Here is a 60,948-nt window from a genome sequence, read left to right on the forward strand (position 1 = left end):
GTATACAGCTTAATGTATAGTATACAGCTCAATGTATGGTATACAGCTTAATGTATAGTATACAGCTCAATGTATAATATATAGCTTAATGTATAGTATACAGCTCAATGTATGGTATACAGCTTAATGTATAGTATACAGCTCAATGTATAGTATACAGCTCAATGTATAGTATGCAGCTTAATGTATAGTATACAGCTCAATGTATAGTATATAGCTTAATGTATAGTATGCAGCTTAATGTATAGTATACAGCTCAATGTATAGTATATAGCTTAATGTATAGTATACAGCTCAATGTACAGTATATAGCTCAATGTATAGTATATAGCTTAATGTATAGTATATAGCTCAATGTATAGTATACAGCTCAATGTATAGTATACAGCTTTATGTATAGTATACTTTTCAATGTATAGTATACAGCTCAATGTATAGTATACAGCTCAGTGTATAGTATATAGCTTAATGTATAGTATACAGCTCAGTGTATAGTATACAGCTTCATGTATAGTATATAGCTTAATGTATAGTATACGGCTCAATGTATAGTATATAGCTTAATGTATAGTATATACAGCTTAATGTATAGTATACAGCTTAATGTATAGTATATAGCTCAATGTATAGTATATAGCTCAATGTATAGTATATAGCTTAATGTATAGTGTACAGCTTAATGTATAGTATATAGCTGAATGTATAGTTGTGACGAACCCTGCTGCATAGACCTGTATTGCTGGTTCGTCTGTTTTCATTGGATTCGTGGATTTCCTGTCCGTACGCTGTTGTTCGTACGTTTTCTAAAGTACCGATTGAAACTACCGAACATCGGCCACCCAGGAGAGGAGTGTGCGGCTCATTAACACCTTGACCACAAATTAGAACGTTGTGGTTAACCGCAAACACCTCTCCATTCCATTTCGTACGGGTGGTCGTCGTTCGTATGCCGAACACGAGGCGGCGGCCATTTTGGACACGAGGCGAATCAGCGGTGTTCGGTGCAAAACCCATGGATCTAAAAACGGACTCTTTATCTACCGAAACACCGCTGGAGACGGCCGTCTCCCCTTCTATTCCCTTGGAGGCATACGAACACTGTTCCGTTCGGGAGTTTCTGTCATCCGTATGAACTTACCCCGATAGCCGTCCCATGGAGTCATTCGTATACCGAAGGACTTATGAGAGACTTTGACTCCATGGCGATTGGACTGTGTACATCGGACCTGAGCGCTATTCGGTAGGAATATGCCCTCAGGTCCAGGCTATCTGGGGATACGTTGCACGAACACTATATATTCGGTACTTCTGATTTTATGTATTTTATTGCATTTTTTGTGTTTGGTTTTAAAATGGCGATGGTTCCTATCCTCGGAGTTAATTAGGTTTCTCCCTAATTATCTCCAGGATAGGAACAGATGTATTATGGGTAAAATGGGAAGGGCTTGTGTTATAGCCACTGTGATTGGCTACTGTTTAAAATATTTTACAGTCTTCCACCAGGTCCCCTAGGGGAGTGTCTACCTGGTGGAGACCTGCATAAATACTGGGCAGGTAGCCCCCATTAAACACATTCTGCTTGACCTTCAAAACGGAGCTTTGTCTCGTTTGTGGAGGGATTGACTATTGGGACAGCGTTTTCGTTTATGTCTAGCTGTGGAAGGATTTCGGATGGATTGCTGATCGGGAGTTACCGCATTCGTATGCTCCATTCGGGAGTTTTATGGTCGGTTATACTGGAATTGCATTTCTGGAGAAAGGGGATTATCGAGTAAACGGCGGCTTCACTCTCCAGGCGGTGAGTGTCTTAACAATTGGTGGCAAGCGACGGGATGAATCCCACCGCCCTGAAGGCCAGCTACACACCCCGGATTGGAAATGCAATATGAGGAATTAAGGCGTGCTACCCTTAAAAACATTTTGGAGCGCAGAGGACGATCAGCGAGCAATCTCAAGAAAAGAGAGATTATTGCTATATTGGTAGAGATGGATACAGCACAGGGAAGGGAGATAGCTAATGTGCCTGGCCTGCTGGATTTAACACCCGAGGAGATAGCGTTTAACCGGGCAGTTCAGATAAGGCTGGCACACTTTGGCCCCAACCCTGCAGCGGACAGTGGCGTACATACCAGGGTCGCAGGGGTCGCGGCTGCGACCGGGCCCGGCCCACCAGGGGGCCTGGCCCACCAGGGGGCCCGGCCGCCCCTGCGACCCGGTATGTACCCACAGGGCCAGCCTCTTCTGCTGGGGGGCCCAGGAGTCGGCCACCTCCGGGCCCCCCGAGGCTGGCCCTGCTGTCACCCGGCTGGCGGGCGCGCGAGGGAGCACTGTCCCCTGGGTGCTCCCTCTTCAGCTCCCTCGCGCGCCGCACTGAAACCGGAGCCGGAAGATGACGTCATCTTCCGGCTCCGGTATCAGTACGCGGCGCGCGAGGGAGCTGAAGAGGGAGCACCCAGGGGACAGTGCTCCCTCGCGCGCCCGCCAGCCGGGTGACCAGCAACACCACTGGACCCCAGGGAATCCCCCCAGCTCTCACACAGGTAAGGAGGCTGGGGGGATTAAATAAAAAAAAAAAGAAAAAGAAAAAACGTGTGTGTGTGTTTAGTGAGTGTGTGTGAGTGTGTGTTAGTGAGTGTGTTAGTGAGTGTGTGTGTGTGTGTTAGTGAGTGTGTTAGTGAGAGTGGTAGTGAGTGAGTGTGTTAGTGAGTGTGTTAGTGAGTGTGTGTGTGTGTGTTAGTGAGTGTGTTAGTGAGAGTGGTAGTGAGTGAGTGTGTTAGTGAGTGTGTGTGTGTGTGTTAGTGAGTGTGTTAGTGAGAGTGGTAGTGAGTGAGTGTGTTAGTGAGTGTTAGTGAGTGAGTGTGAGTGTGTTAGTGTTAGTGAGTTAGTGTTAGTGAGTGTGTTAGTGTTAGTGAGTGTGTTAGTGAGAGTGTGAGTGAGTGTGTTAGTGAGTGTGTTAGTGTGAGTGAGTGTGTTAGTGAGTGTGTTAGTGTTAGTGAGTGTGTTAGTGAGTGTGTTAGTGTTAGTTTGTGTTAGTTTGTGTGTGTGTTAGTGAGTGAGTGTGTTAGTGAGTGAGTGTGAGTGAGTGAGTGTGTGTTAGTGAGTGTGTGTTAGTGAGTGTGTTAGTGTTAGTGAATGTGTTAGTTTTAGAGTGTGTTAGTGTTAGTGTGTGTGTCTGTTACTGAGTATGTTTGTGTGCGTCTGTCACTGAGTGTGTGTCTGTCAGTAAATGTGTGCGTCTGTTCATGAGAGTGTGTGTGTGTCTAAAGCACTTACCTTTCTCCAGCTCCGGGCTCCCTTGGCGCTGGGGATCTCTCCGTCCCGATCCGCCTCTCAGCTCCGAATGCACATGCGTGGCAAGAGCCACGCGCGCATTCAAACCGCCCATATAGGAAAGCATTACTCAATGCTTTCCTATGGACGTTCAGCGTCTTCTCACTGTGATTTTCACAGTGAGAATCGCAGAAAATCCTCTAGCGGCTGTCAATGAGACAGCCACTAGAGATGGATTAACCCTCAGTGAAACATAGCAGTTTCTCTGAAACTGCAGTTTTCAGCTGCAGGGTTAAAACTAGAGAGACCTGGCACCCAGACCACTTCATTGAGCTGATTTGATCTGGGTGTCTGTAGTGGTCCTTTAAGTGTATGTGTTTATGCATGCACTGGCGTACATACCGCGGTCGCACGGGTCGCAGCCCTGCGACCAGGTGCCCGCCCGCCATGTGTTGCGGCCCCAGCCCGCGCAGAGTAAGCGGGGGGGGGGGGCCCACAGATCTGTTTTCGCACCGGGGCCCCATGGGTTGTGTGTACGCCACTGGCAGCGGATATTGTGGTGCAAGTACAAGCCGCAGTGGCAGCACAACAGGCGCTCCAGAGAAGCGGAGCTGCAGCAGCAGAGGTACCCCATAATAACAATGGGAAGAAAAAGGTACCATTTGCTGCTTTTAAAAATTTTATTGAGACTGAAGGAGAGATAGACGGGTTCCTGGCGGACTTTGAACGACAGTGTGCTCTACACCAGGTGCCCGCAGAAGAATGGGTTCCTATCCTCTCTGGGAAATTATCCGGCCGGGCCAGTGAAGCTTTTCGGGCCATCCCAGAGGAGGAACTCACTAGCTACCGGGCAGTAAAAGATGCCCTTTTGACCCGGTACGCTGTTACCCCTGAGGCGTACCGGAGGCGATTCCGAGACAATAATAAACAGGCTGGTGATTCCTATGTGGAATGGGCATGCCGGGTACACCGCACGGCAGCCCACTGGATGACAGGGTGTCGAGCGGTAACTGGGGAAGAGGTGCTGCAAGTGTTCCTGCTAGAACACTGCTTTGACAAGTTACCTGCAGGGGTTCGAGAGTGGGTCAGGGACCGTAAACCCGCTACCTTCCATGAAGCTGCTCGTCTGGCTGACGAATACACTGATGCACGTAAGCTAGATCAGACAGCAGCCAAGGTCCCTGCCCGAGTGGAATACAAACCGGCAGCACCTCCAACCACCAACCTATATCACCCCCCAGCACAACGTACCCCCGCTATGCCGCCAGCAACCAACCAGGGGCAGTCAGCCCGATTCAACAAACGGGGTTACTCCAACCAGGTCCAGTGCTATGGATGCAAGCAGATGGGACATAAAAGACCAGAATGCCCTTTAAACCATGCCAACCAAGCACCGTCCTGGAGAAACCCAGCCGGCGGAGCCCAGCAGCCACCTCAGCCATCTGCTCACTGCCTTGAGCAGGAGGAATTTTGGGGTTTCCTTCACGAAGCAGACCCAGTCCAAGCAGCTCAGCAGGACAACCGCCAACACCACAGGCAGACCGTTAAGTTGAATGGGAAAGAGGTCACTGGTCTAAGAGACACCGGAGCTACTATGACCTTGCTCCAAAAGAACCTGGTTTCGGAACACCAACACACCGGGAATACTGTGGCAGTAAGGGTGGCAGGAGGCGCCGTGTTCCGCCTGCCTGTTGCCCGGGTTCATTTGGACTGGGGAGTGGGAGCTGGACATGTGAATGTGGGGGTTATGAAGGACTTGCCTGCCGATGTTTTGCTGGGAAATGATTTGGCCCCTCTGATTTCTGCCTATGCTACTATGGGACCTGGCGAAGCCAATCCAGTGACTACCCGTGCTCAGACCCGTGCTGCTGGAACCGGCCCACCTGCTGCTGAGACCCAGGTAAGAACCGATTCCCCGACTGACACCCCAGGGCAGACGTTAGCTAGTTGGGATTCCCCAGAGGAGTTCGGGAGGGAAACCCAGACAGACCCATCTCTCCAGAGGTATAGGGGCAGAGCAGACACTGGAGAAGAAGGAGCAGAGGGGGAGCGGTATGAGTGGGTGTGGGACAGGTTATATCGGATCCCTAAGCCGTCCCAGAAAAGTGTTGCCCCTCCGCCGAATCGACAGCTGGTAGTGCCCGCGAAATACCGGCGGGAGATTCTGCGGATAGGGCATGATGTCCTGCTAGCCGGACATCTAGGGTCCCGCCGCACAGGCCATAGGATTATGCAGAATTTTTTTGGGCCAGGAATTAACCAGGCTGTGCGGATATATTGTAGCACGTGTGACACTTGTCAACGGGTAGGGAAGCGGGGGGACCACCCAAAAGGTAGGCTTATGTCGATGCCTATTATTGGGGAGCCCTTTGCCCGCATAGCCGTTGATATTGTGGGTCCACTGGCCAGGGCTAGTCCATCTGGTAAGAAGTATATTCTCACCGTGGTGGACTATGCCACTCGCTATCCAGAGGCAGTAGCGCTGTCTAATATAGAGGCAGAGACAGTTGCTGATGCCCTGGTTAGGATTTTTACCAGGGTCGGGTTCCCTCAAGAGATTCTCTCTGACCAGGGAACCCAATTTACCGCTGTACTCACCCAGCAGCTGTGGAGGGTATGTGGCATCAAACCGATACTTAGTTCCCCATACCATCCACAGACTAACGGTCTCTGCGAGCGATTTAATGGCACCCTCAAACAGATGCTGAGGACCTTTTCTGACACTTGCCGGGACTGGGAGCGATTCCTGCCTCATCTGTTGTTTGCCTACAGAGAGGTGCCCCAGGAATCTACTGGGTTCTCCCCCTTTGAGCTGCTTTATGGGAGAAGGGTCCGCGGACCTCTAGATCTCATTAGAGGCCACTGGGAGGGGGAGACAGAGCAGGAAGGGACCCCCATAGTGCCATATGTTCTGGAACTTCGGGACCGCATGGAGAAACTGTCTCTGATGGTAAGAGAGAACCTCCAGGTGGCCCAGGGGAGACAGAAGGAATGGTACGATCGGGGTGCCCGACAGCGAGTATTCCAGGTTGGGCAGAAGGTACTAGTGCTCAAACCTGTGAAGGCGAACAAGATGCAGGCATCTTGGCAGGGCCCGTATAAAGTATTAGCTCAGGTGTGTGATACTACTTACCTTATAGCCAGCTGTTCAGATGACAGGATCCAGCGATCCTTTCATGTGAACATGCTAAAGGAGTATCAGGAACGACCTGAGGATGTAGCTGCAGTATGTGCCCCCGCTGCAGACGATACCGAAAGCTTACCCTTACCCGACCTATTAGCAAGAGGTGCCCAGACGGATCTGACTGATCTCGTACAGCTAGGGGACAGGTTAAGCCCCGCAGAGAAGGAACAGGCGAAACAGCTTCTGTGGGAGAAGCAGGCGACGTTCTCCCAAGAACCCGGCTACACTACCCTAGCTGTACATAAGGTAGAGACCCCTGGACAGAACCCCTTAAGACAGCCCCCCTACCGTATCCCTGAAGCAGTCCGAGAAGGAATGCGGAAGGAGATAGAGGAGATGACCCAGCTTGGGGTCATCGAGCACTCCGATAGCCCTTGGGCCTCCCCTGTAGTCCTGGTGCCTAAGAAAGATGGGACCACCCGGTTCTGTGTGGACTACAGGAGGCTCAACGAGCGGACCACCACTGACGCCTACCCGATGCCACGGGTAGACGAATTATTAGACCGCATTGCCAGGGGACGCTATCTGACCACCATAGACCTGTGTAAGGGCTACTGGCAGATTCCCCTGGCCAAGGACGCTATCCCCAAGTCGGCCTTCGTCACCCCCTTTGGCTTATACCAATTTAAGGTTATGCCATTTGGGATGAAGAATGCCCCAGCTACCCAACGGATGGTGGACAGGCTCCTTGATGGCTTCCAGGAATTTGCTTGTGCATACCTGGATGATATTGCGATCTACAGTGAGTCCTGGGAGGAACACCTGGTGCACGTAGGGGTAGTACTGGATAAAATTCGGGCCGCTGGCCTGACGTTGAAGCCAGAAAAGTGTCATCTAGGCATGGCTGAGGTACAATACTTGGGTCACAGGGTGGGGTGTGGGAGCCAGAGACCAGAGCCGGCCAAGATAGAGGCAGTAGCGAACTGGCCCACACCTATCACTAAGACCCAGGTATTGGCCTTCCTAGGGACAGCAGGGTATTACAGACGCTTTGTCCCCGACTACAGCTCTATAGCTAAACCCCTGACAGACCTGACTAAGAAGAACCTCCCTAAGCAGGTCCTGTGGTCTCCAGCTTGTGAAGCTGCGTTTCAAGCACTTAAGCAGGCTCTCGTGAATGCCCCTGTCCTGGCTGCCCCCCTTCCTAACAAACGTTTTCTCGTTCATACAGATGCTTCCATGTATGGACTGGGGGCTGTGCTAAGCCAGGTCGGGGAGGATGGAGGAGAACACCCTGTCGCATATCTCAGTCGAAAGCTGTTACCCCGGGAAGTGAGTTATGCGGCAGTGGAGAAAGAATGTTTGGCCCTGGTCTGGGCATTGAAAAAATTGAGTCCCTATTTGTATGGACAGGAATTTTCCCTTATCACGGACCACAATCCCCTTGTTTGGCTTAACCGGGTCTCAGGAGACAATGGTAGACTGCTGCGGTGGAGTTTAGCATTACAACCATATAACTTCACCATCAGCTACCGACCCGGTAAGCAGAATGGGAATGCAGATGGGTTATCACGGCAAACCGACGTCCTTGCTACTTCCTAGTCCGGTCATCCCCAAGTTGACCCGCTAAAGGGCCAAGCCGGGTCTGCCGGAGTGTTCCACAAGGGGGGAGCCGTGTGACGAACCCTGCTGCATAGACCTGTATTGCTGGTTCGTCTGTTTTCATTGGATTCGTGGATTTCCTGTCCGTACGCTGTTGTTCGTACGTTTTCTAAAGTACCGATTGAAACTACCGAACATCGGCCACCCAGGAGAGGAGTGTGCGGCTCATTAACACCTTGACCACAAATTAGAACGTTGTGGTTAACCGCAAACATCTCTCCATTCCATTTCGTACGGGTGGTCGTCGTTCGTATGCCGAACACGAGGCGGCGGCCATTTTGGACACGAGGCGAATCAGCGGTGTTCGGTGCAAAACCCATGGATCTAAAAACGGACTCTTTATCTACCGAACACCGCTGGAGACGGCCGTCTCCCCTTCTATTCCCTTGGAGGCATACGAACACTGTTCCGTTCGGGAGTTTCTGTCATCCGTATGAACTTACCCCGATAGCCGTCCCATGGAGTCATTCGTATACCGAAGGACTTATGAGAGACTTTGACTCCATGGCGATTGGACTGTGTACATCGGACCTGAGCGCTATTCGGTAGGAATATGCCCTCAGGTCCAGGCTATCTGGGGATACGTTGCACGAACACTATATATTCGGTACTTCTGATTTTATGTATTTTATTGCATTTTTTGTGTTTGGTTTTAAAATGGCGATGGTTCCTATCCTCGGAGTTAATTAGGTTTCTCCCTAATTATCTCCAGGATAGGAACAGATGTATTATGGGTAAAATGGGATGGGCTTGTGTTATAGCCACTGTGATTGGCTACTGTTTAAAATATTTTACAGTCTTCCACCAGGTCCCCTAGGGGAGTGTCTACCTGGTGGAGACCTGCATAAATACTGGGCAGGTAGCCCCCATTAAACACATTCTGCTTGACCTTCAAAACTGAGCTTTGTCTCGTTTGTGGAGGGATTGACTATTGGGACAGCGTTTTCGTTTATGTCTAGCTGTGGAAGGATTTCGGATGGATTGCTGATCGGGAGTTACCGCATTCGTATGCTCCATTCGGGAGTTTTATGGTCGGTTATACTGGAATTGCATTTCTGGAGAAAGGGGATTATCGACTAAACGGCGGCTTCACTCTCCAGGCGGTGAGTGTCTTAACAATAGTATATACAGCTTAATGTATAGTATACAGCTTAATGTATAGTATATACAGCTTAATGTATAGTATACAGCTTAATGTATAGTATATACAGCTTAATGTATAGTATACAGCTTAATGTTTAGTATATAGCTTAATGTATAGTATATACAGCTTAATGTATAGTATACAGCTTAATGTATAGTATATAGCTTAATGTATAGTATACAGCTTAATGTATAGTATATACAGCTTAATGTATAGTATACAGCTTAATGTATAGTATACAGCTTAATGTATAGTATATAGCTTAATGTATAGTATATACAGCTCAATGTATAGTATACAGCTTAATGTATAGTATATAGCTTAATGTATAGTGTACAGCTTAATGTATAGTATATAGCTTAATGTATAGTATATACAGCTTAATGAACAGTATACAGCTTAATGTATAGTATACAGCTCAATGTATAGCATACAGCTTAATGTATAGTATATAGCTCAATGTATAGCATACAGCTTAATGTATAGCATACAGCTCAATGTATAGTATATACAGCTTAATGTATAGTATGTAGCTTAATGTATAGTATATAGCTCAATGTATAGTATGTAGCTTAATGTATAGTATACAGCTCAATGTACAGTATACAGCTTAATGTATAGTATACGGCTTAATGTATAGTATATAGCTCAATGTATAGCATACAGCTTAATGTATAGCATACAGCTCAATGTATAGTATATACAGCTTAATGTATAGTATGTAGCTTAATGTATAGTATATAGCTCAATGTATAGTATGTAGCTTAATGTATAGTATACAGCTCAATGTACAGTATACAGCTTAATGTATAGTATACGGCTTAATGTATAGTATATAGCTCAATGTATAGCATACAGCTTAATGTATAGCATACAGCTCAATGTATAGTATATACAGCTTAATGTATTGTATGTAGCTTAATGTATAGTATATAGCTCAATGTATAGTATGTAGCTTAATGTATAGTATACAGCTCAATGTACAGTATACAGCTTAATGTATAGTATATAGCTTAATGTATAGTATACAGCTTAATGTATAGTATATAGCTTAATGTATAGTATATACAGCTTAATGTATAGTATGTAGCTTAATGTATAGTATATAGCTCAATGTATAGTATGCAGCTCAATGTATAGCATACAGCTCAATGTACAGTATATAGCTTAATGTATAGTATATACAGCTTAATGTATAGTATGCAGCTTAATGTATAGTATATACAGCTTAATGTATAGTATATAGCTTAATGTAGTTGTTATGGTGTCTATAGCCTATCTCTGCAGGTTTTTCAGTGTAAAAACAGATTTTTCAGAGAAAATGCTTTGTTTACATTGCTGCCTAGGAACACCCCTAAGTGTGTTTTGTTTTGCTGTGCATGCGCAGTACCTTTCCATTGCTTTTCTTATGGGAAAACATTGGATTGGCTGGGATCATCCAGATAGATGACCTCAGCCGTGGAGATCGAGCCAGCCAGAGGGAGTCTGGTGCAGCCAGGGAGTAAAGGTACGTTTAAAACCTTAAAGGACCACTATAGTGCCAGGAAAACAAACTTGTTTTCCTGGCACTATAGTGTTAATAGGTCCTCCCCCCACCTTCATGGCCCATTCCCGCTGGGCTCTAGGGAGAGGAAGGGGTTAAACACTCACCTTTCTCCAGCGCCGGACTTTCCTCCTCCTTCCGATGTCATCGGCTAAATGCGCATTCAATCGGTCCATAGGAAAGCATTTCTCAATGCCTTCCTATGGACGTTGGCATCTTCTCACTGTGAAAATCACAGTGAGAAGCGCGTAAGCGCCTCTAGCGGCTGTCAATGAGACAGCCACTAGGGGCTGGATTAACCCATATGTAAACATAGCAGTTTCTCTAAAACTGCTATGTTTACAGCAGGCAGGGTTAATCCTAGATGGACCTGGCACCCAGACCACTTCATTGAGCTGAAGTGGTCTGGGTGCCTATAGTGGTCCTTTAAGTTGATATAGACAGATTCCCTATCAGAGTGCATGCAGCTTCTAAATCTACCTTTTACCAAGTGTCGCTTGACCTGTTTTTATTTTTTGCATAACGTAATAAGAGATGGTGCGAGTCCTGCACACGTGAGCTTACAATCTACACGATGCTGTGTATAATTAAAGTTGGAGTACATCCTATTCAAATGAATTGCAGGAGAGAGAAGGCATTATATACAGGCACCCACATTCGGAACTCCCAAATTAAGAAACAAGGTATGGATACTGCGTACACACAACACCCTCTCCCCATCCCCCTTTATAAACTGGTCCTATCATTATACTGAGTATACCATAAAGCAATTGACTTAATGCATTCTAATACCAAACACCAATAATGAGATGAGTCGCTGCCTGGCAGGGTGTTTGTCCCCTGTCCTTGGATCGTCTTTCAGGGACGTTGACCCTGATAACTCATTGATAGGTGATGGAACCTCTCCCCCTCCACCGGGGAGGAGCCTGCGAGCCTTTAACACAGGAGTCACCAACAAACCTTTAAACTGGTCTGGTACTGCTGGCACTGGACGACTAGAGACCCCCGACTCTATCCTGTGAGTGGAGATTTGCGCTTAATAAACAGGATTGCTTTCGTGTTGCACGTGGGTAAATTTGAGTGTCAGTCTGAGATCAGGCTATGGATGAGTGGTTCTTCGATACTTATCACTATTCTTGCAGAGCCTTTATTAGCAGATACCGTCATTTATAGACACAGATGGGGCAACTTGCCAACGGCGCTAGACAAAGATCGATGTCCGTCGTAGTTCTCAGCAATTTAACTTAATCTGAGAACAACCCAATCAGATGCCTTCACTAATCTGTTGAACTTGATATTTTAGGTGTAGTTGTAAAATGGTTGTTTCTTTTTTGTGATATATAGAATCTTTACAATCAATGCCGCGCTTTTCATATACAAAAAGAGGTTCATACAGTTAACTTTGGGGGGACAGGGGGCTGAATTCAAACCAACAAACTAAAATATAAATGTATTAACTAAAGTTAAAGTGTTCATTTAAATATTGTTAGCTCTAATTTAACATTAACTTTATTTACTGAGTGTGGGTGTGAGAAGATTATTTTAATGTAATTGAGGATATTGTACATTTCCTTTGTGATAAACAGTAAAGGTTAGGCTGTGTGCTTTGTTGAGTTTATTGGAGCCCTGCACTATGACTGTGAGGTCTCTGGAGAAGGAACCGTTATAATGTGCGGTCAGACTCACTTCCCTTTCATAGAATTAAATAAAATAACATTGTATCTCTAGTAAAGCTATTTGGAATGAATTGTGTACCTAGACACCATTTCAATCTACACCCGCAAGATTTAGTCACATGTGATCATCACAATGAAACTCCGGTGGGTTCTTGGCCGGCAATTTGGGGGGCGGAGGGCACTCTTACAATCTTGCATGAGGATGATAGCTTTATATTGACCTAATTATTGTAAAATAAACTATATTTGTGTTTCGTAGTTTGTGTTTTGTAGGTTTATACTCTGCCATTGCCATAGCTGCCTGTTCTCTAATTGTGTAACTGCTGCACACTTCCAAATCATAGACCGATCCAAAGTTATATCTGTGCGACAAAAAAATGTATTGTACTCATTAACCCTATATTTATACGCGGCATTAATGTTACTCATTAACCCTATATTTATACGCGGCATTAATGTTACTCATTAACCCTATATTTATATGTGGCATTAATGTTACTCGTTAACCCTATATTTACACGCGTCACTCATTAATGTTACTCATTAACCCTATATTTATACGCGGCATTAATGTTACTCATTAACCCTATATTTATACGCGGCATTAATGTTACTCGTTAACCCTATATTTATACGCAGTATTAATGTTACTCATTAACCCTATATTTATACGCGGTATTAATGTTACTCATTAACCCTATATTTATATGTGGCATTAATGTTACTCATTAACCCTATATTTATACGCGGCATTAATGTTACTCATTAACCCTATATTTATACGCGGCATTAATGTTACTCGTTAACCCTATATTTATACGCAGTATTAATGTTACTCATTAACCCTATATTTATACGCGGCATTAATGTTACTCATTAACCCTATATTTATACGCGGCATTAATGTTACTCATTAACCCTATATTTATACGCGGCATTAATGTTACTCGTTAACCCTATATTTATACGCGGCATTAATGTTACTCGTTAACCCTATATTTATATGCGGTATTAATGTTACTCGTTAACCCTATATTTATACGCGGCATTAATGTTACTCGTTAACCCTATATTTATACGCGGCATTAATGTTACTCATTAACCCTATATTTATACGCGGTATTAATGTTACTCATTAACCCTATATTTATACGCGGCATTAATGTTACTCGTTAACCCTATATTTATACGCAGTATTAATGTTACTCATTAACCCTATATTTATACGTGGCATTAATGTTACTCATTAACCCTATATTTATATGTGGCATTAATGTTACTCATTAACCCTATATTTATACGCGGCATTAATGTTACTCATTAACCCTATATTTATACGCAGCATTAATGTTACTCATTAACCCTATATTTATATGTGGCATTAATGTTACTCGTTAACCCTATATTGATACGCGGCATTAATGTTACTCATTAACCCTATATTTATACGCGGCATTAATGTTACTCGTTAACCCTATATTTATACGCAGTATTAATGTTACTCATTAACCCTATATTTATACGCGGCATTAATGTTACTCATTAACCCTATATTTATACGCAGCATTAATGTTACTCATTAACCCTATATTTATACGCGGCATTAATGTTACTCATTAACCCTATATTTATACGCAGCATTAATGTTACTCGTTAACCCTATATTTATACGCGGCATTAATGTTACTCATTAACCCTATATTTATACGCGGCATTAATGTTACTCATTAACCCTATATTTATACGCGGCATTAATGTTACTCATTAACCCTATATTTATACGCGGCATTAATGTTACTCATTAACCCTATATTTATACGCGGCATTAATGTTACTCATTAACCCTATATTTATACGCAGCATTAATGTTACTCATTAACCCTATATTTATACGCGGCATTAATGTTACTCATTAACCCTATATTTATACGCGGCATTAATATTACTCGTTAACCCTATATTTATACGCGGCATTAATGTTACTCGTTAACCCTATATTTATACGCGGCATTAATGTTACTCGTTAACCCTATATTTATACGCAGCATTAATGTTACTCATTAACCCTATATTTATATGTGGCATTAATGTTACTCATTAACCCTATATTTATACGCGGCATTAATGTTACTCGTTAACCCTATATTTATACGCGGCATTAATGTTACTCATTAACCCTATATTTATACGCGGTATTAATGTTACTCGTTAACCCTATATTTATACGCGGTATTAATGTTACTCGTTAACCCTATATTTATACGCAGCATTAATGTTACTCATTAACCCTATATTTATATGTGGCATTAATGTTACTCATTAACCCTATATTTATACGCGGCATTAATGTTACTCGTTAACCCTATATTTATACGCGGCATTAATGTTACTCATTAACCCTATATTTATACGCGGCATTAATGTTACTCGTTAACCCTATATTTATACGTGGCATTAATGTTACTCATTAACCCTATATTTATACGCAGCATTAATGTTACTCATTAACCCTATATTTATACGCGGTATTAATGTTACTCATTAACCCTATATTTATACGCGGCATTAATGTTACTCATTAACCCTATATTTATACGCGGCATTAATGTTACTCATTAACCCTATATTTATACGTGGCATTAATGTTACTCATTAACCCTATATTTATACGCGGCATTAATGTTACTCATTAACCCTATATTTATACGTGTCATTAATGTTACTCATTAACCCTATATTTATATGCGGCATTAATGTTACTCATTAACCCTATATTTATACGCGGCATTAATGTTACTCATTAACCCTATATTTATACGCGGCATTAATGTTACTCATTAACCCTATATTTATACGTGGCATTAATGTTACTCATTAACCCTATATTTATACGCGGCATTAATGTTACTCGTTAACCCTATATTTATACGCGGCATTAATGTTACTCATTAACCCTATATTTATACGTGGCATTAATGTTACTCATTAACCCTATATTTATACGCGGCATTAATGTTACTCATTAACCCTATATTTATACGCGGCATTAATGTTACTCATTAACCCTATATTTATACGCGGCATTAATGTTACTCATTAACCCTATATTTATACGTGGCATTAATGTTACTCATTAACCCTATATTTATACGCGGCATTAATGTTACTCGTTAACCCTATATTTATACGCGGTATTAACCCTATATTTATAAGCGGCATTAATGTTACTCATTAACCCTATATTTATACGCGGTGTTAAGACACTCACCGCCTGGAGAGTGAAGCCGCCGTTTAGTCGATAATCCCCTTTCTCCAGAAATGCAATTCCAGTATAACCGATCATAAAACTCCCGAATGGAGCATACGAATGCGGTAACCCCCGATCAGCAATCCATCCGAAATCCTTCCACAGCTAGAAATAAACGAAAGCGCTGTCCCAATAGTCAATCCCTCCACAAACGAGACAAGGCTCCGTTTTGAAGGTCAAGCAGAATGTGTTTAATGGGGGCTACCTGCCCGGTATTTATGCAGGTCTCCAGCAGGTAGACACTCCCCTAGGGGACCTGGTGGAAGACTGGAAAATATATTAAACAGTAGCCAATCACAGTGGCTATAACACAAGCCCTTCCCATTTTACCCATAATACATCTTTTCCTATCCTGGAGATAATTAGGGAGAAACCTAATTAACTCCGAGGATAGGAACCATCGCCATTTTAAAACCAAACACAAAAAATGCAATAAAATACATAAAATCAGAAGTACCGAATATATAGTGTTCGTGCAACGTATCCCCAGATAGCCTGGATCTGAGGGCATATTCCTACCGAATAGCGCTCAGGTCCGATGTACACAGTCCAATCGCCATGGAGTCAAAGTCTCTCATAAGTCCTTCGGTATACGAATGACTCCATGGGACGGCTATCTGGGTAAGGTCATACGGATGAAAGAAACTCCCGAACGGAACAGGGTTCGTATGCCTCCAAGGGAATAGAAGGGGAGACGGCCATCTCCAGCGGTGTTCGGTAGATAAAGAGTCCGTTTTTAGATCCATGGGTTTTGCACCGAACACCGCTGATTTGCCTCGTGTCCAAAATGGCCGCCGCCTCGTGTTCGGCATACGAACGACGACCACCCGTACAAATGGAATGGAGAGGTGTTTGCGGTTAACCACAACGTTCTAATTTGTGGTCAAGGTGTTAATGAGCCGCACACTCCTCTCCTGGGTGGCCGATGTTCGGTAGTTTCAATCGGTACTTTAGAAAACGTACGAACAACAGCATACGGACAGGAAATCCACGAATCCAATGAAAACAGACGAACCAGCAATACAGGTCTATGCAGCAGGGTTCGTCACACGCGGTATTAATGTTACTCGTTAGCCCTATATTTATACGCGGCATTAATGTTACTTATTAACCCTATATTTATACGCGGCATTAATGTTACTTATTAACCCTATATTTATACGCGGCATTATTGTTACTCATTAACCCTATATTTATACGCAGCATTAATGTTACTCATTGACCCTATATTTATACGCGGCATTAATGTTACTCGTTAACCCTATATTGATACGCGGCATTAATGTTACTCATTAACCCTATATTTATACGCGGCATTAATGTTACTCATTAACCCTATATTTATACGCGGCATTAATGTTACTCGTTAACCCTATATTTATACGCGGTATTGATGTTACTCGTTAACCCTATATTTATACGCGGCATTAATGTTACTCGTTAACCCTATATTTATACGCGGCATTAATGTTACTCATTAACCCTATATTTATACGCGGCATTAATGTTACTCGTTAACCCTATATTTATACGCGGCATTAATGTTACTCATTAACCCTATATTTATACGCGGTATTAATGTTACTCATTAACCCTATATTTATACGCGGTATTAATGTTACTCATTAACCCTATATTTATACGCGGCATTAATGTTACTCATTAACCCTATATTTATACGCAGCATTAATGTTACTCATTAACCCTATATTTATACGCGGCATTAATGTTACTCATTAACCCTATATTTATACGCAGCATTAATGTTACTCATTAACCCTATATTTATACGCGGCATTAATGTTACTCATTAACCCTATATTTATACGCAGCATTAATGTAACTCATTAACCCTATATTTATACGTGGCATTAATGTTACTCATTAACCCTATATTTATACGCGGCATTAATGTTACTCATTAACCCTATATTTATACGCGGCATTAATGTTACTCATTAACCCTATATTTATACGCGGCATTAATATTACTCGTTAACCCTATATTTATACGCGGCATTAATGTTACTCATTAACCCTATATTTATACGCGGCATTAATATTACTCGTTAACCCTATATTTATACGTGGCCTTAATGTTACTCGTTAACCCTATATTTATACGCGGCATTAATGTTACTCGTTAACCCTATATTTATACGCGCCATTAATGTTACTCGTTAACCCTATATTTATACGCGGCATTAATGTTACTCGTTAACCCTATATTTATACGCGGCATTAATGTTACTCGTTAACCCTATATTTATACGCGGCATTAATGTTACTCGTTAACCCTATATTTATACGCGGCATTAATGTTACTCATTAACCCTATATTTATACGCGGTATTAATGTTACTCGTTAACCCTATATTTATATGCGGCATTAATGTTACTCGTTAACCCTATATTTATACGCGGCATTAATGTTACTCATTAACCCTATATTTATACGCGGCATTAATGTTACTCGTTAACCCTATATTTATACGCGGCATTAATGTTACTCGTTAACCCTATATTTATACGCGGCATTAATGTTACTCGTTAACCCTATATTTATACGCAGCATTAATGTTACTCATTAACCCTATATTTATATGTGGCATTAATGTTACTCATTAACCCTATATTTATACGCGGCATTAATGTTACTCGTTAACCCTATATTTATACGCGGCATTAATGTTACTCATTAACCCTATATTTATACGCGGTATTAATGTTACTCGTTAACCCTATATTTATACGCGGTATTAATGTTACTCGTTAACCCTATATTTATACGCAGCATTAATGTTACTCATTAACCCTATATTTATATGTGGCATTAATGTTACTCATTAACCCTATATTTATACGCGGCATTAATGTTACTCGTTAACCCTATATTTATACGCGGCATTAATGTTACTCATTAACCCTATATTTATACGCGGCATTAATGTTACTCGTTAACCCTATATTTATACGTGGCATTAATGTTACTCATTAACCCTATATTTATACGCAGCATTAATGTTACTCATTAACCCTATATTTATACGCGGTATTAATGTTACTCATTAACCCTATATTTATACGCGGCATTAATGTTACTCATTAACCCTATATTTATACGCGGCATTAATGTTACTCATTAACCCTATATTTATACGTGGCATTAATGTTACTCATTAACCCTATATTTATACGCGGCATTAATGTTACTCATTAACCCTATATTTATACGTGGCATTAATGTTACTCATTAACCCTATATTTATACGCAGCATTAATGTTACTCATTAACCCTATATTTATACGCGGTATTAATGTTACTCATTAACCCTATATTTATACGCGGCATTAATGTTACTCATTAACCCTATATTTATACGCGGCATTAATGTTACTCATTAACCCTATATTTATACGCGGCATTAATGTTACTCATTAACCCTATATTTATACGTGGCATTAATGTTACTCATTAACCCTATATTTATACGCGGCATTAATGTTACTCGTTAACCCTATATTTATACGCGGTATTAACCCTATATTTATAAGCGGCATTAATGTTACTCATTAACCCTATATTTATACGCGGTGTTAAGACACTCACCGCCTGGAGAGTGAAGCCGCCGTTTAGTCGATAATCCCCTTTCTCCAGAAATGCAATTCCAGTATAAACGATCATAAAACTCCCGAACGGAGCATACGAATGCGGTAACCCCCGATCAGCAATCCATCCGAAATCCTTCCACAGCTAGAAATAAACGAAAGCGCTGTCCCAATAGTCAATCCCTCCACAAACGAGACAAAGCTCCGTTTTGAAGGTCAAGCAGAATGTGTTTAATGGGGGCTACCTGCCCAGTATTTATGCAGGTCTCCACCAGGTAGACACTCCCCTAGGGGACCTGGTGGAAGACTGGAAAATATATTAAACAGTAGCCAATCACAGTGGCTATAACACAAGCCCTTCCCATTTTACCCATAATACATCTTTTCCTATCCTGGAGATAATTAGGGAGAAACCTAATTAACTCCGAGGATAGGAACCATCGCCATTTTAAAACCAAACACAAAAAATGCAATAAAATACATAAAATCAGAAGTACCGAATATATAGTGTTCGTGCAACGTATCCCCAGATAGCCTGGATCTGAGGGCATATTCCTACCGAATAGCGCTCAGGTCCGATGTACACAGTCCAATCGCCATGGAGTCAAAGTCTCTCATAAGTCCTTCGGTATACGAATGACTCCATGGGACGGCTATCTGGGTAAGGTCATACGGATGAAAGAAACTCCCGAACGGAACAGGGTTCGTATGCCTCCAAGGGAATAGAAGGGGAGACGGCCATCTCCAGCGGTGTTCGGTAGATAAAGAGTCCGTTTTTAGATCCATGGGTTTTGCACCGAACACCGCTGATTCGCCTCGTGTCCAAAATGGCCGCCGCCTCGTGTTCGGCATACGAACGACGACCACCCGTACGAATGGAATGGAGAGGTGTTTGCGGTTAACCACAACGTTCTAATTTGTGGTCAAGGTGTTAATGAGCCGCACACTCCTCTCCTGGGTGGCCGATGTTCGGTAGTTTCAATCGGTACTTTAGAAAACGTACGAACAACAGCATACGGACAGGAAATCCACGAATCCAATGAAAACAGACGAACCAGCAATACAGGTCTATGCAGCAGGGTTCGTCACACGCGGTATTAATGTTACTCGTTAGCCCTATATTTATACGCGGCATTAATGTTACTTATTAACCCTATATTTATACGCGGCATTAATGTTACTTATTAACCCTATATTTATACGCGGCATTATTGTTACTCATTAACCCTATATTTATACGCAGCATTAATGTTACTCATTGACCCTATATTTATACGCGGCATTAATGTTACTCGTTAACCCTATATTGATACGCGGCATTAATGTTACTCATTAACCCTATATTTATACGCGGCATTAATGTTACTCATTAACCCTATATTTATACGCGGCATTAATGTTACTCATTAACCCTATATTTATACGCGGCATTAATGTTACTCGTTAACCCTATATTTATACGCGGCATTAATGTTACTCATTAACCCTATATTTATACGCGGTATTAATGTTACTCATTAACCCTATATTTATACGCGGTATTAATGTTACTCATTAACCCTATATTTATACGCGGCATTAATGTTACTCATTAACCCTATATTTATACGCAGCATTAATGTTACTCATTAACCCTATATTTATACGCGGCATTAATGTTACTCATTAACCCTATATTTATACGCAGCATTAATGTTACTCATTAACCCTATATTTATACGCGGCATTAATGTTACTCATTAACCCTATATTTATACGCAGCATTAATGTTACTCATTAACCCTATATTTATACGTGGCATTAATGTTACTCATTAACCCTATATTTATACGCGGCATTAATGTTACTCATTAACCCTATATTTATACGCGGCATTAATGTTACTCATTAACCCTATATTTATACGCGGCATTAATATTACTCGTTAACCCTATATTTATACGCGGCATTAATGTTACTCATTAACCCTATATTTATACGCGGCATTAATATTACTCGTTAACCCTATATTTATACGTGGCCTTAATGTTACTCGTTAACCCTATATTTATACGCGGCATTAATGTTACTCGTTAACCCTATATTTATACGCGCCATTAATGTTACTCGTTAACCCTATATTTATACGCGGCATTAATGTTACTCGTTAACCCTATATTTATACGCGGCATTAATGTTACTCGTTAACCCTATATTTATACGCGGCATTAATGTTACTCGTTAACCCTATATTTATACGCGGCATTAATGTTACTCATTAACCCTATATTTATACGCGGTATTAATGTTACTCGTTAACCCTATATTTATACGCGGCATTAATGTTACTCGTTAACCCTATATTTATACGCGGCATTAATGTTACTCATTAACCCTATATTTATACGCGGCATTATTGTTACTCATTAACCCTATATTTATACGCAGCATTAATGTTACTCATTAACCCTATATTTATACGCGGCATTAATGTTACTCGTTAACCCTATATTGATACGCGGCATTAATGTTACTCATTAACCCTATATTTATACGCGGCATTAATGTTACTCATTAACCCTATATTTATACGCGGCATTAATGTTACTCGTTAACCCTATATTTATACGCGGTATTGATGTTACTCGTTAACCCTATATTTATACGCGGCATTAATGTTACTCGTTAACCCTATACTTATACGCGGCATTAATGTTACTCATTAACCCTATATTTATACGCGGCATTAATGTTACTCGTTAGCCCTATATTTATACGCGGCATTAATGTTACTCATTAACCCTATATTTATACGCGGTATTAATGTTACTCATTAACCCTATATTTATACGCGGTATTAATGTTACTCATTAACCCTATATTTATACGCGGCATTAATGTTACTCATTAACCCTATATTTATACGCAGCATTAATGTTACTCATTAACCCTATATTTATACGCGGCATTAATGTTACTCATTAACCCTATATTTATACGCTGTATTAATGTTACTCATTAACCCTATATTTATACGCGGCATTAATGTTACTCATTAACCCTATATTTATACGCAGCATTAATGTTACTCATTAACCCTATATTTATACGCGGCATTAATGTTACTCGTTAACCCTATATTTATACGAGGTATTAATGTTACTCGTTAACCCTATATTTATACGCGGCATTAATGTTACTCGTTAACCCTATATTTATACGCGGTATTAATGTTACTCATTAACCCTATATTTAGACGCGGCATTAATGTTACTCGTTAGCCCTATATTTATACGCGGCATTAATGTTACTCATTAACCCTATATTTATACGCGGCATTAATGTTACTCATTAACCCTATATTTATACGCGGCATTAATGTTACTCATTAACCCTATATTTATACGCTGCATTAATGTTACTCATTAACCCTATATTTATACGCGGCATTAATATTACTCGTTAACCCTATATTTATACGCGGCATTAATGTTACTCATTAACCCTATATTTATACGCGGCATTAATATTACTCGTTAACCCTATATTTATACGTGGCCTTAATGTTACTCGTTAACCCTATATTTATACGCGGCATTAATGTTACTCGTTAACCCTATATTTATACGCGGCATTAATGTTACTCGTTAACCCTATATTTATACGCGCCATTAATGTTACTCGTTAACCCTATATTTATACGCGGCATTAATGTTACTCATTAACCCTATATTTATACGCGGCATTAATGTTACTCGTTAACCCTATATTTATACGCGGCATTAATGTTACTCATTAACCCTATATTTATACGCGGTATTAATGTTACTCGTTAACCCTATATTTATACGCGGCATTAATGTTACTCGTTAACCCTATATTGATACGCGGCATTAATGTTACTCATTAACCCTATATTTATACGCGGTATTAATGTTACTCGTTAACCCTATATTTATACGCGGCATTAATGTTACTCGTTAACCCTATATTTATACGCGGCATTAATGTTACTCGTTAACCCTATATTTATACGCAGCATTAATGTTACTCGTTAACACTATATTTATACGCAGCATTAATGTTACTCGTTAACCCTATATTTATACGCGGCATTAATGTTACTCCTTAACCCTATATTTATACGCGGCATTAATGTTACTCGTTAACCCTATATTTGTACGCGCCATTAATGTTACTCCTTAACCCTATATTTATACGCGGTATTAATGTTACTCGTTAACCCTATATTTATACGCGGCATTAATGTTACTCGTTAACCCTATATTTATACGCGGCATTAATGTTACTCGTTAACCCTATATTTATACGCGGCATTAATGTTACTCATTAACCCTATATTTATACGCGGCATTAATGTTACTCATTAACCCTATATTTATACGCGGCATTAATGTTACTCATTAACCCTATATTTATACGCGGCATTAATGTTACTCGTTAACCCTATATTTATACGCGGCATTAATGTTACTCATTAACCCTATATTTATACGCGGCATTAATGTTACTCGTTAACCCTATTTTTTTTTTTTTTTTTAATTCTTTATTTTTGAGTGCATGAGGTTTACAACACGGCTTACTCTGCCACGATAGCGGTCGTAAGCCTGAACATTTTACAGTATAACACAATAGTGACATATAGGCATTGCACATTTTTATAGTAACGTAACGGTAAATAAGAAGGAACTAGCGAAATTTAACAGTTGTTGCTGAAGACAGGTAACAATGGTATCTGGCGTTAGGGTAGAGTGACAACTGGATTTAAGTTGTGAGGGTAGTCGTGAAGGCACAAGAGGGTCTCAGCAGAATAGTCGGCTAGCTAAGCTTTGTCGGGTCAGTCACCCCAAAACTGTGAACCCTCCTGTCTTGCAGTCATGTGGGTGGCAGTACTTTGTTTGCTGGCCTTCACTCTTTGTCAGGAGCTGTGCTTGGGCTTGTGTAGTGGGCGTCGGGTCGGTCAGTACTCAGTTGGGGTAGTGTTTGCATAAGTAGTGGTGGTACTTTTTGATGTTCTCTTGCGTGTCACCCCGAGGGTCCACTTGACCAACAGGGGGGGGGGGTGTCTGGATACGTCCTAGTCGTGTTGGCTATGTGTGGTGGGAGCAGAGAGGTGTCTATGTAGTCGATCTCCTAGTGCTGGCATCTGGAGATAGTTATCGGTCACAAAAACATGTGGAGGGATATTGGAAAATCGGATCAGATCCTGGCGCCATGGGGCTACGGAAAAACATGTTATTATGCAGTGTCCTAGTAGAGTCAATATGCGGCTAGTGTGCCCTTCAGGGTGCCCGTGCCCCAGCCTCCTCAGATGGTTCTTGTCTAGATTGTCTCGGCACAAAGGGTTGAATCCGTTCCGGGTTCCATTCAAGGGTAGGTCTTGTGGTCTTCCGGGGCGCCGTATGGTGCACGGTGTCCTGGGGTAGGCCTAATTCTTGTAGCATGTTTCGGGCTTCTTGGAGGTCGTGGACCACGTGCTTGTTTTCACCCCTTGTGATGAGAAGGGAGCGGTCTGGACGCCATCTGTACGGTATATCCCTCTGTCTGAGGAGCGTGGTAAAGGGCTTTAATGTGCCTCTCCAGGCCAAGGTATCGCCCGTTAGGTCTGGAAAGAATGATAGTGGATGGCCTTCAAATATGAGTTGCGCCCGGTCCCTAGCCGCTGCCATGGTTGCGGCCTTGTCTTTTCGGAACTGGAAGCGTAGTATAAGGTCGCGGGAGGCTGTCGCTCGGGCTTTGGCTGGCTTTGGGATCCGGAATATGCTTTCTAGTGAGATGGCCTTGGCTGCTTTTGGTGTGTGTAGGGCAGTGAGTAGCCTGCGTACATAGTGAGGTAGCTCTTCGGTGGGCACGTCATCAGGTATCCCCCGTACCTTAATGTTGGCAGCTCTGTGCCCATCCTCCGCCGCGGTGAATCACCGCTCGAGTGCTGTGGTCTTTTGTTTGAGGAGCGTAATCTCCGATTGCATGGAGGTGATGTTTAGGTCTTGTGCTGCCGAGGTGCCTTCCAGGGTGTCTAACCTCGAGGTGATGCCTTGTAGCTCCGCGCGGAGGGTGGCGATGACCCCTTGGAGCGTGGATTGCAGGCCTGCCAGCAGATTCTTCAATATCGCTGTTGTAATCGGTGCTCCATCAGGGTCCTGGGGCTTGGACACGGCCACCGGTTGTCTCGGTGTTGCTATCGTGTCCTCCTCCAGGGAGTATTCGTCCGAGAGGTCTGAGTACGTGTCGGCGAAGGTAGCCATCTTGGGCCCTGAGGTTTCATGGGCCTGTCTCCACATTGCCCCAATATCGTGGTTCTGGCTTGGTCGATCCGGCTTCGGCTTTTTGGTTTTTCGACCCATTAGTGTTCTGCACCCTTGTGCCGATAGCTGTGGCTTTTTTAGACGGTTTTGTCGGGCCGTAGCAACGTGTTTTGTTATATTTGCTCAGGAGCTCCGGCGCCATGCGACCTCTCTGCTTCGCAGTTAGACTCCGCCCCCGTTAACCCTATATTTATACGCGGCATTAATGTTACTCGTTAACCCTATATTTATACGCGGCATTAATGTTACTCGTTAACCCTATATTTATACGCGGCATTAATGTTACTCATTAACCCTATATTTATATGCGGCATTAATGTTACTCATTAACCCTATATTTACACGCGTCACTCATTAATGTTACTCATTAACCCTATATTTACACGCGTCACTCATTAATGTTACTCATTAACCCTATATTTATACGTGGCATTAATGTTACTCATTAACCCTATATTTATACGCGGTATTAATGTTACTCGTTAACCCTATAATTATACGTGGCATTAATGTTACTCGTTAACCCTATATTTATAAGCGGCATTAATGTTACTCATTAACCCTATATTTATACGCGGCATTAATGTTACTCGTTAACCCTATATTTATACGCGGCATTAATGTTACTCGTTAACCCTATATTTACACGCGTCACTCATTAATGTTACTCATTAACCCTATATTTATACGCGGCATTAATGTTACTCATTAACCCTATATTTACACGCGTCACTCATTAATGTTACTCATTAACCCTATATTTACACATGGTATTAAGGTTACTTATTAACCCTGTACTTTCACTTGTTTACACATGGTATTAATGTTACTTATGAGTAATGTAGAGAGAACAAAAATGATAATGAAAATTATAACATTTGTAATAAAAAAATTCATATACAATTATATATATATAATTGTTTATCAAATGGCAAAAGTATTTTAATAATTTTATTTACATTTTCTTGTAACAATGTCCCATTTTGAAATTATCGCTAAAGTGAAATATTTAATTTGCCTATATTAGCCTACAATTACCATTTTAGTGAATAAGCCCCCTATTCCCTGTATTGTGTTTCCCACGTTCTCCATGTCTGTATAGGCAGCAGACCAGGCACTCAGAGCTTGCTTATATGGTACCTTTAATCTATGTGGACATGTGAAATAAACATGTATCTATTTACCAGGTTGTTAATATGGGAAGAAAATGAAGATGTTCAATCTGTGTCCCATATTGTAAAAATATGTCTAACCTGACATTGCTATCTACCTCTGTGCTTCCTTTTCTAGGCTGCTAGTGACGCTCTGTGATGAAGCTTCAAGGTTTAGTTCTGAGCACCCTGTTGGGGCTGCTAGTGACCCAGACATCATCACTGCCGATTACACCTTTCATCTGTTCTCCCGCCCCCGTCTGGAGCATCGGGGATGAAGTACCCATGAATAAAACACTTGGTCAAGTGACGGTCGTGGCCCTTCTTCAAGCCAGCTGCAGTTTTTGCCTGGTGCAGGCAGCCAAGTTAGTAAACCGGGGGCTTATTTACATAGAAGGACCCTAAACAAATAGAAAAAAAATTAACAATCCCTGTTTGTCTCCACTGAGCTAAACAAACCAGGAAGTAACATGACCAGTTGTCTGATTGACAGCCAGAGGGGTGTAACCAGGTTAATTTATAAAAGTGGCAATTTCTATTAAAATGTGCACTTTTTGTAAAATAAAAAAGAGGACACCCTCTTTACATATAAAGTATTTTGTCACATTAAACTGCTTTAGGGGTCTGGAGTGTCCCTTTAATATATTTTCCTTGGGCCATGAAGGTATTTTTTGTATTATTTGAATGTGCAGGTCCTCCAATAAACCATTTTTCTGGTTTTTTTCTGTCTTCTTGTAGCATGGGTCCCCTGAGTGCGAATCTGACCAGACAGGGCCTGGACAATGTCAGCTACATTATAGTGAATGACCAGAGTGCGTATTCACAGCACTTGTTTCCTCTCCTGCGGAGCAGAGCCCCAGCTCACATTCCCGTGTACCAACAAACCCTCGAACAGGAGGATGTCTGGGAAATCCTCAATGGGGACAAAGATGACTTTCTGGTCTATGACCGGTAGGTGGCAGTAGACTCATGTTTTCAGACCACAGAATAGCAGCTCTGCTCTATATATTTTATACGTTGTTTATTTGCCTGCATGATATCAATATAAATGATGCAAACTGGATTGGTATTTCCAAAGCTACATATTTTTTCCATCATGTATGTAAAAAGGATGTAACACATGATTTGCTGGAATTTCTCTTATTTTCTTTCAGTTTTTCATAGCAATCTAATGTTTATGAAAATACTAAATATCTGCTTGTTGAGTTGGACTTTTAATTCAAAACGTATCTGTAAGGCAAGTTGTCTATGTATGTCTACAGAAAGGACAACTCATTTCATAACGCAGACATTCAAAGTCTATAATCCAAAAATTATTATTACTATCCAAATATTATAAACCAAAAAATATTATTATCCAAATATTATAATCCAAAAATTATTATTATTATCCAAATACTATAATCCAAAAATCATAAACAGAAAAACGTTTAGAGTAACATTACAATTACATTGTATGTTTTATATTCTTATTTTACAAAAGTTAAAGGGTTATTCCAAGCACCATGACCACCATGGCCACTATCAAACCGTTTGCCACATTCCCGGGGAAGGTCTAAGACTTTAATATACTCTTGCAGGCTGAGTGTAGTAAAATTAATATTTATCTGAGCAGAAATACTGCTCTCATTGCAACCTGACATCTAATCACCGTTGGGGACATGCCGGGTAGCGTCAGTGCCCCAGCCAATCAGCAGTGAGCAGATGGCGACCCCGACTGCTTCTTACACGAGACGCACTAATTTATTTTCATATCAGATGATTATTTCTGGCCTCCTGGGCAGTTCTATGTAAAAACATCGCCCAGTGGCATTCGATATTCGAAAACATGGCAGCAACCTGCTCAGTGCTCATTGCTTTGGCACAGGTAGGTTCCTTTCCATTGCTGTGTTTGACTCTCTTATCTTTCTGAGAACAGGAATGGCAGGTAAGTTGGCAATACCCACAACTGTGGCAGATCCTTATACTGGCTGGTTTATATTTAAATAAATGCATAATATCTAATGTGCCACATTCGTTTGGCCGAGTAGAACAAATCACTGTAGGTTGGTGGCTCGCCTGTTAATCAGCAAAATACATTGCTCTATGACGTGTTTGGATTTGCAGTTTAGATGGAACTTTGACGAGTATTCACTATAGTATGACTTGTAGTAACTTTGAAAGTGAATTTCACATTTTATTCCAAAAAAAAAGCAGAATTACGCTAATTAGGCTTTGTTTTAATCTTGGCTATTTTTGCCTTATATTTGACATTCACGTTACATTCCCAATAATTCACAGTTTACCAAATAACTCTGAAGAACTCCTGTGTGAACATAAAAATCCGTAAATAAAAGTATTGAGTTATTTTCTTCCATTGAAATCATTTACACATGCCGTGTTATAAACCCCCTATTCACATGTTTGGATGCTGAATGGACTAATAAATTGCAAAATTCAGTCTGAAATGCACGAACTGTGGCTATAACGGAGATGGAGAATATATTAATTTTCCCTATTTTGGCCTAAATTTTGCGATTTGTTTTTTGGTAAATAAATATACATCTTGTCTTGCACACTGTAATGCCTTGCACACTGCTGCCCCCTGCTGTCCATTCTGGTGCAATACACTGTGCTTTGTAAATGTTTTTTTATATTTACTAATACAATGTGACGTCTCTTTCTATGTTTTTACCCCCTAGGTGCGGTCGCCTTGTTTTCCATTTGCGGCTTCCGTATAGCTATCTCCATTATTCCTTTGTAGAGGTTGCTATTCGTACCACTTACTACAAGGACCTTTGTGGAAACTGCAGCTTCTACTCAGACGTCACTGCCCAGGTAAATGCTTGAATGCTGGGTTACTGTAATCCACTATCCTCCGTACATTGATCAGACACAACATTAAAACAGCCGGCCCAATATAATGTAGGTCCTTCTCACGCTGCCAAAACAGCTCTGATGCATCGAGACATGGACTCCACAAGACCTCTGAACGTATCCTGTGGTATCCGACACCAAGACATTGGCAGCAGATCCTGCACGTTGCGAGGTGGGGCCTCCATGAATCGGATTTGTTGTTCCCGCACATCCCACAGATGCTCAATCGGATTGCGATCGGGGAATATGGAGACCAAGGCAACACCTTGAAGTCTTTGTCATGTTCCTCAAACCATTCCTGAACATTTTTGCAGTGTGTCAGGGTGCGTTATCCTGCTTAGAGAGGCCACTGCTATCAGGGAGCACCATTGTCATGAACAGGTGTACGTGGTCTGTAGTGGCGGAACTAATGTAGAGAGGGCCTCTTCTAGCATAACCATGGCCAAAAGGTAGATCCCCATCTGTTATACAACTCCCATGATGCTTTGCCAGCTGGTTTTTACTACAATGTCCCCATTCTTGCAGAGCCGTATTTGTGCAGTGTTTGTGTTTGAATTTAAGCATGTTATGTGTGTTTGAATGCATGTATATGTTTGTGTGTAGTGTTGTGTTGTTGCTATCTGAAAGCAGAGCTGTATTTGTGTGCAATGTTTGTGTTTGAATGTGTTTACATGCAGAGTTGGCGTTTGAATGCTGGGATGTACGCACATACACATCGAAACACATACTGACACATACATAAACATACACAGATGCACACATATACACACATATACAAATATATAAACACAGATAATACATATAGGTGATGGCGTACATATGCACAGATAGATCCACACATCTACACACACTGTCATAGGAACACATATTTTAGCCATCCCCTCTGCTTCCAATTCTTTTTGGTGCAGGGAGGTAGCTTTCCTAGTTTCCAGTGACCTATGGCTGAGTCTGATGGGAGTCTGTCTCTCTCTGTTCTCTGGTCCTTGTCTTCCTACTCTTTATTGTCATCCCCTCTCTCCCTTTCCCGCACTGCTCATTGCTAAGCTGGGAGGAAGTGATTTGTACTCACTTCCTCTCAGCACCACGGCTTTACGCACTGTTATCAGGCCATGGAGGCTGACCAGACCCTTGATGAAAGATGGCCTTCAGATAATGGCCAATAGGTTTGCGGCCCCCATGTAGCCACACCAGCCGCACTTGCTGTAGTTCCGCCACTGGTGGTCTACAGCGATCTCTAGGTACGTGTTACGTTTCAAGGTAACATCCACATGAATGCCAAGACCCAAGATCATAGCAGAACATTGACCAGTGGCTCGGCAGGCCTGCCTTCTTCCCATAGTTTCCCCAGGTAAACGATGCACACACCCAGCCATCCACTTGATCTAAAAGAAAACACGATTCATTAGACCAAGCAACCTTCTTCCATTGCTCTATAGTCCAACTCTGACGTTCTTGTCCCCATTGACGGCGCGTTTGGCAGTGGACAGGGGTCATCATGGGCAAACTGTGATATACTGTGTGTGTTTTGACACCTTTCAATTATGGTCAGCATTAAGTTTTTCAGCAATTTGAGGTACAGTAGCTCTTCTGTGTGATTGAAACAGACGAGATAGCTTTTACTCCAGTGCAGTCTTAACAGACTGAAAAAACACACAGAGACTAGTAAATACACACAGATGGTTGAATACACACAGACTGCAGTAAGGGGTGCAGTGTATGTGTTTGTGTGTAGGGGTGCTGTGTGTGTGTAGGGGTGCTCTGCGTGAGGGTGTGAGGGGTGCAGTATGTAAAGGGTGCTGTGTGTGTGAGAGGTAGCTGTGTGTGAGGGTGCTGTGTATGAGGGGTGCTGTGTGTGTGTGTGTGAGGAGTGCAGAGTGTGAGGGGTGGTGTGTGTGTGGGGGGGGGGTTGCAGAGTGTGAGGGGTGCTGTGTGTGTGTGAGGGTTGCAGATTATGAGGGGTGCTATGTGTGAGGGGTGTTGTGTGTGAGCGGTGCTGTGCGTGTGGTGTTGCAGTGCGTGTATTTGAGGGGTTCTGTGTGTGAGGGGTGCTGTGTGTGAGGGGTGCTGTATATGTGTGTGTGAGGGTGGCAGAGAGTGAAGGATACTGTGTGTCAGAGTGGTTGTGTGTGTGAGAGAGGTGTGTGTGTGTATGTGAGGTGAGGGGTGATGTGTGTATGTGAGGAGTGCAGAGTGTGGGGGGGTTGCAGATTGTGAGGGGTGCTGTGTGTGTGAGGGTTGCAGAGTGTGAGAGTTGCAGAGTGTGAGGGGTGTTGTGTGTATGTTTGTGTGCTGTGTATAAGCGGTGCTGTGCGTGGGGGGGTTTGCAGTGCGTGTGTGTGATGGGTGCAGTGTGAGTGAGTGGTGCTGTTTGTGTGAGGGGTGCTGTATATGTGTGTGTGAGGGTGGCAGAGAGTGAAGGGTGCTGTGTGTCAGAGGTGTTGTGTGTGTGAGAGGTGATGTGTGTGTGTGGCAAGGGTGCTGTGTGTGGGGGGTGTTGTGTGTCTGTGTGTGAGGGGTGCTGTGTGTCAGGGGTGCTGTTCGTGAGGGGTGCTGTGTGTTTGGGGGGTGCTGTGTGTCTGTGTGTGAGGGTTGCGTGCTGTGTTTGTGTGAAGGGTGCTGTGTGTGTGTGTGTGTGTGCGAGAGGTGCTGCAGGTGTATGATGGGTGCTGTGTGTCTGTGTGAGAGGTTCTGTGTTTGAGGGGTGCTGTGTGGGGGGGGGTTCTGTGTGGCTGTGTGGGGGGTGCTGTGTGGCTGTGTGGGAGGTGCTGTGTGGCTGTGTCTGAGGAGTGCTGTGTGTGTGTGAGGGGTGCTGTGTTTGTTAGGGGTGCTGTGTGTGTGTGTTAGGGTTGCAGAGTGTGGTCCGGTGGTAAGTATTATATATCTACAGCATGCAGCTCCTCTGGCTGCAGGCTATCTTCACTCTTTCTGCAAGCAGAATATTGTGTAGGAGTGTTGCCATGGCAATGCGCGGCAACGTTCCACACAGCATGTTCATGGGAGGAACTGCCTTCCAGGTCCCACCTCCATCTCTCTCTTACGAAGGGCCTTTGGGCTGGTGAGGGAGATATTTGATCTTCCCACCGGGCCGAGAGCGCCCACGGGAAGAAAACCAGGCCAGCTCTCTATGGTCCAGCAGGGGAGATCAAAGGATCTCGCCTGTCGGCCTGGGCACCTGGGCATTGCGGTGGGGCCCTCATACTTGTGGGGCCCCCAGGCAACTGTCCCTTTGTGCTCATTGAGAAAGACAGCCCTGCTTCACTCCCCATGTGCATCAATGAGTCTTGGGCACCCATGACCCTAACGCAGGTTAATCGGATGTCCTTCCTTGCACCACTTTTGCATACCAGGAACACCCCACAAGACTTGCCTTTTTGGAGGTACTCTGATCCATTTGTCTAACCATCTCTGCTTGGTCCTTGTTAAAGTCATGACATATGCACCGTCGTTATTCGGCAGGTGCTATTTTAGTTTACCTTAAATAAAACACTGACACCGAATTTATCTGTTGGATTATAACGTCCACAGCTTTATTAATTATTAAATATATAAATAAATAAATTAACAATTTAGGGTCATTGTCCAGCTAACATTATATTACTATCCCCCCGCACAATACCCCTGACAATGACCCTATCTTTTGAACAATAATTAACATTCACTTAACATATAACCAGTAACACACGGCCTACCAGAGAGGCCCCAAAACCATCTGTTAACTGTAGGGGTGTACCCAGACACCCCTACCCCCTAGGTTTGTAGCCACCGAAGAGCTTGAACCTACCAACACTCTAATCCATCTGGCCTACTCCAGCCTAGGCCTTGGCCTGTCCATTCCCAATTCCAGCTAACTCCTGGCTTTAACACGCCCTGCTCCCGCCGCTGTGACCAAACGGGATCAAAACTCAACTATAGGGAGGGTGGGTGGGACAAGTGACAGGTCAGTGCAATTCAGATTAACTGGCTCCTCACTTAAGATGGCCGCCTATTTACACTACCTGACTCCTCCCCTACTTAGCCCCGCCCTAAACAACCCATAACTTTCCACCTGCCTACTTCCTGGCCTTGTCAAGGCCCACTCCCCTGTTTCACTGTTCCATGGGCTTCATGACATATGCACCGTCGTTATTCGGCAGGTGCTATTTTAGTTTACCTTAAATAAAACACTGACACCGAATTTATCTGTTGGATTATAACGTCCACAGCTTTATTAATTATTAAATATATAAATAAATAAATTAACAATTTAGGGTCATTGTCCAGCTAACATTATATTACTATCCCCCCGCACAATACCCCTGACAATGACCCTATCTTTTGAACAATAATTAACATTCACTTAACATATAACCAGTAACACACGGCCTACCAGAGAGGCCCCAAAACCATCTGTTAACTGTAGGGGTGTACCCAGACACCCCTACCCCCTAGGTTCGTAGCCACCGAAGAGCTTGAACCTACCAACACTCTAATCCATCTGGCCTACTCCAGCCTAGGCCTTGGCCTGTCCATTCCCAATTCCAGCTAACTCCTGGCTTTAACACGCCCTGCTCCGCCATAGCACATGACTTGATCCCTTAAGGACATGTGCGCCCCCCACCACCCTGAAGCAGGGCCAAGCTAATCCCTTCCTGAAAGCCTAGATTGAGCAAGTCACAACCCACGTCTGACAAGTGTACCCCGTCTCTCCTAAAATAGCCCGGCAGCATGTCCTCCAGTTCCCTATGCCGAACTACAATGCCCCCCACTCGCCGCACAAAACTCGCCATTGCCCTGTTAACCTTACCCCTGCATCGAGCCACTGCAGCTGGATCCCTGGCGTGCCGCCACGTGAAACGGGGGACCATTTCCGACCACACCACCACCACGCCAGGGACCAGGTCCAACAGCCGATCAACGTCTCTCTTCATCCGTCTAACCAACTCCCTTTGCGGAATCAGACCCAAATCATTCCCACCCCCGTGTAATAAAACTATGTCTGGTGCAGACCCTCCGGCCAACCTGCTAAACAACGTACTACTGAGGCTTTGCCAGCTAAACCCCCTAAAGCCAAACCAAGAAATCGACACTTCTCCTTGAGTAAAACCCAGCTGTGCTCCACTTCTCCGAACAGCAGCCCTCTTCTGAGCCCAATAGACATACGAGTGGCCCCAGATCCACACTCTCCATCCTGCAAAGAAAAACACGTTAATACCAAACAGATGGATTACACTTCCATCACAGCATAACACTGCCCTGCTCACACCAGCCTATCTGGTCTAACGTATGATCGAAAACGCAAGGATTCCCACCTCCCTATGCGTTTAATCCTCTCATCCCCCAGCCCCAGCCGTGCGGCCTCGGTTGCCGCCCCAATTCTAAAGGAGTGAGTCCCAAATTGCCCCGGCTCCAGGCCCAGCTTACTTACCCCCATCCGAAACACCCTCGCGAACTGGAAGCGCGACAGGGCCGAGCCGTCCTGGTGCACCAAGAAGCAACCCTCACCCCCCGGGCGCAATGCCCGGTACTCCGACCCCTTTTCAACTGGGCACACCCCTGACCCAGGCAGCCCGAACAGCACAACTGTGCAACCTTTACCAAAAATGTTCGTCTTCGAACGGCGTAACTGAATTTGCACCCTGTCCTCGCGAACCTCCACATCTGCGAGCTGAAGACCCCCAAGGCCCCTCTTGTTTGCGCTTACCAACTCCCCTATCCGAAAAGCCCCGAAAAAGGCCCACACAAATGCCACCGTGAACAATGAAACCTCGAATGTGGAGCTGCAAATGCCCGGTAGAACCCCCACCAGCTCCCGCAACAAGTCAAAGGACACTGGTCTACGCGTGTCTACCGTTTTCTTCCCCCTCTTGAATCCCTTCACTGCCTGCCGGACCATGAAGTGTTTGGTATCATCAACCCAGCCATTGAACTTAAACAGGAAAGCCAAGGCAGAGGGATGCCTATCCACCATGGCAGGCGACGCCTGAGCCGCGAACAATCGACAGAGCAACCACAAAAGTGCATCCAAGCGTTGCCCCTCCGTAGGGGCGCTACTCACCTGGGCCACTGTCTCGTCCCACAGTTTCCAAACCTTTACGTAGGACGCCCACGTGCTCGGCGCCAGTGACCTCCTCACACAGTCTCCAAGCAGGCCGTCCCGAGTTGCCACATCACACCCGGGCACTCCTGACCCTGGGCCAGCGCGTCCGGCGCAGCCTCCCGAAAGCGTTCCCACTGAAAACGAGACAGTGAGTCAGCCACCACGTTCTGGAGCCCCGGGATGTGCCTAGCCCTGAACACTATGTTGAATGACATACAACTAAGCACTAATTGTCGAAGCAGGCGTACCACCGGGGGCGACGAGGCGGTCAAGCTATTGATCGCTTGCACTACCGCCATGTTATCGGAGTAGAATACCACCTTTTTGTCAGCCAACTCCGTACCCCAGAGTACCACCGCTACAACGATGGGAAACAACTCCAAGAACGCCAAGTTCTTAATCAGAGGACTCACCTTCCACGGTTCCGGCCACGCCTCCGCGCACCACTTACCTGCCAAGTAGGCCCCAAAACCAATACTGCCGGAAGCGTCTGTAAACAACTTCATCGCGGCCGACGACACCGTCGGTTCCCGAAAGAACACTGTCCCGTTAAAGTTGCCCAAGAACTGTTCCCAAACCCCCAAATCGTCCTTCATCTCGGCCGACACCCGAATGTAGTGCGACGGCCGCCGCACCCCACTTGTTGCTTGCGCCAACCTCCGGCAAAATATCCTCCCCATGGGGATCACCCTGCACGCAAAATTAAGGCTCCCCACGAGGGACTGGAGCCCCCGCAAGGTCACCTTCCTCGCCCCCTTGACCACGTCCACTAGCTGTCGCAGATGCCGCAGCTTATCCCTAGGCAGCCTGCATTCCCCGAGCTCCGAATCAATTTCGAGACCCAAGAAGCTAAGGCACGTGGTGGGGCCCACCGTCTTGTCCCCCGCCAACGGCACCCCAAAGGTATGCGCCACCCGCTGAAAAACCCTCAGTACCTGAGCACACCGCTCAGAGTCCCGCGGGCCGACACACAGAAAATCATCCAAGTAGTGCACTACAGCACCCCCCGCCGATTCCGTGCGCACCACCCATTCCAAGAAGGTACTAAACCTCTCGAAGTACGCACAAGAGATGGAACAACCCATAGGCAGACACAAGTCCACGAAGATTGCACCCTCAAAGTGGCACCCCAACAGGTGGTGACAGTCCGGGTGTATGGGCAGCAGCCGAAAAGCCGCCTCCACGTCCACCTTGGCCATCAGCGCCCCACGCCCCGCTCTCCTAACCAGCTCGACGGCTTTGTCGAATGACGTGTAGGAGACCGAGCATAGGTCGGCGTCGATATCATCATTCACCGAAGACCCTTTCGGGTGCGATAAATGATGAATCAGACGGAACTTCCCCTCTTCCTTCTTGGGGACCACCCCCAATGGTGACAACCTCAGATTCGCCAAGGGCGGAGCCGGAAATGGCCCTGCCATCCTCCCAGCTTGCACCTCCTTGGCCAGTTTCTCCCGCACTACCCCCGGGTGTTCCCTGACCGACCTGAGGTTCTCACAAGGTGCCCCCGGCCCCGTGGCTTTGAAGGGAATTTTGAAACCCTCGGCAAAGCCCGCCCGAAGGAATTCTGCCACGGCTTGATCAGCGTATTGCCTTAGCCAAGGCAACATCGCGCCTACCTTCACTGGTGACACCCCCAGCGGGAGCTGTGGGAGCGGCCGCTCCCGTTGCTCCTCCCCCTGCGGCCGACTTACCTTTCTTGAAGCACCTGTTGACCCCGTGGTTCCCGCCGCACCCTGAGCATTCATGCCGGAATCTACAAGCGGATCCCCACTTACACTGTCCTTCGTTGAAGGCCCAGCAGGTACCTTTCTTTTGACCTGCTGCCACCGCCCCCCCGGGAGCGGTGCCGGCAGTCCCTGGAAAGGGCGCGTTCTTTTGCGCCATCATTAACCGCATCCAAAGCGGCAGGTCCATTTGGTCCCAGCGCATGGAAGGGTTGGCCGCCAGTCGCTGACGGAACTGCTCATCATACCTCCACCATGCCAACCCTCCATAGGTGCGGTATGCGTCCCCGATTCCGTCCAAGTAACAAAACAACTGAGAGCAGCACTCCGGCCGCTTCTCCCCAATAACACTGGCCAAAATGCAAAAAGCTCGCAGCCAGTTGCCGAAGGTCTTCGGTATCTTGCGATACCTCCGCCTTTTCTCCTCCTCTTCCTTCTTGGCGTCCTTCTTGTCCTCCTCTTTTAAATCTAAGAATTCCTCCAGGGGAAGAAGGGAAAATATTTCCACGAATTCCCCTTTCGCAATCTTCTCCTTCACCTCCCCTTTCAAATGGCAACCTAACGGCCCCGCAAAGGACACATGTACATTCTGACGTGCTACTTCCGTAATGTCCCCCCCCGTCACGTCGAGTACCCCGTCCCCCACCGATGATCCGTCAGGCTTATCAGTGGGCCGTGTTTCCTCCCTAGTACCACCTGTCACTCCTGAGGATACCCCCACCAACCCCGACCCACTGCCTTCACCCGCTGACCAAACCCTATCGAACCTAAGCGGCTCCCTATCCTCTGACCATGAATCTATGAATGACTTCAAACAATGTATGAATGTCCCCGGGTGTGGTGTAGAGGAAGACTCACCGCTGATGCCCCTGGCCGCCGCAGGCCGCGGGGTTGCTGTCCCTCCATCCGCCATTTCTGACACTGGAGCTCCCAATAGACGCCGACTCCTGCCCGCCTGGTCCCGCCTCGGAACCGCTGGTGAGTTGCTCCGCGACCTGTAAGGAGAAGACATCCTGGGTAGTCTGCCCGAGTAGCTCCCTACCCGCCCTTCCTCCCTACGCTCTTCTCCGACTGCCCTGGATCCTCTCCACTGTTCCTTCCGACCTCCCTTGCTGAGCGCTCCCCGTCGCTGTTCCCTGAAGCTCCTCTCTGAAGATCTCGATGCACTGTGCCTTCTGCTCCGCCTCCCTTCCTCTGACCTGGACCTCCTTCTCCTCTCCCTGACGCTGAACCTGGACTCACTGCGGCCTAGCCGTGAATGGCTCCTGTCCCTGCTGTCCCGTCCTCCCGACCAGCTCCTGTCACTGCTGCACCTGGCGCTGCTGCTGCGCCGCTGGCCGCCCTGGCCCTTTACTGCCGCATCCCTGTCACTAGGCCGTACCTGAGGGCAGCCGGATGGGCCCCCCCGCTCTATACTGCCACCCCTTGCTCCCCAGTATCGTGCTGAAACCACAGGCTCTCCCACAGCCGCTGTGCCTGGCCCCCCACCGGCCGCCCCGTCTGACTCTGCCATAACCCCTAAGGATAAGCCGCCTGTCGCCTTCCTAGCTCCAGAAACCCTCTGAGCCGCCCGACCCGCTCCGCTGTCCTCTACTCCTATTCTACTGAGCTCAGTCCTGGCCCTCCCTCCGGCCGCCCCTTCGGATCCCTTGCTGGCCTGGTCTCCCCGCACTGCCTGGCGGACCGCTGGTGCTGTAGTAACCCGACTAGCATTCCCACTTTGCCCCTCAGTGATACCGCTGGAGGTTGACTCACCGGGACACTCAGTCCGTTGCCCACTGGCCGCGTGGGTGAAGCCATCCGCAGCCGCATGGTCCGCTGGTGTTGCAGCCGTCCCGTTTCCTGCTGTCCCGCCGGCCGCCATTACGCGGGGGGCCTTCTGACCTCGTGGCCTCCGTTTTGCGCCCGCAGTCGCCTGCCCGGCGGGTCCGCCCGAAGGCGCCTGCCGCATTCCCTCCTCCGCCGCTGTACTCGGTCCGGCCTCCGACCCGCCGACCGCTGAAGGGCTCCTCCGCCGCCGGGCCGCAGGGGCCTCCCCCGGGCTCAACCTCTGTGGCGGCCTGGTCCTCCGCGCCGACCTCCTCTCCGGTCCCTCCGCGTGGGTGGCAGCAGCCCCGATCTGTCCATGCAGCCACGCCAGCCCTCTATCACGAACCGCCGCCCGAACTCCGTCCAGAATCTCCTCTAGGGACGCCATTACCTGCAGAGGGAGAAAAAGAAAAAGAACTCCGCCAACCAGCCACAAGTGACAGGTCAGTGCAATTCAGATTAACTGGCTCCTCACTTAAGATGGCCGCCTATTTACACTACCTGACTCCTCCCCTACTTAGCCCCGCCCTAAACATCCCATAACTTTCCACCTGCCTACTTCCTGGCCTTGTCAAGGCCCACTCCCCTGTTTCACTGTTCCATGGGCTTCACTCAGATCGTTTCGCTTGTCCGTTTTTCCTGCTTCCACCAAAAGAAATTCAAGAACTGGCTGTTCACTTGCTGCCTAACATATCCCACCCCTTGACAGGTGCCATTGTAACAATATAATTAATGTTATTCGCTTCACCTGTCAGTGGGTTTGCTGCTGTGGCTGATCAGTGTGTGGTATTAGGTTCACTGTTGTATCTGGGAGCTTTCTAATCCGTTTGGTCTTTAAAACAGGTTTTCCCTAAAGGTAGATGATCCTCAGATGTTTTGAAACCACAACTTCCATAATGTTTGCCATTCTAAAGGCAGGCCCAGCGCTATGGCAGTATCAGTATTACAGCACCTGTAGTTCCACATATTGGGCACCTTAGTGTTAAAATATTTGTTCATCTCTGGATCACAAGACAGACTCTGTATAACCAAATGGCTCTGTAATCCATCTCCTTCGTGACTGTGTGTAATGTTATATTCTGCTCTGTCTGCTCTGTCTGTCCCTTATTCTAATGAATACGACTCACTCTGATCCCATTATGGGAATCAATGTTTTCATTCATTGTTTTATCTGAGTGGGATACCTGGACACCAAATTTCGAACATTTGTTTGCATTGTTCAAAAAACTCCAAATTGTAAATGAATTGAAATTCAAATGGCAAAATTTGCCTAAAGGAGCCAAGCTGTGACGATAATTGAGAATTTTCTATATCAGTTATTTCAGCAGTTAATTCGGTTACTTTGTCATTCAGATTCCGGTTCAATGAGTTTATTAAATATCTGTGTTCGTGTTGGCGGCAGTCTGTTTTCATTTTTAAACCATGACGATCAGCCAATAATTAATAAAAGTAAGAGCTTGGCCTCGATTTAAAAAAATTTGGATAAGTTTTTCAAATAACTTTGTAGTTTTTGGAAAAAACTTTTAAAATGCTTTAATGATTTAAAAATATTTAGAATTTTCTTTTATATAGGTTTTGATATTTGATATTTTGTATATTTTAATATGTTGAAAACATAATTTTAAAAGCATATCCAGAAATATTAAATAATTGGAGAGCTCATCCCGGATTATTATAGGTACGTACACTTTTTATGATTGAGGATTAACTGATTGGTTTAGAGGGTCAGCTGACAGCTTTAGACAATCAGTTGCGCAATCGTTGGAGCAAAAAAACGCATGGGGGCCGTCAGGCACCATAACAACTTCATTTTGATTAAATTGTTATGGTGATTGGAGTGTTCCTTTAAATTGAGGCCCTTGATAGTAAATATCAGTGATAAGCTGGGATTGGCGTTATTTCATCGCCAGTAATGTCCCAAAGATACCAACCAATCTCAAGTTAGTCACTCGCTGGTACAGGACAGAAACACACGCTGTGTAAACTGTCACCATAGCAACCACACCCTTTCCTCAAATTAATTTTGTTGTATAAGCTTTCAAAATTATTTCATATTTTTCAATAAACTTTTAAAATTATTGTTGTAACATATTAAAATATCTATCTATCTATATATATATATATATATTAAAAAAATATATTAATATATCAAAAAATCTAAAAAATATTACAAATGTTAATGGGAAAGCATTGGCTTGGCTTAGATGATCAAGTTTGATGATCTCAGCCAAAGTTAAGAGCGCACTCATAGACCTTCAAATAAATAACATTAACATAATTGTTTACAATTATGTAACAGCAAACATTCGCCATTTTAGTCCCATTACCAAACTTTCCTTAATATGTCGAGGTAGTTGGACTGAAACATGGATTATATGAAAATGCACGTCTTCTTAAAATAAATTCACTCTTTTCTTTATTTCGAAGCCCTATGAGTGCTTCCTTTTACGTTTGAGTGATAGTTTATCTTCTCTTTATAGTTATCTTTTCCACCTCTGTGTCTGAACACTATTCTGGCACGACGCATTATTGGGCTCATATAGAATTTTTTTTCCAGTAATACTTTTTGTTTCAAGTCCGGCCCTTTTTCTGTTTTTTAATAGCACTATTGATTCAATGAAAACCAACAATAACCTATTTTTCTGAAAGATTAGTTTGCGGTTTGAGGCACGGAGGGAGGGGGATATGCGTTTGTGCTGGATTGCCATATTATCACTGCCCACTCACACAGACGCACTTTGTAGTAACAATTAATAAACATTCTTATTTCTAACAGAATGTTTCCACCAATGGCACAGAATCAAAGCCGTCACCGTCCTCTCCAGTTAAAGAACCTGAAAAAACCCAGGAGGAGAAGAGAGGCCACGGACAGAACCACCACAAGAACCGTGAGCCTAGCAGACATTCTGAGAGCCACGAGCATAGCCACCCAATCAGTAATCAGGGTAATAACGCACACAGCCAGCCAGCAACTGGACAGCAGGACAAAAGGGGCTCATTCTCCAAAAAGACCAGCAATGTTTAGTCTTCATTCTTTGTTAGCCATCCCAGTCAGCAGGTGGCAGCACTGATACATTGTCTACAGTATTTCCTTTCTGTCTGCATTTCAATGGTGGGCTTCTTTAGTTTAATTCAAATAAACATGTTTCTCTTTGTACTCTATTGTCTGTGAACCCGTTCCTTCTAAACAGATCATTTCTTATAACATGCATTGCCATACTAAAAGCGCCCTCACAATATTAATGCGCAAATAAAGTATTCAAAAGTACAAAAGTTCATGATGGGTCTGCGTTTGCTGGTAATTACGCGTGCGAGAAGTTCTCATTACACTAGGAAGTGGCTCAAATTCCTACAATTCTGAGGTTCCCATTATTTTCAGACAAGGAATCGCTCCAGTTTCTTTCGGCCAACGTTTAGCACCCCAAGACGGGTACTTCAGTCTATTTGAAGAGAGAATACTTCAGGTTCACGTTGGAATTATCAGCTGATATACATGCTAAGATATTCCGAATATGTGTCTCAAGAGTCGGAAAGTCTAGTGTAATTTAGAAAACACAAGATAAAGACAAAGTATATTCACAAAATCCCATAATGATAGACTCCAATCCGGCGTCGGGTTCTATAAATCACAATCCAGCATTGTATTCTATAAATCACAACCCGACAACAGATTCTAGTAATCACATTCCGGCATCGGATTTAATTAATCACAATCCGGCGTCGGGTTTTATAAATCACAATCCGGCGTCGGGTTTTATAAATCACAATCAGGCGTCGGGTTCTATAAATCACAATCCGGCGTCGGGTTTTATAAATCACAATCAGGCGTCGGATTCTATAAATCACAATCCAGCATCGGATTTAATAAATCACAATCCGGCGTCGTATTCTATAAATCACAATCCGGCGTCGGGTTTTATAAATCACAATCCGGCATCGGATTCTATAAATCACAATCCGGCGTCGGGTTTTATAAATCACAATCAGGCGTCGGATTCTATAAATCACAACTCGGTGACAGATTCTATAAATCACAATCCAGCATCGGATTTAATAAATCACAATCCGGCGTCGGATTCTATAAATCACAATCCGGTTTTGGATTCTATAAATCACAATCCGTCATCAGATTTAATAAATCAATATCGGGCGTCGGATTCTATGAATCACAATCCGGCGTTGGATTCAATAAATCACAATCCGGTGTTGGATTCTATAAATCACAATCCGGCGTTGGATTCAATAAATCACAATCCGGTGTTGGATTCTATAAATCACAATCCGGTGTTGGATTCTATAAATCACAATCCGGTGTTGGATTCTATAAATCACAATCTGGCGTTGAGTTTTATAAATCGTAATCAGACGTCAGGTTCTATAAATCACAATCCGGCATCGGATTCTATAAATCACAATCAGGCGTCGGATTCTATAAATCACACTCCGGCGTTGGGTTTTATAAATCACAATCCGGCGTTGGGTTTTATAAATCACAATCCGGCATCGGATTCTATAAATCACAATCCGGCGTCGGATTCTATAAATCACAATCCGGCGTTGGGTTTTATAAATCACAATCCGGCATCGGATTCTATAAATCACAATCAGGCGTTGGGTTTTATAAATCACAATCCGGCATCGGATTCTATAAATCACAATCCGGCGTTGGGTTTTATAAATCACAATCCGGCGTCGGATTCTATAAATCCCAATCAGGCGTCGGATTATTTAAATCACAATCCGGCATCGGATTCTATAAATCACAATCCGGCGTCGGATTCTATAAATCACAATCTGGCATCGGAATCTATAAATCACAATCATGCATCGGGTTTTATAAATCACAATCCGGCGTTGGGTTTTATAAATCACAATCCGGCGTCGGATTCTATAAATCACAATCTGGCATCGGAATCTATAAATCACAATCATGCATCGGGTTTTATAAATCACAATCCGGCGTTGGGTTTTATAAATCACAATCCGGCGTCGGATTCTATAAATCACAATCCGGCGTCAGATTCTATAAATCACAATCCGGCGTCGGATTCTATAAATCACAATCTGGCATCGGAATCTATAAATCGCAATCATGCATCAGGTTTTATAAATCACAATCCGGCGTCGGATTCTATAAATCACAATCCGGCGTCGGACCGCACTAGAAAATAACTTGGCGCTATATAAAATGCCAATAATAATAGAATCCAAGATCAAGAACTGTGCAGGTAACGTTCTAGTAGAGAACTGGGGGATAGTGCTTGTAGCCTGCAAGCCCCATAACCATCACAACGGGCTGTAGTCATTATGGTACTTCAACTGCTCGTTTAAGTCATCTTTGGCGAGCAGCACAGCTTATCTGGCCAAAAACTGTGCGAGCAACAAAGATTTAATGTGGGTTCATAACACAATGGACAATGCCAGGCAGTTTATACAGTTTCTGTCTAGGTTCGTAATAGATAGTAATATCTCTGACTAGACAGGACTAAAGATGGCTGCTCCACGTGGCACGTTCCTACCTGGAAATGCACTGACAGGATAACTCCCCCCGCATTGAATCTATCACTTTATTTTCCACACATTCACTGAATTGGTGAGATTTATTTGCTACCTTTTTGTTTTTTAATAGCTTTAAACAGGTTTTTGACATTCTTTTATTTTATTTCTTATATTTTATATTTTAAAATATTTAGATAAGGCAGGCAATGCATTATGGGGCATGTAGTTCTACGGCAGCATATTGATTCATAATAAGACCTGAGAGAATGTGGCTAATAAACGGAGGTGGGGGCATTTAGATAATAATAGGGAGAATGTCACGTTATTAGCCACGGCTACTATTCTTCTAGAATACGGCCAGCCCTGCCTGGGGTTAAATAAACACTTTAATCTCTGTCTAATGAAAGACCACGGTTTCATTGACAATCTGTACTGACAGAATCATTGTTCCCTTGCATTGTCTCGTATACATGTAAATTGCTGCCGTAGATAGAGATTGCTATTGTTTGAGGAGCTATAGGTTTGGCCGTTCATTTTAACAGCTTTTCCTACTCATTTGGCATTGCAGCTGTGGATTGCAATCCCCGGGATTCTTCCTTTAGCCATTGTATCAAATGGTGCTGTCGAAACAGATGGTTTCAAATGTTGTCATTCAATAATACAACATTGTTTTCGTAACGTTGCCGTTAAAATTATATTTACTGATTTAACAGTACTTGTGCAGCCGCCTTACCCAGAGCTCTTTTCAATTTATGCAAAAATAACATTGTTAGATATACAAACAGGGGATAAATATTTAGACTCATTGAAATGGAAGAAGAGAATCCTGCAGCTGAGCTTACAATCTACACAGCATAGACGGCACCGAAAAGGACGCGGCTAAGTTGACTGTTGGCTTGGAGTGTTTGTGTTTGATGTAGCACTGGGTACTTGGGGTGAGTGCGTGTTTAAAGGAATCTTAAGGTAAGGGAGTTTAGGGTGAATAAGGTTTGGATTATGACTTGGGGTGTTGTGTATTGGGATGCTCAGTCAGTAGTCAGGTATTATAAATTCTGTTATAATCAAGTGAAGAGTTAGTGACAACGATCAAGAGAGATGGATGAAGTGTGATCTTGGGATGCCACACGCCTGCTCTAATTTATTTATTACCCAACTAAATCACTGGCACACACAAGGGAAGGAGCTAATACTAAGATTCACATTTTCTCTTTCATTCTTTCTATCCTCGATTGGATACAATTCGCAGACATTCATTAAGAGATTCTATTCCTTGTATCACATTGAGTACATTCTGAGTGAAGGAGAATCGTCCAGTCACTGTTACGTCAAAACCAGGATTACAGCTAATGTTGAAAATAAAATAAAACTGTTTCACTGCAGCTTCTGCAAAGAGCTCGCAGCAAATCAGGGAGTGATTGGACTATCCAGAACTCCCAACCATCCCAATTTCTGAGGGACAGTCCCAATTATTGATTCCTAGAGATGTCGCGAACATAACATTTTCTGTTCGCGAATAGCGAACGCAAATGTTCGCGAACGGGCGAACCGGGCGAACCGCCATAGACTTCAATAGGCAGGCGAATTTTAAAAACCACAGGGACTCTTTCTGGCCACAATAGTGATGGAAAAGTTGTTTCAAGGAGACTAACACCTAGACTGTGGCAGAGTCTGGTTTTAATCCATAAAGGGCATAAATCACCTAACATTCCTAAATTGTTTGGAATAACGTGCTTTAAAACATCAGGTATGATGTTGTATCGATCAGGTAGTGTAAGGGTTACGCCCGCTTCACAGTGACAGACCAAACTCCCCGTTTAACACACCGCAAACAACCGCAAACAGTCCATTTGCACAACTGCAAACTCCCCATTTGCACAAGGTTGGATACCAAGCTAGCCATGTCCCGTTCTTTGTCCTCACTGATGTCGTTGAAGGTCTCTTCCTCCACCCAGCCACGTACAACACCAAGGGTCCCCGAAAGGTGACAAAAAGCCCCCTGGGACGCCTGCTGTGTTTGGTCTTCCACCTCCTCAAAGCCACCTTCCTCCTCTGACTCCTCTTCTTCAGACTCCTCTCTCTGCGTTATTATAAGGTGTGTTAAGTAGTACTATTCCTATCAGTTTAATCCCTGTTACGTCCCATATCAGGGGACGTGTATATGGCATCGATTTTAGGAACCGGGAGATGGAAAAAGATGCTTGGTTGGTCCTCCTACTTCAAATTTGGGGCACTGTGCGTGTAATCTAATGTGCCACCAGATAGGAGTGGTGACACTGGGCAAGTGGGCACAGTATACGCTGTGAGCCTGACACACGCTGGCAGGCAGGCAACTGCAATTAGATTACACAGAAAAAAAAAAAAAAAAGCAGACTGATGTTCTAGCCCTAAAAAGGGCTTTTTGGGGTGCTGTCCTTAGAGCAGAGATCAGATGAGTCCTTCAGGACTGTAGTGGACACTGAATACACTAGCCTAGCTATCGATTTCCCTATTAAATCAGCAGCAGCTACACTGTCCCTCCTCTCACTAAGAATGCAGCTTCTGGGGGGCGGGGCCTAGCTGTCATGGAGGAAAGACGCACTTCGTGTGAGCTCCCTCAATATCTCACTTTAAGCAGCTATCAACAAGCGAATCTCACCCCAGAAGGGGATGACCCAGCAATGTTGCTCCTACCTGACCGACCCGACATGCTTATTAGCGGTCATCAACTCGACAGAGTCTTACTTACCTCCGCGTGGCAAGTGTGGCCTGGTGCTCACCGGGCGGGAGAGTAGGCCGATCTCCCGATCCTTGGATGCCCAGGAGCAGCTACTTCCCGGCAGGAGCTCCGTTAACCCCCCCTCGGACCGGTGGGGGTTATCCCGGTCCACCCCTGAGAGGCTGTCTGGAGCTAATGGATGCACAGAGCACAGCCGTCCAGGCTGACATACTCATCTGCGACTCTCCCAATATGGCGGCAGCCACGTGTCCTCCTGGTACCAGCAAAGCATGGCAGGATATTGAGTCTAAGCTGGACAGACTCTTTAATCAATTTTGGAAGCAAATAACAAGCAGGAAGCCCCAACAAGCTCCACCACAGCCCCAACAAGCTCCACCACAGCTAAGCGAAGCAGTCCCCATTAAAATCCACCAACGCAAAAGGCGTTGAAGACGGGACCGGAGGCACAAACAGAAATACAGAACCTGCCCCACGTCAAGCACTCGCCTCCACCTTAAGCCACCACAATCCCGCACCGGACGTGAAGCACCACCGGGACAGATCCGACCACCCGACAAAACAAGCTTCCACCACCTCAAGCCGCGAACCCGGCACTCAGCCAGAGACTTGCCTTTGTTGTTCCAGGTATCAGGGACTCCCAGGGTCTGCACCTGGCGCCCAGAAGGGATCGGATGAGCACAAGCAGTAAACAGCAGCCTGCCAAGCATGTCCCACTATAGCCGATCCTCCACACCATGCCTTTGATCACATGAACTGCTCTCTGCACATTAACTAATTGTAAAGTAGCAAGCGTTTAGACATGTCATTATTTCACCTCCTAAAGAGTTTATTGTCGTAGTTCCTTACATGCCTTTACCTTAACCGTTCATGTATTATGTTATTCACTAGTCTCATCTCATGGGGCGACTCACACTTGATTTATAACTAGTGGTGGAGCTGCTGATATAAATACACAGTTGATAACGTGCAAGCTACCCCCTAAACATGACAGCCATCTTTCACAACAATGTACTGCTATATACTCATACCCTCAGTGCAACTAGCCATGATATACGCACGTTCAGCCTAGCATGCTCAAATATAACACACTTCTGTCAAAAAAAAAAAAAAAAAAAAAAAATGCAGCTTCCGAATTAATCTAAAATGGATGCTTTCCAGGAAGTGGGAGGGTCTGGGAGGGAGGGTCTGCTGCTGATTGGCTGGAATGTGTCTGCTGACTGTGAGGTACAGGGTCAAAGTTTACTCAATGATGACGAATAGGGGGCGGACCGAACATCACATATGTTCGCCGTCCGTGGCAAACGCGAACAAGCTATGTTCGCCAGGAACTATTCGCCAGCGAACTATTCGGGACATCTCTATTGATTCCTCTTCCACCGTTCTGACTTTAGGGAACACCAGAGAACTGTCCCTAACAAGCATAGCAGGAGCGTTCCACTCAGAGCACTAGTACCTTGCAGAGAGCATGCTCTCTGCGTGGTCTGCCCTCTATGGGCCGGCCTGTTTGATTGGCAGGTAGCCTGGCGTGCATTCACACCAAGTAGGACGGTCAGTTCTACAAACAGACCTGCCCGCCTTTGTTAAACCTTGCCATTTTGTAAGAACAGCATTGTTTACATTGCAATGCTTAACGCACCTCTAGGTGTTGTACTGACAGCCACTAGAGGTGCTTCTCCTATAAGAGCAGAGTCAGACTTGGTTCTCATTTAAATGCTGCACATAGAGGTGATTTGCTGCACATGCACACTAGCCTCCCAATGTTTCTCTGTGGAAATCTTGGTCATCTAAGCCGAGAGGCTGAGCAGCCGACATGAGACTAGTGTGAGAAGGGAGTATAGGGAAGTAAATCTCACCTTTTAAACCCTAATAGGAAGGAGGAGCAGGCACCAAAATAGGAATATAGCTGGCTGCAGAGCAGATTGTTCCTCATAAGGAAGCTCTCATTCTTCCTCTCCATGCAGCCTGAAGGTGGAAGGTCGCTCTGTTAGCAATACTGCGAGCTATATGTATACAGTGAGGATTAGTTCAATAACTCAGTGATAGCGAGAATTCAAAGTATATTTGAGATTTGCATGGTTATTAATTAAACACCAGGTTTTCTACTAATAGACAAAATTCAGTGAAAATGACAAATTCCAACAGCATTTTCAGGATTTGGTCGGCCCGACCGATTCCGTAACATTCATTCAGAGGCGTCCGGAAATCAAAAAACTATTTATAGCACAGGAATTTATCAATGACTGCATGATGGCCGAAGATAAACCGAATGCACGTTCGCACATTATTGCTTTTTGCAAGTGAATTAAACATTTAAAGTACTATTTGCCTGCTAGTAGTAATAGCAGCCAGAGGGAAAATAATGTGAAAAAAACATGGTGGCGCAAGGGTTAATTATGTGCCACATTAGAAAAGTTACAAATAAATAAATAAAAATCGTATGGGGGACAATAAGAAATCAATATTACTATAACGAAGGTATTTTACCTCCATGGGCTAATACCTGCCATCTAGCTGGAGGGTGAATATCTCCTAAATGTATAAAAGTCATTGAAAACGGCAGACTAGGAAAAAACCCATGCGCACCGGTGGAGGTTCCTTTAAATATTCATGGGAGGGCCTCAAATAATTATATATTTATAAATAAATCAAGATAAACATTTACACAGGAATTTACAAAAGTTCTGCATTTTAGTAACTTATATCCAAATTGTATTAAAATAACAAGCTGTGACTAGAGTTAAGTTGCAGAATTTTTCCAAATCAGCTGTTTTTGTCTAAATGTAGCCATTCAGATAAATGCATCCATGTGTCCCACACACGGGGGTACCACAGTAGAGGAGCCCCCGGACACTGCAGTCCAGAGTGGTCTACCAGCAGGAGCCGTTACACGGTAGACTTTCGGTAAATGAAAGATCTGAGCATATTTGGTACAAACAAAAGGCGCCTTACTTTTACCAATTCTGCAGAGATTGCACCCAATATTTTCTGACACCAAGTTAATAGGGTTCTTATAATCACCGGGGGTCTTATACTTAATACCATGGTTGGCCGACCACCTTCATCTGAACAGTGAACCAATTTGCAGCAATCTGTTCAGAACAGCTGGGGAAGTAATTAAAAGCACGAAAAGACAGAGAGTTCTGATGCAATCAAAGAGCTCGTTTACGCAAAAAGTCAGGGGTCTCATAGACATTTCATTCAATGTATTCCAATGAGTGTTACAAAACGAAACAATTTCATTGGCTAGTATATTATCTGACTTTTCCAGCTCCATGACGTAGAGAAGAGCGTTGCTAGACTCGCTGTGTAACATTTAACCTTTCATATGCTGTGTTATATGAAAATTGTTTGTTTTAGACTTCTTTAGTTTATATTATTCCCTTGAAACTTATACACTTCACTACTCACCCTGTTCTAAATTATTATGCAAATTATATTTTTCTCATTTACCTAAATAATTGATGTAAATAACAGTCAGCACAATTCTCATGTTATCAACTATTAAGAGTACAATTCAAATTTTATTGAACAAACCTCCTAATGATAACAGTATTTTTTTTAAACATAAAAAACTTACAATACACTGTTCCAAATTATTACGCACAGTAAGTTTCAAAACACTTTATAGGCTGTAAAGAACTGAAAATTGTCATTTGTTGTGTTTGCAGCATATTTACTGAAATCAAAAGCTATTTCAATCAAACTTATAACAACATTTTAACTTTTTAAACATTTTAACAGGTCACGTTACATTTTAACATAGGACCCCTGATTTGATAGCAGCTTCACAAGTCTTGCATCTATTGAACTTGGGAGTTTTTGGACAGTGTCTGCTTGAATTTGTTTGCAAGATGTCAGAATAGACTCCCAGAGCTGCTGTTTGGATGTAAACTGCCTCCCACCCTCATAGATCTTTTGTTTGAGGATGCTCCAAAGGTTCTCAATAGGATTGAGGTCAGGGGAGGATGGAGGCCACACCATGACTTTCTCTACTTTTATCCCCATAGCAGCCATTAATGCAGAGGTATTCTTTGCAGTATGAGATGGTGCATTGTCATTCATGAAGATGATTTTATTACGGAAAGCATAGTTCTTCCTTCTGTAACAGGGAAGAAAGTGGTCAGTCAGAAACGCCATATACTTTGCAGAGGTCATCTTTACACCTTCAGGGACCCTAAAGGAGCCGAACAGCTCTCTTCCCATGATTCCGGCCCAAAACATGACTCCACCACCGCCTTGCTGACGTCGCAGCCTTGTTGGAACAGGGTGGCCATCCACCAACCATCCACTACTCCATCCATCTGGACCATCCAGGGTTGCACGGCACTCATTAGTGAACAGGACTGTTTGAAAATTAGTCTTCATGTATTTTTCTGCCCAATGCAGACATTTCTGCTTGTGAGTATTGATTAGTGGTGGCCGAATAGAAGGTTTATGCACAGTTGCAAGACTCTGGAGGACTCTACACCTTGATGTCCGTGGGACTCCAGAGGCACCAGCAGCTTCAAATATCTGTTTGCTGCTATGTAATGGTATTTTAGCAGCTGCTCTCTTGATCCGATGCATGGATCTGGCAGAAATCTTCCTCAATGTGCCTTTATCTGCACGAACCCGTCTGTGCTCTGAATCAGCCACAAATCTCTTAATAGTGCGATGATCACGCTAAGTTTTTGTTAAATATCTAATGTTTTCATACCTTGTCCAAGGCATTGAACTATTTTACTCTTTTCAGCAGCAGAGAGATCCCTTTTCTTCATATTGCATGAAAATAGTGCTTTGCTTAATAATGTGGAACACTCTCCTTTAGTAGTTTTTCCGTAAATTGGGCTCACCTGGCAATCTAATTATCACAGGTGTCAGAGATTGTTTTCAGTGATCAAAAGAGCCCTGAGACACAATGCCATCCATGAGTTAAACTGAAAAACTAAATATTTAATCTTTGTGACACTTAAATAGAATTTGCATAATAATTTGGAACAGGGTGTATTATATACTTATATATGTATCTGTGAATTATCATCACTTAGTAGTACTTATTCTAATGGCTATTTGCTAATATGACTAAAAACAAGGTTCCCTGGTTCAGTATTAAGAGCCTATTTGACAACTTAGAACCGACAGATGTGTATCTATAGAACATGTTATTTTGAGCTGGGTGGACCTGACTTTGCTAATCACACCAGTTTGTTTTTACAAATCATTATTTGCTAATTCTGCTGTTTAGTTAAATTTAAATTTCAAACAAAATGGAGATTTATATCAAAGATGGCTGTCGGGCTATGATATTTTACCCTTAACAATTCCCACATTACCGTCAGAGCCATAGGGCGATCGATGGAACGTAATATGTGGTTTTACACACATTAAAATTAGGATTATCTAAGATTCTGACCTTTTGCCTCAGGGAAATGAGATTGTCCAACAGTGATCAATAGAGGTTAGCAATGCTGATAAGATCTCTCCCCCAGCGTATCTACAGCTTGGAGAAGAGGAAGTAAAGAAACAAGAGACCATTTAATATCTTCTCTATAGAGAGACAGATGTACAAAAAGTGGGAGAATTTTTAATAACGCATCCGAAAAAACTGGACAAAAGACACAAAAGGAGATGTTTACTAAAATGCAAATTGTTGAGAATTCCAAGTAAATTTTACATTTTAGACCAATTCAAAGTGGCTTTTTTTCCATCTGTCTATTAGAAAGTCACTTTGAATTCCTGACCATTCACAGTTTAGGGGCCGTTCACTAAGCTCCGATGTAAAGCTGAATGGCAAAATTTACTCTAAAATAACAGATTTGGAAAATTCCTCAACTGAGCTCTAGTCACAGCTTGGCTACTTTAGAGGAACATTGTCATTCAGATTTTAAACAGTTGGGAGTTTAGTGAATACGCCCTTGGTGAATAATGTTGTCTACAGATGTCCCAACTGGACCTTTCCCATGCTTTGGTGGTTGCCAAGAAATTGTTTTGATTCATCCTTTGCCGCTCAGTTTAAAGACTATCAGTGGATTCAAAGGGACATTGTAGGCAATATACCCAAAGCGTGCTGTAGAGTGTAGTCTTTGGGAACGTCCTCTGCTTGAAAGTCAAACAGTTTAGGAATGGTTTGACTTTAACCAGCTATTCCTGTGGCCCCAAGACTATCTTCTCCGCAGCCACATTGATCATGCAGAATTAGCACACAAAGAGACACAGAGGGGCTGGGGAAGGGGCAAAATAGACCAGGGCTTGGGAGAGAGACACCTAGAGGGGCTGGGAGGATACAAATATACACAGAGGGGCTGGGGAAGGGGGCAAAATAGACCAGGGCTTGGGAGAGTGACACCTAGAGGGGCTGGGAGGATACAAAGAGACACAGAGGGGCTGGGGAAGGGGGCAAAATAGACCAGGGCTTGGGAGAGTGACACCTAGAGGGGCTGGGAGGATACAAAGAGACACAGAGGGGCTGGGGAAGGGGGCAAAATAGACCAGGGCTTGGGAGAGAGACACCTAGAGGCTGGGAGATTTAGTCAACTAAAACTAGACTAAAACTAAAACAATTCAGATGACAAAATTACAACTAGAACTAAAATAGCTATTTAGTCAAAATACTAAATTGAAATTTGCCGCCACACTGGTTGGTCATCATATGGTTTCCTGATCCAAAGGAAATGTTTAACCCCTTAAATAAAAATAATTTTCAAAAATGATATATATATATATACATACAGATATTTATACATATATATATATATATATATTAATTCTACATATATATTTATGTAATATTTTACACAATTAAGTCATTTTATTAATTACAATTTGCGGGACCATTTTTCACACACAAACAAATATTAACACTAACTTTGGCCAGGGTTTGTGACTAAGTGGCTACTAAAAAAGACTGGACATACCCCATTTGCAATACCTTGGGCTGTCTACTATTGCAAATGGTATGCTATTATGGGGGTAATTCTCATTCCTGGGCTACCATACGCTCTCAAAGGCAACGTAACCAATCTGGCGAATTTCAATGTGAAAAAAACTGTAACATGCTATATTTGACCCTGTAACTTCCTAAAACCCCATAAAACCTGTACATAGGGGGTACTGTGTTACATGTAAGACATCACTGAATACAAATATGTGCATTTTATTGTAGTAAAAACAAACCGTATTATGACATTCGCATTTAAAATGTCACGTAGAACTAAATAATTAACACAGTTTCTTAATTTCTCACTTTTACAATATTTTATTCATATTAAATTATGTTTCATAGTTTCAAATATTTGATGTTAAATGAAAGCCCTGTTTCTCCTGAATAAAATGATATATAATAAGGGTGGGTGCACGTAATGTGACAGCGGTGAATTACGGTTGGACAGACATATAGTGCAATTTCAAGGTTTTGTTTACGTTTTATTTTGATCAAAACGTGCACATTTGGCTCAGTCCTTAAGGGGTTAAACACAAAGTAAAAATGATTACAGTTTTGCAATTTACATCTTCTAGAAAGGCCAGTCAGTCATTCCTCCTATGAATTTATAAGTAAATTGCAAATTCTGAGCCAAAGATAACAGATCTGGGATAATAGATGAGGGTATATACTTTATTTTTTAGAAATGGTCTATGTTGTCCAGAAATGTACATTTGCCGGTGTAACGAATAAACTCCAACATTTAAGCAGACAATGGTTTCAAGGTGTATTGTTCCTCTTTAGCAGTCGGTGAGTTAAGAGGAGTCGGTTGTGACATATCTTTGTAACGATGCACAAGGCAAGCTGCCTGCGTTGTCATCACGTATTAAAGACACATAGAGCTGATAGTTCTAGGTCACTTGCAGGTTATGTAATCTTTGCATGAAGGAAGTGATCGCCACGGGTCACTAACAAGATATGAAGTCTTTGTGTGGGGTGCCATGCTGAAAGGTCACTTGCAGGCCAACACGACCCTCTGATGACAGTAAGCTGTAAGTCAGCTGTAAGTACATATAGCAACAATAGTCATTCTTTTCAAGACTTATGGTCTAATTGTCAGCGTACGCTGCTTGGTCTCAATATACTAGGCCATGGTCTGAGCCGAAAACCTGTCTAGAATTCTCAGACGCAACTGTGGGAGCGTCAAGGGTGAAGGTTGGTTCATTCATTATGGAGAGGTTGTTTTATTCCTGAATCTTGCTAACTCCTGCCCCTGGGGTAGCACCTTCCTCTGTCACATGTAATCAGTGTCAGGCTTGACGTACCTTCATAGTGGGCACAGGACTCCAGGGCTACCGGTCACTGTCAGTGTGGAAAGATGTCCCCAAGAAGTCAACAAACCCAGAAGACTTGTTAGATTTGTTCGTGGTTATAAAAATAGGATCATTTATTTGCCTTGTGGTCCAATCCTGTGTCCATGTAGGATGAATATGTTTTGTCTGTAGGATGAGAAGCTGAAGGCCGCACTGAGACGGCAATTTTCATTAGCAATAAAAGAAAGACATGTCCTGTCTCTTTAGCTCGGTTTTCTGTTGTGGATCCAAACACACAAAGCCACCGTAGCATGCCACAGAGCAAGTCTCATGAGACGAAAGAAACCTACTTCTGAGAATTATGGATCTAAACAAAAGACTTCAATCAAGTAACTAGATATGCACAGGACCTTCGCACATGGCACTAGACACGAAAATAAGTACACGTATTCCCTTCTATCGATACTTCCCTTAATTGCAGCCCTCCCAGAGAGATGCTCTCTCACTTAGCTCCAAAAGTAACACCACTGAGGAGGTGCGGGTATAGATAGGATAGTGGCACAGGTATCAGGGAAGCTTGTTTCTCTCCTTAGGAAGTCTTCACTGGAACTCGTGAAGGACCGTTGAACTGTCTAAATTTATATTATAAGAGCAAAGTGTGTACCTGATTTTATTAGTGTTTTTAAAATGTGAGAGTGTTTTAGTTTATGGAATAAAGCATTTCTGTCATTGTAAAATTATGCTATGAGCAAATTTCTCTTTTAATGTCCTGTCCAGAGGCCTGGCTTCAACCTATCAGACAACAGACAACAGAAAAAAAATATTCCAAAGGGCACTAGAAACCAGTGAGACCACCAATCAGGCCATTAAACATGCACAGGACCGCCAAGTATGGCCACTAAACAAGCACAGGACCATCAAGCATGGCTACTAAACATATAGTCACCAAAACAACTTTAGCTAATGAAGCAGTTTTGGTGTATAGATATAGATAATGCCTCTGCAGTTACAGTACTCAATTAACTGCCATTAAGGAGTTAAATCACTTTGTTTCTGTTTCTGCAACTCTAGCCACACCTCCCCTGGCTGTGACTGACACAGCCTGCATGAAAACAAAATGGTTTAATTTTCAATCAGATGTTAACTTGCTTTTGAAATTTTAATCTAGTTCGCCTGCGCTGGCTCCACCCCCCATGATAAAGCATTGGATTGGCTGAGATCCTCATTTCTGATGATTTCAGTCAAGGTGGTGGGTGAGAGGGTAGAGCCAAATGCTGTGCTTGCCAATCAGCATCTCCTCATAGATATGCATTGAATCAATGCGCTTTACAATATTACGAGAAGGGGGATTTAACTATAAATAGGACAATTACAAGAAAACTTACAGGAATGATAGGTTGTAGAGGATCCTGCTCAAACGAGCTTACAGTCTGTAGGAGGTGGGGTGTAAAACACAATAGGACAGGTTAGTTCCGTAATTGCCTGGCTATACATTTTAATTTAGTGGTTTAGCAGATATACCCTTTTTGTATTTACTAATGTGGAGGTTCATCGTTCAATATAATCTGTTCAGTTTAATCTCAAACACCAGAGTCAAAGCAGATAAACACAATAATACAGATATAAATTATATACATAGTAAATGACTTTCAATTTAATAAAGGGTTACATTAAAGGGCATTATAGTTGGAGCTATGGCATTTAATTTGTCTATGAGAGGAAGACAGAGAGAGGGCATGGGGGAACATTAAACATAAGTCCAAAAGCAAAATTAAATAAGGGCTATCAAACAAAGTAAACCAGAAGTGATCGAAGGTTTAAAGAGGTTGTATATTATTATTATTATTATTATTATTGTTATTATTTATATAGCGCCATCAGATTCCGTAGCGCTGTGAGCTCTGAGGACTGGTTTATTATGTCAGGAAATCAAATTAAAGGGAATCTATAGTGTTAGGAAAACTAAATGGATAGCTAACACACTAGTGCCCTCTGCCCTCCCACCCCAGCTCAGAAATGGATAAAAAAAAGCTTTAGTCACTTACCTGATTCCAGCGCTGATGTATCTTGATGCTGTGTCGGCACTCCACCTCCTCTGACGTCATCCGGCGGGATGACCTAGGCCCCACAATAGGAAAGCACTAAATGAATGCTTCACTATGGGGGTGTCACTGACGCTGGATGTGCTCATCCAGAGCGCGAGGACGTCCAGCATCAGTTAGGTGGCTGCCACTAGAGGCTGTCTTAGTACTGGAATGTAATCATTGTAGTTTCTCTGGAACTGCAAAGGTTTACACTGCAGGTTTAATGGGGGAAGGGGCACTACACCCAGACCACTTCAAAGAGCCTCTAGTGGCCCTTTATGGTAGAATATGCATTCATTTTTAGACGAATCTGTGTGCTCAGGGCCGGCCTTAGGCCTTTGGGCGCCCTGTGCGAAAAGTCTTCACAGCACCCCCCCTTCCCGTCCCCCCCTCCATCCCCCTTCCCACACACCCTGTCACACACACACACACAGGCAGACAGCCATACACACGCACCCACACAAACACACGCAGGCAGTGACACACAGCCACACACAAACACACACACAGACATAGAATGTGACAGCAGATAAGAACCATTAGGCCCATCTAGTCTGCCCAGTCAGTCACACATAGGCAGCCACACACACACACACACACACACACACACACAGGCAGACAGCCACACACACACACACACACACACACACACACACACAGGCAGACAGCCAAACACACAGAGGCAGACAGACAGCCACACACAAACACAGGCAGACAGCCAAACACACAGAGGCAGACAGACACACACACACACACAGTCACACACACACACACAAAGGCAGACAGTCGCACACACAGACAGTCAAACACACAGACAGTAAAACACACACTCGCAGACAGCCACACACAGACAGTCACACACACAGTCCTACACACACACAGGCAGACAGCCACACACACACAGACAGACAGTCACACAGACAGACAGTCACACACACAGACAGTCACACACACACACACACACACACACACACACACACACAGGCAGACAGTCACACACACACAGGCAGACAGTCATAGTCACACACACACACAGGCAGACAGCCACACAAACAGGCAGACAGTCACACACAGACAGTCAAATACACAGACAGTCACACACACACACGCAGACAGTCACACACAGAGAGAGTCAAACACAGTCACACACAGGCAAACAGCTACACACACAGGCAGACAGTCACACACACACACACACACACAGAGACAGTCACACACACAGGAAAACAGCCACACACACAGGCAGACAGTCACACACACACACACACACACAGACAGTCAGTCACACACACAGGAAAACAGCCACACACACAGGCAGACAGTCACACACACACAGGCAAACAGCCACACACACAGGCAGACAGTCACACACACACACACACACACACAGACAGTCACACACACAGACAGTCACACACACACATAGACAGTCACACAGACAGTCACACACACAGACAGTCACACACACAGGCAGACAGTCACACACACAGTCACACACAGACAGTCACACACACACACACACACACACACACAGACAGTCACACACACACAGACAGTCACACACAGGCAGACACACAGGCAGACAGTCACACACACACACACACACACACACACACAGGCAGACAGTCACACACACAGAGGCAGACAGTCTCTCACACACATACACACACACAGGCAAACAGTCACACACACACAGGCAGACAGTCACAGTCACACACACACACACACACACACACACACACAGGCAGACAGTCACACACACACACACAGACAGTCACACACACACACACACACACACACACAGTCACACACACAGAGAGTCAAACACACAGTCACACACACAGGCAAACAGCCACACACACAGGCAGACAGTTACACACACACACAGTCACACACACACACAGGCAGACACACACATAGACAGTCACACAGACAGTCACACACACACACAGGCAGTCACACACACAGTCACACACACACACAGACAGTCACACACACACAGACAGTCACACATAGGCAGACAGTCACACACACAGGCAGACAGTCTCACACACACACACACACACACACACAGAGACAGTCACACACACAGACAGCCAGTCACACACACACACACACACACACACACACACACACAGAGTCACATACACAGACAGACAGACAGTCACACACACACACACACACACAGGCAGACAGTCAAACACACAGACACACACACACAAGCAGACAGTCACATAGTTACCTCTGTTAATTATGGAGGCAGACAGGCAGTGCAGCTCCTGGATTCTGGTTGTTGGGGGAAGCAGGGACTCCTTCCTGCTTCCCCTGCATCAGTTTTCCAGCGCTTTTAGTTCCTCCCCGCCGCACAATAAGCTCCGCCCCGCTGCACTTTTTAAAAAAAAAATTATTCTGGCCGGCCATGTGTGAGCTGTGTCGGCCGCAGAGCGCCCCCTGCTCCATGGCGCCCTGTGTTACTTCCACATTCTCTTCCTTTCCATCCTACTGCTGCTGGCAGCTGCCAATGTCTCTCCAAACCCTGGTCCCTCCTCTACTAATACACCTGGTGCTAACACCAGAAACCACAACAATATGATATCCATTCCATGTAACTCTCACTATAATTCCTCCTTTAAAGCTGCCCTCTGGAATGCACGCTCTGTGTGCAGCACCGTTAAATCAACTTCCATCCATTACCTATTTATCTCACACTCCCTAAACCTAATGGTACTAACAGATACTGCTGCCCCTGCCTCACTATCCTTTGGTGGTCTTCACTTTACCCACAACCCAAGACAAGCTAAGATTAAAGGTGGCGGTGTTGGATTTCTGCTTTTACCCCACTGCTCCTTTAAAACTCTGCCCCCCCAGCCCCCCTTCTCTATCTTTCTCCACCTTTGAAATTCACACAATTCGTCTGTTCAAACCCATCTCTGCTAACATAGCTGTTATCTATCGCCCTCCTGGTTCCCCTCGTCTGTTCCTTGACCATTTTTCTGCTTGGCTTTCCTACTTTATTTCAAGTAATATCCCTTCCCTAATTCTCGGGGATTTCAACATTCCCATTAACCCACCCTGACCTCAGTAGCTTCCAAACTCCTCTCTATTACCTCCTCCATTGGACTATCACAGTGGGCTAATACTCCCAATAATTTAGCTGGCAGGGAGAGCTGGTAGGAAGT

The 60,948-nt window shown here is 43.9% G+C and overlaps 1 protein-coding gene across 1 annotated transcript; it reads left to right on the top strand.

Annotated features, from left to right (window-relative positions):
* Nucleotides 1-11,678: 11,678 nt before the first annotated feature.
* LOC134568528 (selenoprotein Pb-like) lies at nt 11,679-42,421 on the top strand. The gene is made up of 5 exons (XM_063427165.1): nt 11,679-11,761; nt 26,931-27,156; nt 27,530-27,742; nt 29,473-29,608; nt 42,036-42,421. The coding sequence occupies exons 2-5, from the start codon at nt 26,951-26,953 to the stop codon at nt 42,282-42,284; spliced, it is 804 nt and encodes a 267-aa protein (XP_063283235.1). The 5' UTR covers nt 11,679-11,761; nt 26,931-26,950; the 3' UTR covers nt 42,285-42,421.
* The last annotated feature ends 18,527 nt before the right edge of the window (nt 42,422-60,948 follow it).

The sequence above is a fragment of the Pelobates fuscus genome, chromosome 7 (assembly GCF_036172605.1).
Source record: "Pelobates fuscus isolate aPelFus1 chromosome 7, aPelFus1.pri, whole genome shotgun sequence".
Taxonomy (NCBI): Eukaryota; Metazoa; Chordata; class Amphibia; order Anura; family Pelobatidae; genus Pelobates; species Pelobates fuscus.

What these genes read in the sequence shown, in the direction of transcription:
- LOC134568528 (XM_063427165.1), top strand. Translation starts at nt 26,951, where the DNA reads ATGAAGCTTCAAGGTTTAGTTCTGAGCACCCTGTTGGGGCTGCTAGTG. An exon ending in TGCCTGGTGCAGGCAGCCAA is followed by an intron (nt 27,157 to 27,529) that starts GTTAGTAAACCG and finishes GTCTTCTTGTAG; the next exon opens with CATGGGTCCCCTGAGTGCGA. An exon ending in GACTTTCTGGTCTATGACCG is followed by an intron (nt 27,743 to 29,472) that starts GTAGGTGGCAGT and finishes TTTACCCCCTAG; the next exon opens with GTGCGGTCGCCTTGTTTTCC.